Raw genomic sequence first — 69,501 nt, 5'->3', positions numbered from 1 at the left:
AGCTAAGTATAGGTCATTTTTTATTAAATAGGCCATTTTGGAGCTAACTAAGCTAATTATGTCATTTCGTAGGATAATTAGCCAATTTAGCCTTTCTTGGATGAGTCTAAGCTACGTAGAAGAAGAGATAGAGAAGAAGTAATAAAATAAGGAGGAGGAGGAGGAGGAGGAGGAGAAGAAGAAGGAAGAGGAGAAGAAGAAGAAAAGAAGAAGGAGAAGGAGAAGAAGAAGGAGAAGGAGAAGGAGGAAGAAGGAGGAAGAAGAAGGAGAAGGAGGAGCTCCTTCTCCTTCTCCTCCTTCTTCTCCTTCTTCTCCTTCTTCTTCTCCTCCTCCCTCTCCTCCTTCTTCTCCTCATTTTTCCTCTTCCTTCCTTTCATTTTTCCTCTTTTTCTCTTCTTGTCCCCTTCTTCGGGCTAAATTGGCTAAGAATGCCTTTTTGGAGCTAATTATGTCATTTCGAGGATAATTAGCTAAGTATTGGTCATTTTTTATTAAATAGGCCATTTTGGAGCTAACTAAGCTAATTACGTCATTTCGTAGGATAATAGCCAATTTAGCCTTTCTTGGATGAGTCTAAGCTACGTAGAAGAAGAGATAGAGAAGAAGAAGTAAAATAAGGAGGAGGAGGAGGAGGAGGAGGAGAAGAACAAGGAAGAGGAGAAGAAGAAGAAAAGAAGAAGGAGAAGGATAAGAAGAAGGAGAAGGAGAAGGAGGAAGAAGGAGGAAGAAGAAGGAGAAGGAGGAGCTCCTTCTCCTTCTCCTCCTTCTTCTCCTTCTTCTCCTTCTTCTTCTCCTCCTTTATCTTCTACTCATTTTTCCTCTTCGTTCCTTTCATTTTTCCTGTTTTTCTCTTCTTGTCCCCTTCTTCGGGCTAAATTGGCTAAGAATGCCTTTTTGGAGCTAATTATGTCATTTCGAGGATAATTAGCTAAGTATAGGTCATTTTTTATGAAATAGGCCATTTTGGAGCTTACTAAGCTAACTATGTCATTTCGTAGGATAATTAGCCAATTTAGCCTTTCTTGGACGAGTCTAAGCTACGTAGAAGAAGAGATAGAGAAGAAGAAGTAAAATAAGGAGGAGGAGGAGGAGGAGGAGGAGGAGAAGAAGAAGGAAGAGGAGAAGAAGAAGAAAAGAAGAAGGAGAAGGAGAAGAAGAAGGAGAAGGAGAAGGAGGAAGGAGGAAGAAGAAGGAGAAGGAGGAGCTCCTTATCCTTCTCCTCCTTCTTCTCCTTCTTCTCCTTCTTCTTCTCCTCCTCCCTCTCCTCCTTCTTCTTCTCCTCATTTTTCCTCTTCCTTCCTTTCATTTTTCCTCTTTTTCTCTTCTTGTCCCCTTCTTCGGGCTAAATTGGCTAAGAATGCCTTTTTGGAGCTAATTATGTCATTTCGAGGATAATTAGCTAAGTATAGGTCATTTTTTATTAAATAGGCCATTTTGGAGCTAACTAAGCTAATTATGTCATTTCGTAGGATAATTAGCCAATTTAGCCTTTCTTGGATGAGTCTAAGCTACGTAGAAGAAGAGATAGAGAAGAAGAAGTAAAATAAGGAGGAGGAGGAGGAGGAGGAGAAGAAGAAGGAAAAGGAGAAGAAGTAGAAGGAGAAGAAGAAGGAGAAGGAGAAGGAGGAAGAAGGAGGAAGAAGAAGGAGAAGGAGGAGCTCCTTCTCCTTCTCCTCCTTCTTCTCCTTCTTCTCCTTCTTCTTCTCATCCTCCCTCTCCTCCTTCTTCTTCTCCTCATTTTTTCTCTTCCTTCCTTTCATTTTTCCTCTTTTTCTCTTCTTGTCCCCTTCTTCGGGCTAAATTGGCTAAGAATGCCTTTTTGGAGCTAATTATGTCATTTCGAGGATAATTAGCTAAGTATAGGTCATTTTTATTAAATAGGCCATTTTGGAGCTAACTAAGCTAATTATGTCATTTCGTAGGATAATTAGCCAATTTAGCCTTTCTTGGATGAGTCTAAGCTACGTAGAAGAAGAGATAGAGAAGAAGAAGTAAAATAAGGAGGAGGAGGAGGAGGAGGAGGAGAAGAAGAAGGAAGAGGAGAAGAAGAAGAAAAGAAGAAGGAGAAGGATAAGAAGAAGGAGAAGGAGAAGGAGGAAGAAGGAGGAAGAAGAAGGAGAAGGAGGAGCTCCTTCTCCTTCTCGTCCTTCTTCTCCTTCTTCTCCTTCTTCTTCTCCTCCTCCCTCTCCTCCTTCTCCTTCTACTCATTTTTCCTCTTCCTTCCTTTCATTTTTCTGTTTTCTCTTCTTGTCCCCTTCTTCGGGCTAAATTGGCTAAGAATGCCTTTTTGGAGCTAATTATGTCATTTCGAGGATAATTAGCTAAGTATAGGTCATTTTTTATTAAATAGGCCATTTTGGAGCTAACTAAGCTAACTATGTCATTTCGCAGGATAATTAGCCAATTTAGCCTTTCTTGGATGAGTCTAAGCTACGTAGAAGAAGAGATAGAGAAGAAGAAGTAAAATAAGGAGGAGGAGGAGGAGGAGAAGAAGAAGAAGAAAAGAAGAAGGAGAAGGAGAAGAAGAAGGAGAAGGAGAAGGACGAAGAAGGACGAAAAAGAAGGAGAAGGAGGAGCTCCTTCTCCTTCTCCTCCTTCTTCTCCTTCTTCTCCTTCTTCTTCTCCTCCTCCCTCTCCTCCTTCTTCTTCTCCTCATTTTTCCTCTTCCTTCCTTTCATTTTTCCTCTTTTTCTCTTCTTGTCCCCTTCTTCGGGCTAAATTGGCTAAGAATGCCTTTTTGGAGCTAATTATGTCATTTCGAGGATAATTAGCTAAGTATAGGTCATTTTTTATTAAATAGGCCATTTTGGAGCTAACTAAGCTAATTATGTCATTTCGTAGGATAATTAGCCAATTTAGCCTTTCTTGGATGAGTCTAAGCTACGTAGAAGAAGAGATAGAGAAGAAGAAGTAAAATAAGGAGGAGGAGGAGGAGGAGGAGGAGGAGAAGAAGGAAAAGGAGAAGAAGTAGAAGGAGAAGAAGAAGGAGAAGGAGAAGGAGGAAGAAGGAGGAAGAAGAAGGAGAAGGAGGAGCTCCTTCTCCTTCTCCTCCTTCTTCTCCTTCTTCTCCTTCTTCTTCTCATCCTCCCTCTCCTCCTTCTTCTTCTCCTCATTTTTTCTCTTCCTTCCTTTCATTTTTCCTCTTTTTCTCTTCTTGTCCCCTTCTTCGGGCTAAATTGGCTAAGAATGCCTTTTTGGAGCTAATTATGTCATTTCGAGGATAATTAGCTAAGTATAGGTCATTTTTATTAAATAGGCCATTTTGGAGCTAACTAAGCTAATTATGTCATTTCGTAGGATAATTAGCCAATTTAGCCTTTCTTGGATGAGTCTAAGCTACGTAGAAGAAGAGATAGAGAAGAAGTAAAATAAGGAGGAGGAGGAGGAGGAGGAGAAGAAGAAGAAGGAAGAGGAGAAGAAGAAGAAAAGAAGACGGAGAAGGAGAAGAAGAAGGAGAAGGAGAAGGAGGAAGAAGGAGGAAGAAGAAAGAGAAGGAGGAGCTCCTTCTCCTTCTCCTCCTTCTTCTCCTTCTTCTCCTTCTTCTTCTCCTCCTCCCTCTCCTTCTTCTTCTTCTCCTCATTTTTCCTCTTCCTTCCTTTCATTTTTCCTCTTTTTCTCTTCTTGTCCCCTTCTTCGGGCTAAATTGGCTAAGAATGCCTTTTTGGAGCTAATTATGTCATTTCGAGGATAATTAGCTAAGTATAGGTCATTTTTTATTAAATAGGCCATTTTGGAGCTAACTAAGCTAATTATGTCATTTCGTAGGATAATTAGCCAATTTAGCCTTTCTTGGATGAGTCTAAGCTACGTAGAAGAAGAGATAGAGAAGAAGAAGTAAAATAAGGAGGAGGAGGAGGAGGAGGAGAAGAAGGAAGAGGAGAAGAAGGAGAAGGAGAAGAAGGAAAAGGAGAAGGAGGAAGAAGGAGGAAGAAGAAGGAGAAGGAGGAGCTCCTTCTCCTTCTCCTCCTTATTCTCCTTCTTCTCCTTCTTCTTCTCCTCCTCCCTGTCCTCCTTCTTCTTCTCCTCATTTTTCCTCTTCCTTCCTTTCATTTTTCCTCTTTTTCTCTTCTTGTCCCCTTCTTCGGGCTAAATTGGCTAAGAATGCCTTTTTGGAGCTAATTATGTCATTTCGAGGATAATTAGCTAAGTATAGGTCATTTTTTATTAAATAGGCCATTTTGGAGCTAACTAAGCTAATTATGTCATTTCATAGGATAATTAGCCAATTTAGCCTTTCTTGGATGAGTCTAAGCTACGTAGAAGAAGAGATAGAGAAGAAGAAGTAAAATAAGGAGGAGGAGGAGGAGGAGGAGGAGAAGAAGAAGGAAGAGGAGAAGAAGAAGAAAATAAGAAGGAGAAGGAGAACAAGAAGGAGAAGGAGAAGGAGGAAGAAGAAAGAGAAGGAGGAGCTCCTTCTCCTTCTCCTCCTTCTTCTCCTTCTTCTCCTTCTTCTTCTCCTCCTCCCTCTCCTCCTTCTTCTTCTCCTCATTTTTCCTCTTCCTTCCTTTCATTTTTCCTCTTTTTCTCTTCTTGTCCCCTTCTTCGGGCTAAATTGGCTAAGAATGCCTTTTTGGAGCTAATTATGTCATTTCGAGGATAATTAGCTAAGTATAGGTCATTTTTATTAAATAGGCCATTTTGGAGCTAACTAAGCTAATTATGTCATTTTGTAGGATAATTAGCCAATTTAGCCTTTCTTGGATGAGTCTAAGCTACGTAGAAGAAGAGATAGAGAAGAAGAAGTAAAATAGCGAGGAGGAGGAGGAGGAGGAGGAGAAGAAGAAGGAAGAGGAGAAGAAGAAGAAAAGAAGAAGGAGAAGGAGAAGAAGAAGGAGAAGGAGGAGGAAGAAGGAGGAAGAAGAAGGAGAAGGAGGAGCTCCATCTCCTTCTCCTCCTCATTCTCCTTCTTCTTCTCCTCCTCCCTCTCCTCCTTCTTCTTCTCCTCATTTTTCCTCTTCCTTCCTTTCATTTTTCCTCTTTTTCTCTTCTTGTCCCCTTCTTCGGGCTAAATTGGCTAAGAATGCCTTTTTGGAGCTAATTATGTCATATCGAGGATAATTAGCTAAGTATAGGTCATTTTTTATTAATTAGGCCATTTTGGAGCTAACTAAGCTAATTATGTCATTTCGTAGGATAATTAGCCAATTTAGCCTTTCTTGGATGAGTCTAAGCTACGTAGAAGAAGAGATAGAGAAGAAGAAGTAAAATAAGGAGGAGGAGGAGGAGGAGGAGGAGAAGAAGAAGGAAGAGGAGAAGAAGAAGAAAAGAAGAAGGAGAAGGAGAAGAAGAAGGAGAAGGAGAAGGAGGAAGAAGGAGGAAGAAGAAAGAGAAGGAGGAGCTCCTTCTCCTTCTCCTCCTACTTCTCCTTCTTCTCCTTCTTCTTCTCCTCCTCCCTCTCCTTCTTCTTCTCCTCCTCATTTTTCCTCTTCCTTCCTTTCATTTTTCCTCTTTTTCTCTTCTTGTCCCCTTCTTCGGGCTAAATTGGCTAAGAATGCCTTTTTGGAGCTAATTATGTCATTTCGAGGATAATTAGCTAAGTATAGGTCATTTTTATTAAATAGGCCATTTTGGAGCTAACTAAGCTAATTATGTCATTTCGTAGGATAATTGGCCAATTTAGCCTTTCTTGGATGAGTCTAAGCTACGTAGAAGAAGAGATAGAGAAGAAGAAGTAAAATAAGGAGGAGGAGGACGAGGAGAAGAAGGAGGAAGAGGAGAAGAAGAAGAGAAGAAGAAGGAGAAGGAGAAGAAGGAGAAGGAGAAGGAGGAAGAAGGAGGAAGAAGAAGGAGAAGGAGGAGCTCCTTCTCCTTCTCCTCCTTATTCTCCTTCTTCTCCTTCTTCTTCTCCTCCTCCCTCTCCTCCTTCTTCTACTCCTCATTTTTCCTCTTCGTTCCTTTCATTTTTCCTCTTTTTCTCTTCTTGTCCCCTTCTTCGGGCTAAATTGGCTAAGAATGCCTTTTTGGAGCTAATTATGTCATTTCGAGGATAATTAGCTAAGTATAGGTCATTTTTTATGAAATAGGCCATTTTGGAGCTAACTAAGCTAACTATGTCACTTCGTAGGATAATTAGCCAATTTAGCCTTTCTTGGATGAGTCTAAGCTACGTAGAAGAAGAGATAGAGAAGAAGAAGTAAAATAAGGAGGAGGAGGAGGAGGAGAAGAAGAAGAAGAAAAGAAGAAGGAGAAGGAGAAGAAGAAGGAGAAGGAGAAGGACGAAGAAGGACGAAAAAGAAGGAGAAGGAGGAGCTCCTTCTCCTTCTCCTCCTTCTTCTCCTTCTTCTCCTTCTTCTTCTCCTCCTCCCTCTCCTCCTTCTTCTTCTCCTCATTTTTCCTCTTCCTTCCTTTCATTTTTCCTCTTTTTCTCTTCTTGTCCCCTTCTTCGGGCTAAATTGGCTAAGAATGCCTTTTTGGAGCTAATTATGTCATTTCGAGGATAATTAGCTAAGTATAGGTCATTTTTTATTAAATAGGCCGTTTTGGAGCTAACTAAGCTAATTATGTCATTTCGTAGGATAATTAGCCAATTTAGCCTTTCTTGGATGAGTCTAAGCTACGTAGAAGAAGAGATAGAGAAGAAGAAGTAAAATAAGGAGGAGGAGGAGGAGGAGGAGGAGAAGAAGAAGGAAAAGGAGAACAAGTAGAAGGAGAAGAAGAAGGAGAAGGAGAAGGAGGAAGAAGGAGGAAGAAGAAGGAGAAGGAGGAGCTCCTTCTCCTTCTCCTCCTTCTTCTCCTTCTTCTCCTTCTTCTTCTCATCCTCCCTCTCCTCCTTCTTCTTCTCCTCATTTTTTCTCTTCCTTCCTTTCATTTTTCCTCTTTTTCTCTTCTTGTCCCCTTCTTCGGGCTAAATTGGCTAAGAATGCCTTTTTGGAGCTAATTATGTCATTTCGAGGATAATTAGCTAAGTATAGGTCATTTTTATTAAATAGGCCATTTTGGAGCTAAGTAAGCTAATTATGTCATTTCGTAAGATAATTAGCCAATTTAGCCTTTCTTGGATGAGTCTAAGCTACGTAGAAGAAGAGATAGAGAAGAAGTAAAATAAGGAGGAGGAGGAGGAGGAGGAGGAGAAGAAGAAGAAGGAAGGGGAGAAGAAGAAGAAAAGAAGACGGAGAAGGAGAAGAAGAAGGAGAAGGAGAAGGAGGAAGAAGGAGGAAGAAGAAAGAGAAGGAGGAGCTCCTTCTCCTTCTCCTCCTTCTTCTCCTTCTTCTCCTTCTTCTTCTCCTCCTCCCTCTCCTCCTTCTTCTTCTCCTCATTTTTCCTCTTCCTTCCTTTCATTTTTCCTCTTTTTCTCTTCTTGTCCCCTTCTTCTTGCTAAATTGGCTAAGAATGCCTTTTTGGAGCTAATTATGTCATTTCGAGGATAATTAGCTAAGTATAGGTCATTTTTTATTAAATAGGCCATTTTGGAGCTAACTAAGCTAATTATGTCATTTCGTAGGATAATTAGCCAATTTAGCCTTTCTTGGATGAGTCTAAGCTACGTAGAAGAAGAGATAGAGAAGAAGAAGTAAAATAAGGAGGAGGAGGAGGAGGAGAAGAAGAAGGAAGAGGAGAAGAAGGAGAAGGAGAAGAAGGAAAAGGAGAAGGAGGAAGAAGGAGGAAGAAGAAGGAGAAGGAGGAGCTCCTTCTCCTTCTCCTCCTTATTCTCCTTCTTCTCCTTCTTCTTCTCCTCCTCCCTGTCCTCCTTCTTCTTCTCCTCATTTTTCCTCTTCCTTCCTTTCATTTTTCCTCTTTTTCTCTTCTTGTCCCCTTCTTCGGGCTAAATTGGCTAAGAATGCCTTTTTGGAGCTAATTATGTCATTTCGAGGATAATTAGCTAAGTATAGGTCATTTTTTATTAAATAGGCCATTTTGGAGCTAACTAAGCTAATTCTGTCATTTCATAGGATAATTAGCCAATTTAGCCTTTCTTGGATGAGTCTAAGCTACGTAGAAGAAGAGATAGAGAAGAAGAAGTAAAATAAGGAGGAGGAGGAGGAGGAGGAGGAGAAGAAGAAGGAAGAGGAGAAGAAGAAGAAAATAAGAAGGAGAAGGAGAACAAGAAGGAGAAGGAGAAGGAGGAGCTCCTTCTCCTTCTCCTCCTTCTTCTCCTTCTTCTCCTTCTTCTTCTCCTCCTCCCTCTCCTCCTTCTTCTTCTCCTCATTTTCCTCTTCCTTCCTTTCATTTTTCCTCTTTTTCTCTTCTTGTCCCCTTCTTCGGGCTAAATTGGCTAAGAATGCCTTTTTGGAGCTAATTATGTCATTTCGAGGATAATTAGCTAAGTATAGGTCATTTTTTATTAATTAGGCCATTTTGGAGCTAACTAAGCTAATTATGTCATTTCGTAGGATAATTAGCCAATTTAGCCTTTCTTGGATGAGTCTAAGCTACGTAGAAGAAGAGATAGAGAAGAAGAAGTAAAATAAGGAGGAGGAGGAGGAGGAGGAGGAGAAGAAGAAGGAAGAGGAGAAGAAGAAGAAAATAAGAAGGAGAAGGAGAAGAAGAAGGAGAAGGAGAAGGAGGAAGAAGGAGGAAGAAGAAGGAGAAGGAGGAGCTCCTTCTCCTTCTCCTCCTACTTCTCCTTCTTCTCCTTCTTCTTCTCCTCCTCCCTCTCCTTCTTCTTCTCCTCCTCATTTTTCCTCTTCCTTCCTTTCATTTTTCCTCTTTTTCTCTTCTTGTCCCCTTCTTCGGGCTAAATTGGCTAAGAATGCCTTTTTGGAGCTAATTATGTCATTTCGAGGATAATTAGCTAAGTATAGGTCATTTTTATTAAATAGGCCATTTTGGAGCTAAGTAAGCTAATTATGTCATTTCGTAAGATAATTAGCCAATTTAGCCTTTCTTGGATGAGTCTAAGCTACGTAGAAGAAGAGATAGAGAAGAAGTAAAATAAGGAGGAGGAGGAGGAGGAGGAGGAGAAGAAGAAGAAGGAAGGGGAGAAGAAGAAGAAAAGAAGACGGAGAAGGAGAAGAAGAAGGAGAAGGAGAAGGAGGAAGAAGGAGGAAGAAGAAAGAGAAGGAGGAGCTCCTTCTCCTTCTCCTCCTTCTTCTCCTTCTTCTCCTTCTTCTTCTCCTCCTCCCTCTCCTCCTTCTTCTTCTCCTCATTTTTCCTCTTCCTTCCTTTCATTTTTCCTCTTTTTCTCTTCTTGTCCCCTTCTTCTTGCTAAATTGGCTAAGAATGCCTTTTTGGAGCTAATTATGTCATTTCGAGGATAATTAGCTAAGTATAGGTCATTTTTTATTAAATAGGCCATTTTGGAGCTAACTAAGCTAATTATGTCATTTCGTAGGATAATTAGCCAATTTAGCCTTTCTTGGATGAGTCTAAGCTACGTAGAAGAAGAGATAGAGAAGAAGAAGTAAAATAAGGAGGAGGAGGAGGAGGAGAAGAAGAAGGAAGAGGAGAAGAAGGAGAAGGAGAAGAAGGAAAAGGAGAAGGAGGAAGAAGGAGGAAGAAGAAGGAGAAGGAGGAGCTCCTTCTCCTTCTCCTCCTTATTCTCCTTCTTCTCCTTCTTCTTCTCCTCCTCCCTGTCCTCCTTCTTCTTCTCCTCATTTTTCCTCTTCCTTCCTTTCATTTTTCCTCTTTTTCTCTTCTTGTCCCCTTCTTCGGGCTAAATTGGCTAAGAATGCCTTTTTGGAGCTAATTATGTCATTTCGAGGATAATTAGCTAAGTATAGGTCATTTTTTATTAAATAGGCCATTTTGGAGCTAACTAAGCTAATTATGTCATTTCATAGGATAATTAGCCAATTTAGCCTTTCTTGGATGAGTCTAAGCTACGTAGAAGAAGAGATAGAGAAGAAGAAGTAAAATAAGGAGGAGGAGGAGGAGGAGGAGGAGAAGAAGAAGGAAGAGGAGAAGAAGAAGAAAATAAGAAGGAGAAGGAGAACAAGAAGGAGAAGGAGAAGGAGGAGCTCCTTCTCCTTCTCCTCCTTCTTCTCCTTCTTCTCCTTCTTCTTCTCCTCCTCCCTCTCCTCCTTCTTCTTCTCCTCATTTTCCTCTTCCTTCCTTTCATTTTTCCTCTTTTTCTCTTCTTGTCCCCTTCTTCGGGCTAAATTGGCTAAGAATGCCTTTTTGGAGCTAATTATGTCATTTCGAGGATAATTAGCTAAGTATAGGTCATTTTTTATTAATTAGGCCATTTTGGAGCTAACTAAGCTAATTATGTCATTTCGTAGGATAATTAGCCAATTTAGCCTTTCTTGGATGAGTCTAAGCTACGTAGAAGAAGAGATAGAGAAGAAGAAGTAAAATAAGGAGGAGGAGGAGGAGGAGGAGGAGAAGAAGAAGGAAGAGGAGAAGAAGAAGAAAATAAGAAGGAGAAGGAGAAGAAGAAGGAGAAGGAGAAGGAGGAAGAAGGAGGAAGAAGAAGGAGAAGGAGGAGCTCCTTCTCCTTCTCCTCCTACTTCTCCTTCTTCTCCTTCTTCTTCTCCTCCTCCCTCTCCTTCTTCTTCTCCTCCTCATTTTTCCTCTTCCTTCCTTTCATTTTTCCTCTTTTTCTCTTCTTGTCCCCTTCTTCGGGCTAAATTGGCTAAGAATGCCTTTTTGGAGCTAATTATGTCATTTCGAGGATAATTAGCTAAGTATAGGTCATTTTTATTAAATAGGCCATTTTGGAGCTAACTAAGCTAATTATGTCATTTCGTAGGATAATTAGCCAATTTAGCCTTTCTTGGATGAGTCTAAGCTACGTAGAAGAAGAGATAGAGAAGAAGAAGTAAAATAAGGAGGAGGAGGACGAGGAGAAGAAGGAGGAAGAGGAGAAGAAGAAGAAAAGAAGAAGGAGAAGGAGAAGAAGGAGAAGGAGAAGGAGGAAGAAGGAGGAAGAAGAAGGAGAAGGAGGAGCTCCTTCTCCTTCTCCTCCTTATTCTCCTTCTTCTCCTTCTTCTTCTCCTCCTCCCTCTCCTCCTTCTTCTACTCCTCATTTTTCCTCTTCGTTCCTTTCATTTTTCCTCTTTTTCTCTTCTTGTCCCCTTCTTCGGGCTAAATTGGCTAAGAATGCCTTTTTGGAGCTAATTATGTCATTTCGAGGATAATTAGCTAAGTATAGGTCATTTTTTATTAAATAGGCCATTTTGGAGCTAACTAAGCTAATTATGTCATTTCGTAGGATAATTAGCCAATTTAGCCTTTCTTGGATGAGTCTAAGCTACGTAGAAGAAGAGATAGAGAAGAAGAAGTAAAATAAGGAGGAGGAGGAGGAGGAGGAGGAGAAGAAGAAGGAAGAGGAGAAGAAGAAGAAAATAAGAAGGAGAAGGAGAACAAGAAGGAGAAGGAGAAGGAGGAGCTCCTTCTCCTTCTCCTCCTTCTTCTCCTTCTTCTCCTTCTTCTTCTCCTCCTCCCTCTCCTCCTTCTTCTTCTCCTCATTTTCCTCTTCCTTCCTTTCATTTTTCCTCTTTTTCTCTTCTTGTCCCCTTCTTCGGGCTAAATTGGCTAAGAATGCCTTTTTGGAGCTAATTATGTCATTTCGAGGATAATTAGCTAAGTATAGGTCATTTTTTATTAAATAGGCCATTTTGGAGCTAACTAAGCTAATTATGTCATTTCATAGGATAATTAGCCAATTTAGCCTTTCTTGGATGAGTCTAAGCTACGTAGAAGAAGAGATAGAGAAGAAGAAGTAAAATAAGGAGGAGGAGGAGGAGGAGGAGGAGAAGAAGAAGGAAGAGGAGAAGAAGAAGAAAATAAGAAGGAGAAGGAGAACAAGAAGGAGAAGGAGAAGGAGGAGCTCCTTCTCCTTCTCCTCCTTCTTCTCCTTCTTCTCCTTCTTCTTCTCCTCCTCCCTCTCCTCCTTCTTCTTCTCCTCATTTTCCTCTTCCTTCCTTTCATTTTTCCTCTTTTTCTCTTCTTGTCCCCTTCTTCGGGCTAAATTGGCTAAGAATGCCTTTTTGGAGCTAATTATGTCATTTCGAGGATAATTAGCTAAGTATAGGTCATTTTTTATTAATTAGGCCATTTTGGAGCTAACTAAGCTAATTATGTCATTTCGTAGGATAATTAGCCAATTTAGCCTTTCTTGGATGAGTCTAAGCTACGTAGAAGAAGAGATAGAGAAGAAGAAGTAAAATAAGGAGGAGGAGGAGGAGGAGGAGGAGAAGAAGAAGGAAGAGGAGAAGAAGAAGAAAATAAGAAGGAGAAGGAGAAGAAGAAGGAGAAGGAGAAGGAGGAAGAAGGAGGAAGAAGAAGGAGAAGGAGGAGCTCCTTCTCCTTCTCCTCCTACTTCTCCTTCTTCTCCTTCTTCTTCTCCTCCTCCCTCTCCTTCTTCTTCTCCTCCTCATTTTTCCTCTTCCTTCCTTTCATTTTTCCTCTTTTTCTCTTCTTGTCCCCTTCTTCGGGCTAAATTGGCTAAGAATGCCTTTTTGGAGCTAATTATGTCATTTCGAGGATAATTAGCTAAGTATAGGTCATTTTTATTAAATAGGCCATTTTGGAGCTAACTAAGCTAATTATGTCATTTCGTAGGATAATTAGCCAATTTAGCCTTTCTTGGATGAGTCTAAGCTACGTAGAAGAAGAGATAGAGAAGAAGAAGTAAAATAAGGAGGAGGAGGACGAGGAGAAGAAGGAGGAAGAGGAGAAGAAGAAGAAAAGAAGAAGGAGAAGGAGAAGAAGGAGAAGGAGAAGGAGGAAGAAGGAGGAAGAAGAAGGAGAAGGAGGAGCTCCTTCTCCTTCTCCTCCTTATTCTCCTTCTTCTCCTTCTTCTTCTCCTCCTCCCTCTCCTCCTTCTTCTACTCCTCATTTTTCCTCTTCGTTCCTTTCATTTTTCCTCTTTTTCTCTTCTTGTCCCCTTCTTCGGGCTAAATTGGCTAAGAATGCCTTTTTGGAGCTAATTATGTCATTTCGAGGATAATTAGCTAAGTATAGGTCATTTTTTATTAAATAGGCCATTTTGGAGCTAACTAAGCTAATTATGTCATTTCGTAGGATAATTAGCCAATTTAGCCTTTCTTGGATGAGTCTAAGCTACGTAGAAGAAGAGATAGAGAAGAAGAAGTAAAATAAGGAGGAGGAGGAGGAGGAGGAGGAGAAGAAGAAGGAAGAGGAGAAGAAGAAGAAAAGAAGAAGGAGAAGGAGAAGAAGAAGGAGAAGGAGAAGGAGGAAGAAGGAGGAAGAAGAAGGACAAGGATAAGGAAGAAGAAGGAGGAGAAGGAGCTCCTTCTCCTTCTCCTCCTTCTTCTCCTTCTTCTCCTTCTTCTTCTCCTCCTCCCTCTCCTCCTTCTTCTTCTCCTCATTTTTCCTCTTCCTTCCTTTCATTTTTCCTCTTTTTCTCTTCTTGTCCCCTTCTTCGGGCTAAATTGGCTAAGAATGCCTTTTTGGAGCTAATTATGTCATTTCGAGGATAATTAGCTAAGTATAGGTCATTTTTTATTAAATAGGCCATTTTGGAGCTAACTAAGCTAATTATGTCATTTCGTAGGATAATTAGCCAATTTAGCCTTTCTTGGATGAGTCTAAGCTACGTAGAAGAAGAGATAGAGTAGAAGAAGTAAAATAAGGAGGAGGAGAAGAAGAAGCAAGAGGAGAAGAAGAAGAAAAGAAGAAGGAGAAGGAGAAGAAGAAGGAGAAGGAGAAGGAGGAAGAAGCAGGAAGAAGAAGGAGAAGGAGGAGCTCCTTCTCCTTCTCCTCCTTCTTCTCCTTCTTCTCCTTCTTCTTCTCCTCCTCCCTCTCCTCCTTCTTCTTCTCCTCATTTTTCCTCTTCCTTCCTTTCATTTTTCCTCTTTTTCTCTTCTTGTCCCCTTCTTCGGGCTAAATTGGCTAAGACTGCCTTTTTGGAGCTAATTATGTCATTTCGAGGATAATTAGCTAAGTATAGGTCATTTTTTATTAAATAGGCCATTTTGGAGCTAACTAAGCTAATTATGTCATTTCGTAGGATAATTAGCCAATTTAGCCTTTCTTGGATGAGTCTAAGCTACATAGAAGAAGAGATACAGAAGAAGAAGTAAAATAAGGAGGAGGAGGAGGAGGAGGAGGAGGAGGAGAAGAAAAAGGAAGAGGAGAAGAAGAAGAAAAGAAGGAGAAGGAGAAGAAGAAGGAGAAGGAGAAGGAGGAAGAAGGAGGAAGAATAAAGAGAAGGAGGAGCTCCTTCTCCTTCTCCTCCTTCTTCTCCTTCTTCTCCTTCTTCTTCTCCTCCTCCCTCTCCTTCTTCTTCTTCTCCTCATTTTTCCTCTTCCTTCCTTTCATTTTTCCTCTTTTTCTCTTCTTGTCCCCTTCTTCGGGCTAAATTGGCTAAGAATGCCTTTTTGGAGCTAATTATGTCATTTCGAGGATAATTAGCTAAGTATATGTCATTTTTATTAAATAGTCCATTTTGGAGCTAACTAAGCTAATTATGTCATTTCGTAGGATAATTAGCCAATTTAGCATTTCTTGGATGAGTCTAAGCTACGTAGAAGAAGAGATAGAGAAGAAGAAGTAAAATAGGGAGGAGGAGGAGGAGGAGGAGGAGAAGAAGAAGGAAGAGGAAAAGAAGAAGAAAAGAAGAAGCAGAAGGAGAAGAAGAAGGAGAAGGAGAAGGAGGAAGAAGGAGGAAGAAGAAGGAGAAGGAGGAGCTCCTTCTCCTTCTCCTCCTTATTCTCCTTCTTATCCTTCTTCTTCTCCTCCTCCCTCTCCTCCTTCTTCTTCTCCTCATTTTTCCTCTTCCTTCCTTTCATTTTTCCTGTTTTTCTCTTCTTGTCCCCTTCTTCGGGCTAAATTCGCTAAGAATGCCTATTTGGAGCTAATTATGTCATTTCGAGGATAATTAGCTAAGTATAGGTCATTTTTTATTAAATAGGCCATTTTGGAGATAACTAAGCTAATTATGTCATTTCGTAGGATAATTATCCAATTTAGCCTTTCTTGGATGAGTCTAAGCTACGTAGAAGAAGAGATAGAGAAGAAGAAGTAAAATAAGGAGGAGGAGGAGGAGGAGGAGAAGAAGAAGGAAGAGGAGAAGAAGAAGAAAAGAAGAAGGAGAAGGAGAAGAAGAAGGAGAAGGAGAAGGAGGAATAAGGAGGAAGAAGAAGGAGAAGGAGGAGCTCCTTCTCCTTCTCCTCCTTCTTCTCCTTCTTCTCCTTCTTCTTCTACTCCTCCGTCTCCTCCTTCTTCTTCTCCTCATTTTTCCTCTTCCTTCCTTCCATTTTTCCTCTTTTTCTCTTCTTGTCCCCTTCTTCGGGCTAAATTGGCTAAGAATGCCTTTTTGGAGCTAATTATGTCATTTCGAGGATAATTAGCTAAGTATTGGTCATTTTTTATTAAATAGGCCATTTTGGAGCTAACTAAGCTAATTATGTCATTTCGTAGGATACTTAGGCAATTTAGCCTTTCTTGGATGAGTCTAAGCTACGTAGAAGAAGAGATAGAGAAGAAGAAGTAAAATAAGGAGGAGGAGGAGGAGGAGGAGGAGGTGGAGGAGAAGAAGAAGGAAGAGGAGAAGAAGAAGAAAAGAAGAAGGAGAAGGAGAAGAAGAAGGAGAAGGAGAAGGAGGAAGAAGGAGGAAGAAGAAGGAGAAGGAGGAGCTCCTTCTCCTTCTCCTCCTTATTCTCCTTCTTCTCCTTCTTCTTCTCCTCCTCCCTCTCCTTCTTCTTCTTCTCCTCATTTTTCCTCTTCCTTCCTTTCATTTTTCCTCTTTTTCTCTTCTTCTCCCCTTCTTCGGGCTAAATTGGCTAAGAATTCCTTTTTGGAGCTAATAATGTCATTTCGAGGATAATTAGCTAAGTATAGGTCATTTTTATTAAATAGGCCATTTTGGAGCTAACTAAGCTAATTATGTCATTTCGTAGGATAATTAGCCAATTTAGCATTTCTTGGATGAGTCTAAGCTACGTAGAAGAAGAGATAGAGAAGAAGAAGTAAAATAAGGAGGAGGAGGAGGAGGAGGAGGAGGAGGAGGAGAAGAAGAAGGAAGAGGAGAAGAAGAAGAAAAGAAGAAGCAGAAGGAGAAGAAGAAGGAGAAGGAGAAGGAGGAAGAAGGAGGAAGAAGAAGGAGAAGGAGGAGCTCCTTCTCCTTCTCCTCCTTATTCTCCTTCTTCTCCTTCTTCTTCTCCTCCTCCCTCTCCTCCTTCTTCTTCTCCTCATTTTTCCTCTTCCTTCCTTAAATTTTTCCTGTTTTTCTCTTCTTGTCCCCTTCTTCGGGCTAAATTGGCTAAGAATGCCTTTTTGGAGCTAATTATGTCATTTCGAGGATAATTAGCTAAGTATAGGTCATTTTTTATTAAATAGGCTATTTTGGAGCTAACTAAGCTAATTATGTCATTTCGTAGGATAATTAAACAATTTAGCCTTTCTTGGATGAGTCTAAGCTACGTAGAAGAAGAGATAGAGAAGAAGAAGTAAAATAAGGAGGAGGAGGAGGAGGAGGAGGAGAAGAAGAAGGAAGAGGAGAAGAAGAAGAAAAGAAGAAGGAGAAGGAGAAGAAGAAGGAGAAGGAGAAGGAGGAAGAAGGAGGAAGAAGAAGGAGAAGGAGGAGCTCCTTCTCCTTCTCCTCCTTCTTCTCCTTCTTCTCCTTCTTCTTCTACTCCTCCCTCTCCTTCTTCTTCTTCTCCTCATTTTTCCTCTTCCTTCCTTTCATTTTTCCTCTTTTTCTCTTCTTGTCCCCTCCTTATGGCTAAATTGGCTAAGAATGCCTTTTTGGAGCTAATTATGTCATTTCGAGGATAATTAGCTAAGTATAGGTCATTTTTTATTAAATAGGCCATTTTGGAGCTAACTAAGCTAATTATGTCATTTCGTAGGATAATTAAACAATTTAGCCTTTCTTGGATGAGTCTAAGCTACGTAGAAGAAGAGATAGAGAAGAAGAAGTAAAATAAGGAGGAGGAGGAGGAGGAGGAGGAGAATAAGAAGGAAGAGGAGAAGAAGAAGAAAAGAAGAAGGAGAAGGAGAAGAAGAAGGAGAAGGAGAAGGAGGAAGAAGGAGGAAGATGAAGGAGAAGGAGGAGCTCCTTCTCCTTCTCCTCCTTCTTCTCCTTCTTCTCCTTCTTCTTCTACTCCTCCCTCTCCTCCTTCTTCTTCTCCTCATTTTTCCTCTTCCTTCCTTTCATTTTTCCTCTTTTTCTCTTCTTGTCCCCTTCTTCGGGCTAAATTGGCTAAGAATGCCTTTTTGGAGCTAATTATGTCATTTCAAGGATAATTAGCTAAGTATTGGTCATTTTTTATTAAATAGGCCATTTTGGAGCTAACTAAGCTAATTATGTCATTTCGTAGGATAATTAGCCAATTTAGCCTTTCTTGGATGAGTCTAAGCTACGTAGAAGAAGAGATAGAGAAGAAGAAGTAAAATAAGGAGGAGGAGGAGGAGGAGGAGGAGAAGAACAAGGAAAAGGAGAAGAAGAAGAAAAGAAGAAGGAGAAGGAGAAGAAGAAGGAGAAGGAGAAGGAGGAAGAAGGAGGAAGAAGAAGAAGAAGGAGGAGCTCCTTCTCCTTCTCCTCCTTCTTCTCCTTCTTCTCCTTCTTCTTCTCCTCCTTCTTCTTCTACTCATTTTTCCTCTTCCTTCCTTTCATTTTTCCTCTTTTTCTCTTCTTGTCCCCTTCTTCGGGCTAAATTGGCTAAGAATGCCTTTTTGGAGCTAATTATGTCATTTCGAGGATAATTAGCTAAGTATAGGTCATTTTTTATTAAATAGGCCATTTTGGAGCTAACTAAGCTAATTATGTCATTTCGTAGGATAATTAGCCAATTTAGCCTTTCTTGGATGAGTCTAAGCTACGTAGAAAAAGAGATAGAGAAGAAGAAGTAAAATAAGGAGGAGGAGGAGGAGGAGGAGGAGAAGAAGAAGGAAGTGGAGAAGAAGAAGAAAAGAAGAAGGAGAAGGAGAAGAAGAAGGAGAAGGAGAAGGAGGAAGAAGGAGGAAGAAGAAGGAGAAGGAGGAGCTCCTTCTCCTTCTCCTCCTTCTTCTCCTTCTTCTCCTTCTTCTTCTCCTCCTTCTTCTTCTACTCATTTTTCCTCTTCCTTCCTTTCATTTTTCCTCTTTTTCTCTTCTTGTCCCCTTCTTCGGGCTAAATTGGCTAAGAATGCCTTTTTGGAGCTAATTATGTCATTTCGAGGATAATTAGCTAAGTATAGGTCATTTTTTATTAAATAGGCCATTTTGGAGCTAACTAAGCTAATTATGTCATTTCGTAGGATAATTAGCCAATTTAGCCTTTCTTGGATGAGTCTAAGCTACGTAGAAAAAGAGATAGAGAAGAAGAAGTAAAATAAGGAGGAGGAGGAGGAGGAGGAGGAGGAGAAGAAGAAGGAAGTGGAGAAGAAGAAGAAAAGAAGAAGGAGAAGGAGAAGAAGAAGGAGAAGGAGAAGGAGGAAGAAGGAGGAAGAAGAAGGAGAAGGAGGAGCTCCTTCTCCTTCTCCTCCTTCTTCTCCTTCCTCTCCTTCTTCTTCTCCTCCTCCCTCTCCTTCTTCTTCTTCTCCTCATTTTTCCTCTTCCTTCCTTTCATTTTTCCTCTTTTTCTCTTCTTGTCCCCTTCTTCGGGCTAAATTGGCTAAGAATGCCTTTTTGGAGCTAATAATGTCATTTCGAGGATAATTAGCTAAGTATAGGTCATTTTTATTAAATAGGCCATTTTGGAGCTAACTAAGCTAATTATGTCATTTCGTAGGATAATTAGCCAATTTAGCATTTCTTGGATGAGTCTAAGCTACGTAGAAGAAGAGATAGAGAAGAAGAAGTAAAATAAGGAGGAGGAGGAGGAGGAGGAGGAGGAGAAGAAGAAGGAAGAGGAGAAGAAGAAGAAAAGAAGAAGCAGAAGGAGAAGAAGAAGGAGAAGGAGAAGGAGGAAGAAGGAGGAAGAAGAAGGAGAAGGAGGAGCTCCTTCTCCTTCTCCTCCTTCTTCTCCTTCTTCTCCTTCTTCTTCTCCTCCTCCCTCTCCTCCTTCTTCTTCTCCTCATTTTTCCTCTTCCTTCCTTAAATTTTTCCTGTTTTTCTCTTCTTGTCCCCTTCTTCGGGCTAAATTGGCTAAGAATGCCTTTTTGGAGCTAATTATGTCATTTCGAGGATAATTAGCTAAGTATAGGTCATTTTTTATTAAATATGCCATTTTGGAGCTAACTAAGCTAATTATGTCATTTCGTAGGATAATTAAACAATTTAGCCTTTCTTGGATGAGTCTAAGCTACGTAGAAGAAGAGATAGAGAAGAAGAAGAAAAATAAGGAGGAGGAGGAGGAGGAGGAGGAGAAGAAGAAGGAAGAGGAGAAGAAGAAGAAAAGAAGAAGGAGTAGGAGAAGAAGAAGGAGAAGGAGAAGGAGGAAGAAGGATGAAGAAGAAGGAGAAGGAGGAGCTCCTTCTCCTTCTCCTCCTTCTTCTCCTTCTTCTCCTTCTTCTTCTACTCCTCCCTCTCCTTCTTCTTCTTCTCCTCATTTTTCCTCTTCCTTCCTTTCATTTTTCCTCTTTTTCTCTTCTTGTCCCCTTCTTCGGGCTAAATTGGCTAAGAATGCCTTTTTGGAGCTAATTATGTCATTTCGAGGATAATTAGCTAACTATAGGTCATTTTTTATTAAATAGGCCATTTTGGAGCTAACTAAGCTAATTATGTCATTTCGTAGGATAATTAAACAATTTAGCCTTTCTTGGATGAGTCTAAGCTACGTAGAAGAAGAGATAGAGAAGAAGAAGTAAAATAAGGAGGAGGAGGAGGAGGAGGAAGAGAAGAAGAAGGAAGAGGAGAAGAATAAGAAAAGAAGATGGAGAAGGAGAAGAAGAAGGAGAAGGAGAAGGAGGAAGAAGGAGGAAGATGAAGGAGAAGGAGGAGCTCCTTCTCCTTCTCCTCCTTCTTCTCCTTCTTCTCCTTCTTCTTCTACTCCTCCCTCTCCTCCTTCTTCTTCTCCTCATTTTTCCTCTTCCTTCCTTTCATTTTTCCTCTTTTTCTCTTCTTGTCCCCTTCTTCGGGCTAAATTGGCTAAGAATGCCTTTTTGGAGCTAATTATGTCATTTCGAGGATAATTAGCTAAGTATTGGTCATTTTTTATTAAATAGGCCATTTTGGAGCTAACTAAGCTAATTATGTCGTTTCGTAGGATAATTAGCCAATTTAGCCTTTCTTGGATGAGTCTAAGCTATGTAGAAGAAGAGATAGAGAAGAAGAAGTAAAATAAGGAGGAGGAGGAGGAGGAGGAGGAGGAGGAGGAGAAGAAGGAAGAGGAGAAGAAGAAGAAAAGAAGAAGGAGAAGGAGAAGAAGAAGGAGAATGAGAAGGAGGAAGAAGGAGGAAGAAGAAGTAGAAGGAGGAGCTCCTTCTCCTTCTCCTCCTTATTCTCCTTCTTCTCCTTCTTCTTCTCCTCCTCCCTCTCCTCCTTCTTCTACTCCTCATTTTTCCTCTTCCTTCCTTTCATTTTTCCTCTTTTTCTCTTCTTGTCCCCTTCTTCGGGCTAAATTGGCTAAGAATGCCTTTTTGGAGCTAATTATGTCATTTTGAGGATAATTAGCTAAGTATAGGTCATTTTTTATTAAATATTCCATTTTGGAGCTAACTAAGCTAATTATGTCATTTCGTAGGATAATTAGCCAATTTAGCCTTTCTTGGATGAGTCTAAGCTACGTAGAAGAAGAGATAGAGAAGAAGAAGTAAAATAAGGAGGAGGAGGAGGAGGAGGAGAAGAAGAAGGAAGAGGAGAAGAAGAAGAAAAGAAGGAGAAGGAGAAGAAGAAGGAGAAGGAGAAGGAGGAAGAAGGAGGAACAGGAAGGAGAAGGAGGAGCTCCTTCTCCTTCTCCTCCTTCTTCTCCTTCTTCTCCTTCTTCTTCTCCTCCTCCCTCTCCTCCTTCTTCTTCTCCTCATTTTTCCTCTTCCTTCCTTTCATTTTTCCTCTTTTTCTCTTCTTGTCCCCTTCTTCGGGCTAATTTGGCTAAGAATGCCTTTTTGGAGCTAATTATGTCATTTCGAGGATAATTAGCTAAGTATAGGTCATTTTTATTAAATAGGCCATTTTGGAGCTAACTAAGCTAATTATGTCATTTCGTAGGATAATTAGCCAATTTAGCCTTTCTTGGATGAGTCTAAGCTACGTATAAGAAGAGATAGAGAAGAAGAAGTAAAATAAGGAGGAGGAGGAGGAGGAGGAGAAGAACAAGGAAAAGGAGAAGAAGAAGAAAAGAAGAAGGAGAAGGAGAAGAAGAAGGAGAAGGAGAAGGAGGAAGAAGGAGGAAGAAGAAGAAGGAGGAGCTCCTTCTCCTTCTCCTCCTTCTTCTCCTTCTTCTCCTTCTTCTTCTCCTCCTTCTTCTTCTACTCATTTTTCCTCTTCCTTCCTTTCATTTTTCCTCTTTTTCTCTTCTTGTCCCCTTCTTCGGGCTAAATTGGCTAAGAATGCCTTTTTGGAGCTAATTATGTCATTTCGAGGATAATTAGCTAAGTATAGGTCATTTTTTATTAAATAGGCCATTTTGGAGCTAACTAAGCTAATTATGTCATTTCGTAGGATAATTAGCCAATTTAGCCTTTCTTGGATGAGTCTAAGCTACGTAGAAGAAGAGATAGAGAAGAAGAAGTAAAATAAGGAGGAGGAGGAGGAGCAGGAGGAGGAGAAGAAGAAGGAAGTGGAGAAGAAGAAGAAAAGAAGAAGGAGAAGGAGAAGAAGAAGGAGAAGGAGAAGGAGGAAGAAGGAGGAAGAAGAAGGAGAAGGAGGAGCTCCTTCTCCTTCTCCTCCGTCTTCTCCTTCCTCTCCTTCTTCTTCTCCTCCTCCCTCTCCTCCTTCTTCTTCTCCTCATTTTTCCTCTTCCTTCCTTTCATTTTTCCTCTTTTTCTCTTCTTGTCCCCTTCTTCGGGCTAAATTGGCTAAGAATGCCTTTTTGGAGCTAATTATGTCATTTCGAGGATAATTAGCTAAGTATAGGTCATTTTTTATTAAATAGGCCATTTTGGAGCTAACTAAGCTAATTATGTCATTTCGTAGGATAATTAGCCAATTTAGCCTTTCTTGGATGAGTCTAAGCTACGTAGAAGAAGAGATAGAGAAGAAGAAGTAAAATAAGGAGGAGGAGGAGGAGGAGGAGGAGAAGAAGAAGGAAGAGGAGAAGAAGAAGAAAAGAAGAAGGAGAAGGAGAAGAAGAAGGAGAAGGAGAAGGAGGAAGAAGGAGGAAGAAGAAGGAGAAGGAGCAGCTCCTTCTCCTTCTCCTCCTTCTTCTCCTTCTTCTCCTTCTTCTTCTCCTCCTTCTTCTTCTACTCATTTTTCCTCTTCCTTCCTTTCATTTTTCCTCTTTTTCTCTTCTTGTCCCCTTCTTCGGGCTAAATTGGCTAAGAATGCCTTTTTGGAGCTAATTATGTCATTTCGAGGATAATTAGCTAAGTATAGGTCATTTTTTATTAAATAGGCCATTTTGGAGCTAACTAAGCTAATTATGTCATTTCGTAGGATAATTAGCCAATTTAGCCTTTCTTGGATGAGTCTAAGCTACGTAGAAGAAGAGATAGAGAAGAAGAAGTAAAATAAGGAGGAGTAGGAGGAGGAGGAGGAGGAGAAGAAGAAGGAAGTGGAGAAGAAGAAGAAAAGAAGAAGTAGAAGGAGAAGAAGAAGGAGAAGGAGAAGGAGGAAGAAGGAGGAAGAAGAAGGAGAAGGAGGAGCTCCTTCTCCTTCTCCTCCTTCTTCTCCTTCCTCTCCTTCTTCTTCTCCTCCTCCCTCTCCTCCTTCTTCTTCTCCTCATTTTTCCTCTTCCTTCCTTTCATTTTTCCTCTTTTTCTCTTCTTGTCCCCTTCTTCGGGCTAAATTGGCTAAGAATGCCTTTTTGGAGCTAATTATGTCATTTCGAGGATAATTAGCTAAGTATAGGTCATTTTTTATTAAATAGGCCATTTTGGAGCTAACTAAGCTAATTATGTCATTTCGTAGGATAATTAGCCAATTTAGCCTTTCTTGGATGAGTCTAAGCTACGTAGAAGAAGAGATAGAGAAGAATAAGTAAAATAAGGAGGAGGAGGAGGAGGAGGAGGACAAGAAGAAGGAGGAGGAGAAGAAGAAGAAAAGAAGAAGGAGAAGGAGAAGAAGAAGGAGAAGGAGAAGGAGGAAGAAGGAGGAAGAAGAAGGAGAAGGAGGAGCTCCTTCTCCTTCTCCTCCTTCTTCTCCTTCTTCTCCTTCTTCTTCTCCTCCTCCCTCTCCTCCTTCTTCTTCTCCTCATTTTTCCTCTTCCTTCCTTTCATTTTTCCTCTTTTTCTCTTCTTGTACCCTTCTTCGGGCTAATTTGGCTAAGAATGCCTTTTTGGAGCTAATTATGTCATTTCAAGGATAATTAGCTAAGTATAGGTCATTTTTATTAAATAGGCCATTTTGGAGCTAAGTAAGCTAATTATGTCATTTCGTAGGATAATTAGCCAATTTAGCCTTTCTTGGATGAGTCTAAGCTACGTAGAAGAAGAGACAGAGAAAAAGAAGTAAAATAAGGAGGAGGAGGAGGAGGAGAAGAACAAGGAAGAGGAGAAGAAGAAGAAATAAAGAACGAGAAGGAGAAGAAGAAGGAGAAGGAGAAGGAGGAAGAAGGAGGAAGAAGAAGGAGAAGGAGGAGCTCCTTCTCCTTCTCCTCCTTCTTCTCCTTCTTCTCCTTCTTCTTCTCCTCCTTCTTCTTCTACTCATTTTTCCTCTTCCTTCCTTTCATTTTTCCTGTTTTTCTCTTCTTGTCCCCTTCTTCGGGCTAAATTGGCTAAGAATGCCTTTTTGGAGCTAATTATGTCATTTCGAGGATAATTAGCTAAGTATAGGTCATTTTTTTATTAAATAGGCCATTTTGGAGCTAACTAAGCTAATTATGTCATTTCGTAGGATAATTATCCAATTTAGCCTTTCTTGGATGAGTCTAAGCTACGTAGAAGAATTGATAGAGAAGAAGAAGTAAAATAAGGAGGAGGAGGAGGAGGAGGAGAAGAAGAAGGAAGAGGAGAAGAAGAAGAAAAGAAGAAGGAGAAGGAGAAGAAGAAGGAGAAGGAGAAGGAGGAAGAAGGAGGAAGAAGAAGGAGAAGGAGGAGCTCCTTCTCCTTCTCCTCCTTCTTCTCCTTCTTCTCCTTCTTCTTCTACTCCTCCCTCTCCTCCTTCTTCTTCTCCTCATTTTTCCTCTTCCTTCCTTTCATTTTTCCTCTTTTTCTCTTCTTGTCCCCTTCTTCGGGCTAAATTGGCTAAGAATGCCTTTTTGGAGCTAATTATGTCATTTCGAGGATAATTAGCTAAGTATTGGTCATTTTTTATTAAATAGGCCATTTTGGAGCTAACTCAGCTAATTATGTCATTTCGTAGGATAATTAGCCAATTTAGCCTTTCTTGGATCAGTCTAAGCTACGTAGAAGAAGAGATAGAGAAGAAGAAGTAAAATAAGGAGGAGGAGGAGGAGGAGGAGGAGGAGGAGGAGGAGAAGAAGGAAGAGGAGAAGAAGAAGAAAAGAAGAAGGAGAAGGAGAAGAAGAAGGAGAAGGAGAAGGAGGAAGAAGGAGGAAGAAGAAGGAGAAGGAGGAGCTCCTTCTCCTTCTCCTCCTTCTTCTTCTTCTTCTCCTTCTTCTCCTCCTCCCTCTCCTCCTTCTTCTCCTCATTTTTCCTCTTCCTTCCTTTCATTTTTCCTCTTTTTCTCTTCTTGTCCCCTTCTTCGGGCTAAATTGGCTAAGAATGCCTTTTTGGAGCTAATTATGTCATTTCGAGGATAATTAGCTAAGTATAGGTCATTTTTTATTAAATAGGCCATTTTGGAGCTAACTAAGCTAATTATGTCATTTCGTAGGATAATTAGCCAATTTAGCCTTTCTTGGATGAGTCTAAGCTACATAGAAGAAGAGATAGAGAAGAAGAAGTAAAATAAGGAGGAGGAGGAGGAGGAGGAGGAGAAGAAGGAAGAGGAGAAGAATAAGAAAAGAAGAAGGAGAAGGAGAAGAAGAAGGAGAAGGAGAAGGAGGAAGAAGGAGGAGGAAGAAGGAGAAGGAGGAGCTCCTTCTCCTTCTCCTCCTTCTTCTCCTTCTTCTCCTTCTTCTTCTCCTCCTCCCTCTCCTCCTTCTTCTTCTCCTCATTTTTCCTCTTCCTTCCTTTCATTTTTCCTCTTTTTCTCTTCTTGTCCCCTTCTTCGGGCTAAATTGGCTAAGAATGCCTTTTTGGAGCTAATTATGTCATTTCGAGGATAATTAGCTAAGTATAGGTCATTTTTTATTAAATAGGCCATTTTGGAGCTAACTAAGCTAATTATGTCATTTCGTAGGATAATTAGCCAATTTAGCCTTTCTTGGATGAGTCTAAGCTACGTAGAAGAAGAGATAGAGAAGAAGAAGTAAAATAAGGAGGAGGAGGAGGAGGAGGAGGACAAGAAGAAGGAGGAGGAGAAGAAGAAGAAAAGAAGAAGGAGAAGGAGAAGAAGAAGGAGAAGGAGAAGGAGGAAGAAGGAGGAAGAAGAAGGAGAAGGAGGAGCTCCTTCTCCTTCTCCTCCTTCTTCTCCTTCTTCTCCTTCTTCTTCTCCTCCTCCCTCTCCTCCTTCTTCTTCTCCTCATTTTTCCTCTTCCTTCCTTTCATTTTTCCTCTTTTTCTCTTCTTGTACCCTTCTTCGGGCTAATTTGGCTAAGAATGCCTTTTTGGAGCTAATTATGTCATTTCGAGGATAATTAGCTAAGTATAGGTCATTTTTATTAAATAGGCCATTTTGGAGCTAAGTAAGCTAATTATGTCATTTCGTAGGATAAATAGCCAATTTAGCCTTTCTTGGATGAGTCTAAGCTACGTAGAAGAAGAGACAGAGAAAAAGAAGTAAAATAAGGAGGAGGAGGAGGAGGAGGAGGAGAAGAACAAGGAAGAGGAGAAGAAGAAGAAATAAAGAACGAGAAGGAGAAGAAGAAGGAGAAGGAGAAGGAGGAAGAAGGAGGAAGAAGAAGGAGAAGGAGGAGCTCATTCTCCTTCTCCTCCTTCTTCTCCTTCTTCTCCTTCTTCTACTCATTTTTCCTCTTCCTTCCTTTCATTTTTCCTGTTTTTCTCTTCTTGTCCCCTTCTTCGGGCTAAATTGGCTAAGAATGCCTTTTTGGAGCTAATTATGTCATTTCGAGGATAATTAGCTAAGTATAGGTCATTTTTTATTAAATAGGCCATTTTGGAGCTAACTAAGCTAATTATGTCATTTCGTAGGATAATTATCCAATTTAGCCTTTCTTGGATGAGTCTAAGCTACGTAGAAGAAGAGATAGAGAAGAAGAAGTAAAATAAGGAGCAGGAGGAGGAGGAGGAGAAGAAGAAGGAAGAGGAGAAGAAGAAGAAAAGAAGAAGGAGAAGGAGAAGAAGAAGGAGAAGGAGAAGGAGGAAGAAGGAGGAAGAAGAAGGAGAAGGAGGAGCACCTTCTCCTTCTCCTCCTTCTTCTCCTTCTTCTCCTTCTTCTTCTACTCCTCCCTCTCCTCCTTCTTCTTCTCCTCATTTTTCCTCTTCCTTCCTTTCATTTTTCCTCTTTTTCTCTTCTTGTCCCCTTCTTCGGGCTAAATTGGCTAAGAATGCCTTTTTGGAGCTAATTATGTCATTTCGAGGATAATTAGCTAAGTATTGGTCATTTTTTATTAAATAGGCCATTTTGGAGCTAACTCAGCTAATTATGTCATTTCGTAGGATAATTAGCCAATTTAGCCTTTCTTGGATCAGTCTAAGCTACGTAGAAGAAGAGATAGAGAAGAAGAAGTAAAATAAGGAGGAGGAGGAGGAGGAGGAGGAGGAGGAGGAGGAGAAGCAGGAAGAGGAGAAGAAGAAGAAAAGAAGAAGGAGAAGGAGAAGAAGAAGGAGAAGGAGAAGGAGGAAGAAGGAGGAAGAAGAAGGAGAAGGAGGAGCTCCTTCTCCTTCTCCTCCTTCTTCTTCTTCTTCTCCTTCTTCTCCTCCTCCCTCTCCTCCTTCTTCTCCTCATTTTTCCTCTTCCTTCCTTTCATTTTTCCTCTTTTTCTCTTCTTGTCCCCTTCTTCGGGCTAAATTGGCTAAGAATGCCTTTTTGGAGCTAATTATGTCATTTCGAGGATAATTAGCTAAGTATAGGTCATTTTTTATTAAATAGGCCATTTTGGAGCTAACTAAGCTAATTATGTCATTTCGTAGGATAATTAGCCAATTTAGCCTTTCTTGGATGAGTCTAAGCTACATAGAAGAAGAGATAGAGAAGAAGAAGTAAAATAAGGAGGAGGAGGAGGAGGAGGAGGAGAAGAAGGAAGAGGAGAAGAATAAGAAAAGAAGAAGGAGAAGGAGAAGAAGAAGGAGAAGGAGAAGGAGGAAGAAGGAGGAAGAAGAAGGAGAAGGAGGAGCTCCTTCTCCTTCTCCTCCTTCTTCTCCTTCTTCTCCTTCTTCTTCTCCTCCTCCCTCTCCTCCTTCTTCTTCTCCTCATTTTTCCTCTTCCTTCCTTTCATTTTTCCTCTTTTTCTCTTCTTGTCCCCTTCTTCGGGCTAAATTGGCTAAGAATGCCTTTTTGGAGCTAATTATGTCATTTCGAGGATAATTAGCTAAGTATAGGTCATTTTTTATTAAATAGGCCATTTTGGAGCTAACTAAGCTAATTATGTCATTTCGTAGGATAATTTGCCAATTTAGCCTTTCTTGGATGAGTCTAAGCTACATAGAAGAAGAGATAGAGAATTTGGAGTAAAATAAGGAGGAGGAGGAGGAGGAGGAGGAGAAGAAGAAGGAAGAGGAGAAGAAGAAGAAAAGAAGAAGGAGAAGGAGAAGAAGAAGGAGAAGGAGAAGGAGGAAGAAGGAGGAAGAAGAAGGAGAAGGAGGAGCCCCTTCTCCTTCTCCTCCTTCTTCTCCTTCTTCTCCTTCTTCTTCTCCTCCTCCCTCTCCTCCTTCTTCTTCTCCTCATTTTTCCTCTTCCTTCCTTTCATTTTTCCTCTTTTTCTCTTCTTGTCCCCTTCTTCGGGCTAAATTGGCTAAGAATGCCTTTTTTGGAGCTAATTATGTCATTTCGAGGATAATTAGCTAAGTATACGTCATTTTTATTAAATAGGCCATTTTGGAGCTAACTAAGCTAATTATGTCATTTCGTAGGATAATTAGCCAATTTAGCCTTTCTTGGATCAGTCTAAGCTACGTAGAAGAAGAGATAGAGAAGAAGAAGTAAAATAAGGAGGAGGAGGAGGAGGAGGAGGAGGAGGAGAAGAAGGAAGAGGAGAAGAAGAAGAAAAGAAGAAGGAGAAGGAGAAGAAGAAGGAGAAGGAGAAGGAGGAAGAAGGAGGAAGAAGAAGGAGAAGGAGGAGCTCCTTCTCCTTCTCCTCCTTCTTCTCCTTCTTCTCCTTCTTCTCCTCGTCCCTCTCCTCCTTCTTCTCCTCATTTTTCCTCTTCCTTCCTTTCATTTTTCCTCTTTTTCTCTTCTTGTCCCCTTCTTCGGGCTAAATTGGCTAAGAATGCCTTTTTGGAGCTAATTATGTCATTTCGAGGATAATTAGCTAAGTATAGGTCATTTTTTATTAAATAGGCCATTTTGGAGCTAACTAAGCTAATTATGTCATTTCGTAGGATAATTAGCCAATTTAGCCTTTCTTGGATGAGTCTAAGCTACGTAGAAGAAGAGATAGAGAAGAAGAAGTAAAATAAGGAGGAGGAGGAGGAGGAAGAGGAGAAGAAGGAAGAGGAGAAGAATAAGAAAAGAAGAAGGAGAAGGAGAAGAAGAAGGAGAAGGAGAAGGAGGAAGAAGCAGGAAGAAGAAGGAGAAGGAGGAGCTCCTTCTCCTTCTCCTCCTTCTTCTCCTTCTTCTCCTTCTTCTTCTCCTCCTCCCTCTCCTCCTTCTTCTTCTCCTCATTTTTCCTGTTCCTTCCTTTCATTTTTCCTCTTTTTCTCTTCTTGTCCCCTTCTTCGGGCTAAATTGGCTAAGAATGCCTTTTTGGAGCTAATTATGTCATTTCGAGGATAATTAGCTAAGTATAGGTCATTTTTATTAAATAGGCCATTTTGGAGCTAACTAAGCTAATTATGTCATTTCGTAGGATAATTAGCCAATTTAGCCTTTCTTGGATGAGTCTAAGCTACGTAGAATAAGAGATAGAGAAGAAGAAGTAAAATAAGGAGGAGGAGGAGGAGGAGGAGGAGGAGGAGAAGAAGGAAGAGGAGAAGAAGAAGAAAAGAAGAAGGAGAAGGAGAAGAAGAAGGAGAAGGAGAAGGAGGAAGAAGGAGGAAGAAGAAGGAGAAGGAGGAGCTCCTTCTCCTTCTCCTCCTTCTTCTCCTTCTTCTCCTTCTTCTCCTCCTCCCTCTCCTCCTTCTTCTTCCCCTCATTTTTCCTCTTCCTTCCTTTCATTTTTCCTCTTTTTCTCTTCTTGTCCCCTTCTTCGGGCTAAATTGGCTAAGAATGCCTTTTTGGAGCTAATTATGTCATTTCGACGATAATTAGCTAAGTATAGGTCATTTTTTTATTAAATAGGCCATTTTGGAGCTAACTAAGCTAATTATGTCATTTCATAGGATAATTTGCCAATTTAGCCTTTCTTGGATGAGTCTAAGCTACATAGAAGAAGAGATAGAGAAGAAGAAGTAAAATAAGGAGGAGGAGGAGGAGGAGGAGGAGGAGAAGAAGGAAGAGGAGAAGAATAAGAAAAGAAGAAGGAGAAGGAGAAGAAGAAGGAGAAGGAGAAGGAGGAAGAAGGAGGAAGAAGAAGGAGAAGGAGGAGCTCCTTCTCCTTCTCCTCCTTCTTCTCCTTCTTCTCCTTCTTCTTCTCCTCCTCCCTCTCCTCCTTCTTCTTCTCCTCATTTTTCCTGTTCCTTCCTTTCATTTTTCCTCTTTTTCTCTTCTTGTCCCCTTCTTCGGGCTAAATTGGCTAAGAATGCCTTTTTGGAGCTAATTATGTCATTTCGAGGATAATTAGCTAAGTATAGGTCATTTTTATTAAATAGGCCATTTTGGAGCTAACTAAGCTAATTATGTCATTTCGTAGGATAATTAGCCAATTTAGCCTTTCTTGGATGAGTCTAAGCTACGTAGAAGAAGAGATAGAGAAGAAGAAGTAAAATAAGGAGGAGGAGGAGGAGGAGGAGGAGGACAAGAACAAGGAAGAGGAGAAGAAGAAGAAAAGAAGAAGGAGAAGGAGAAGAAGAAGGAGAAGGAGAAGGAGGAAGAAGGAGGAAGAAGAAGGAGAAGGAGGAGCTCCTTCTCCTTCTCCTCCTTCTTCTCCTTCTTCTCCTTCTTCTTCTCCTCCTTCTTCTTCTACTCATTTTTCCTCTTCCTTCCTTTCATTTTTCCTCTTTTTCTCTTCTTGTCCCCTTCTTCGGGCTAAATTGGCTAAGGATGCCTTTTTGGAGCTAATTATGTCATTTCGAGGATAATTAGCTAAGTATAGGTCATTTTTTATTAAATAGGCCATTTTGGAGCTAACTAAGCTAATTATGTCATTTCGTAGGATAATTAGCCAATTTAGCCTTTCTTGGATGAGTCTAAGCTACGTAGAAGAAGAGATAGAGAAGAAGAAGTAAAATAAGGAGGAGGAGGAGGAGGAGGAGGAGAAGAAGAAGGAAGAGGAGAAGAAGAAGAAAAGAAGAAGGAGAAGGAGAAGAAGAAGGAGAAGGAGAAGGAGGAAGAAGGAGGAAGAAGAAGGAGAAGGAGGAGCTCCTTCTCCTTCTCCTCCTTCTTCTCCTTCTTCTCCTTCTTCTTCTCCTCCTCCCTCTCCTCCTTCTTCTTCTCCTCATTTTTAATCTTCCTTCCTTTCATTTTTCCTCTTTTTCTCTTCTTGTCCCCTTCTTCGGGCTAAATTGGCTAAGAATGCCTTTTTGGAGCTAATTATGTCATTTCGAGGATAATTAGCTAAGTATAGGTCATTTTTTATTAAATAGGCCATTTTGGAGCTAACTAAGCTAATTATGTCATTTCGTAGGATAATTAGCCAATTTAGCCTTTCTTGGATGAGTCTAAGCTACGTAGAAGAAGAGATAGAGAAGAAGAGGTAAAATAAGGAGAAGGAGGAGGAGAAGAATAAGGAAGAAGAGAAGAAGAAGAAAAGAAGAAGGAGAAGGAGAAGAAGAAGGAGAAGGAGAAGGAGGAAGAAGGAGGAAGAAGAAGGAGAAGGAGGAGCTCCTTCTCCTCCTTCTTCTCCTTCTTCTCCTTCTTCTTCTCCTCCTCCCTCTCCTCCTTCTTCTTCTCCTCATTTTTCCTCTTCCTTCCTTTCATTTTTCCTCTTTTTCCCTTCTTGTCCCCTTCTTCGGGCTAAATTGGCTAAGAATGCCTTTTTGGAGCTAATTATGTCATTTCGAGGATAATTAGCTAAGTATAGGTCATTTTTTATTAAATAGGCCATTTTGGAGCTAACTAAGCTAATTATGTCATTTCGTAGGATAATTAGCCAATTTAGCCTTTCTTGGATGAGTCTAAGCTACGTAGAAGAAGAGATAGAGAAGAAGAGGTAAAATAAGGAGAAGGAGGAGGAGAAGAAGAAGGAAGAAGAGAAGAAGAAGAAAAGAAGAAGGAGAAGGAGAAGAAGAAGGAGAAGGAGAAGGAGGAAGAAGGAGGAAGAAGAAGGAGAAGGAGGAGCTCCTTCTCCTCCTTCTTCTCCTTCTTCTCCTTCTTCTTCTCCTCCTCCCTCTCCTCCTTCTTCTTCTCCTCATTTTTCCTCTTCCTTCCTTTCATTTTTCCTCTTTTTCTCTTCTTGTCCCCTTCTTCGGGCTAAATTGGCTAAGAATGCCTTTTTGGAGCTAATTATGTCATTTCGAGGATAATTAGCTAAGTATAGGTCATTTTTTATTAAATAGGCCATTTTGGAGCTAACTAAGCTAATTATGTCATTTCGTAGGATAATTTGCCAATTTAGCCTTTCTTGGATGAGTCTAAGCTACATAGAAGAAGAGATAGAGAATTTGGAGTAAAATAAGGAGGAGGAGGAGGAGGAGGAGGAGAAGAAGAAGGAAGAGGAGAAGAAGAAGAAAAGAAGAAGGAGAAGGAGAAGAAGAAGGAGAAGGAGAAGGAGGAAGAAGGAGGAAGAAGAAGGAGAAGGAGGAGCCCCTTCTCCTTCTCCTCCTTCTTCTCCTTCTTCTCCTTCTTCTTCTCCTCCTCCCTCTCCTCCTTCTTCTTCTCCTCATTTTTCCTCTTCCTTCCTTTCATTTTTCCTCTTTTTCTCTTCTTGTCCCCTTCTTCGGGCTAAATTGGCTAAGAATGCCTTTTTTGGAGCTAATTATGTCATTTCGAGGATAATTAGCTAAGTATACGTCATTTTTATTAAATAGGCCATTTTGGAGCTAACTAAGCTAATTATGTCATTTCGTAGGATAATTAGCCAATTTAGCCTTTCTTGGATCAGTCTAAGCTACGTAGAAGAAGAGATAGAGAAGAAGAAGTAAAATAAGGAGGAGGAGGAGGAGGAGGAGGAGGAGGAGAAGAAGGAAGAGGAGAAGAAGAAGAAAAGAAGAAGGAGAAGGAGAAGAAGAAGGAGAAGGAGAAGGAGGAAGAAGGAGGAAGAAGAAGGAGAAGGAGGAGCTCCTTCTCCTTCTCCTCCTTCTTCTCCTTCTTCTCCTTCTTCTCCTCCTCCCTCTCCTCCTTCTTCTCCTCATTTTTCCTCTTCCTTCCTTTCATTTTTCCTCTTTTTCTCTTCTTGTCCCCTTCTTCGGGCTAAATTGGCTAAGAATGCCTTTTTGGAGCTAATTATGTCATTTCGAGGATAATTAGCTAAGTATAGGTCATTTTTTATTAAATAGGCCATTTTGGAGCTAACTAAGCTAATTATGTCATTTCGTAGGATAATTAGCCAATTTAGCCTTTCTTGGATGAGTCTAAGCTACGTAGAAGAAGAGATAGAGAAGAAGAAGTAAAATAAGGAGGAGGAGGAGGAGGAAGAGGAGAAGAAGGAAGAGGAGAAGAATAAGAAAAGAAGAAGGAGAAGGAGAAGAAGAAGGAGAAGGAGAAGGAGGAAGAAGGAGGAAGAAGAAGGAGAAGGAGGAGCTCCTTCTCCTTCTCCTCCTTCTTCTCCTTCTTCTCCTTCTTCTTCTCCTCCTCCCTCTCCTCCTTCTTCTTCTCCTCATTTTTCCTGTTCCTTCCTTTCATTTTTCCTCTTTTTCTCTTCTTGTCCCCTTCTTCGGGCTAAATTGGCTAAGAATGCCTTTTTGGAGCTAATTATGTCATTTCGAGGATAATTAGCTAAGTATAGGTCATTTTTATTAAATAGGCCATTTTGGAGCTAACTAAGCTAATTATGTCATTTCGTAGGATAATTAGCCAATTTAGCCTTTCTTGGATGAGTCTAAGCTACGTAGAATAAGAGATAGAGAAGAAGAAGTAAAATAAGGAGGAGGAGGAGGAGGAGGAGGAGGAGGAGAAGAAGGAAGAGGAGAAGAAGAAGAAAAGAAGAAGGAGAAGGAGAAGAAGAAGGAGAAGGAGAAGGAGGAAGAAGGAGGAAGAAGAAGGAGAAGGAGGAGCTCCTTCTCCTTCTCCTCCTTCTTCTCCTTCTTCTCCTTCTTCTCCTCCTCCCTCTCCTCCTTCTTCTTCTCCTCATTTTTCCTCTTCCTTCCTTTCATTTTTCCTCTTTTTCTCTTCTTGTCCCCTTCTTCGGGCTAAATTGGCTAAGAATGCCTTTTTGGAGCTAATTATGTCATTTCGACGATAATTAGCTAAGTATAGGTCATTTTTTTATTAAATAGGCCATTTTGGAGCTAACTAAGCTAATTATGTCATTTCATAGGATAATTTGCCAATTTAGCCTTTCTTGGATGAGTCTAAGCTACATAGAAGAAGAGATAGAGAAGAAGAAGTAAAATAAGGAGGAGGAGGAGGAGGAGGAGGAGGAGAAGAAGGAAGAGGAGAAGAATAAGAAAAGAAGAAGGAGAAGGAGAAGAAGAAGGAGAAGGAGAAGGAGGAAGAAGGAGGAAGAAGAAGGAGAAGGAGGAGCTCCTTCTCCTTCTCCTCCTTCTTCTCCTTCTTCTCCTTCTTCTTCTCCTCCTCCCTCTCCTCCTTCTTCTTCTCCTCATTTTTCCTGTTCCTTCCTTTCATTTTTCCTCTTTTTCTCTTCTTGTCCCCTTCTTCGGGCTAAATTGGCTAAGAATGCCTTTTTGGAGCTAATTATGTCATTTCGAGGATAATTAGCTAAGTATAGGTCATTTTTATTAAATAGGCCATTTTGGAGCTAACTAAGCTAATTATGTCATTTCGTAGGATAATTAGCCAATTTAGCCTTTCTTGGATGAGTCTAAGCTACGTAGAAGAAGAGATAGAGAAGAAGAAGTAAAATAAGGAGGAGGAGGAGGAGGAGGAGGAGGACAAGAACAAGGAAGAGGAGAAGAAGAAGAAAAGAAGAAGGAGAAGGAGAAGAAGAAGGAGAAGGAGAAGGAGGAAGAAGGAGGAAGAAGAAGGAGAAGGAGGAGCTCCTTCTCCTTCTCCTCCTTCTTCTCCTTCTTCTCCTTCTTCTTCTCCTCCTTCTTCTTCTACTCATTTTTCCTCTTCCTTCCTTTCATTTTTCCTCTTTTTCTCTTCTTGTCCCCTTCTTCGGGCTAAATTGGCTAAGGATGCCTTTTTGGAGCTAATTATGTCATTTCGAGGATAATTAGCTAAGTATAGGTCATTTTTTATTAAATAGGCCATTTTGGAGCTAACTAAGCTAATTATGTCATTTCGTAGGATAATTAGCCAATTTAGCCTTTCTTGGATGAGTCTAAGCTACGTAGAAGAAGAGATAGAGAAGAAGAAGTAAAATAAGGAGGAGGAGGAGGAGGAGGAGGAGAAGAAGAAGGAAGAGGAGAAGAAGAAGAAAAGAAGAAGGAGAAGGAGAAGAAGAAGGAGAAGGAGAAGGAGGAAGAAGGAGGAAGAAGAAGGAGAAGGAGGAGCTCCTTCTCCTTCTCCTCCTTCTTCTCCTTCTTCTCCTTCTTCTTCTCCTCCTCCCTCTCCTCCTTCTTCTTCTCCTCATTTTTAATCTTCCTTCCTTTCATTTTTCCTCTTTTTCTCTTCTTGTCCCCTTCTTCGGGCTAAATTGGCTAAGAATGCCTTTTTGGAGCTAATTATGTCATTTCGAGGATAATTAGCTAAGTATAGGTCATTTTTTATTAAATAGGCCATTTTGGAGCTAACTAAGCTAATTATGTCATTTCGTAGGATAATTAGCCAATTTAGCCTTTCTTGGATGAGTCTAAGCTACGTAGAAGAAGAGATAGAGAAGAAGAGGTAAAATAAGGAGAAGGAGGAGGAGAAGAATAAGGAAGAAGAGAAGAAGAAGAAAAGAAGAAGGAGAAGGAGAAGAAGAAGGAGAAGGAGAAGGAGGAAGAAGGAGGAAGAAGAAGGAGAAGGAGGAGCTCCTTCTCCTCCTTCTTCTCCTTCTTCTCCTTCTTCTTCTCCTCCTCCCTCTCCTCCTTCTTCTTCTCCTCATTTTTCCTCTTCCTTCCTTTCATTTTTCCTCTTTTTCCCTTCTTGTCCCCTTCTTCGGGCTAAATTGGCTAAGAATGCCTTTTTGGAGCTAATTATGTCATTTCGAGGATAATTAGCTAAGTATAGGTCATTTTTTTATTAAATAGGCCATTTTGGAGCTAACTAAGCTAATTATGTCATTTCGTAGGATAATTAGCCAATTTAGCCTTTCTTGGATGAGTCTAAGCTACGTAGAAGAAGAGATAGAGAAGAAGAGGTAAAATAAGGAGAAGGAGGAGGAGAAGAAGAAGGAAGAAGAGAAGAAGAAGAAAAGAAGAAGGAGAAGGAGAAGAAGAAGGAGAAGGAGAAGGAGGAAGAAGGAGGAAGAAGAAGGAGAAGGAGGAGCTCCTTCTCCTCCTTCTTCTCCTTCTTCTCCTTCTTCTTCTCCTCCTCCCTCTCCTCCTTCTTCTTCTCCTCATTTTTCCTCTTCCTTCCTTTCATTTTTCCTCTTTTTCCCTTCTTGTCCCCTTCTTCGGGCTAAATTGGCTAAGAATGCCTTTTTGGAGCTAATTATGTCATTTCGAGGATAATTAGCTAAGTATAGGTCATTTTTTATTAAATAGGCCATTTTGGAGCTAACTAAGCTAATTATGTCATTTCGTAGGATAATTAGCCAATTTAGCCTTTCTTGGATGAGTCTAAGCTACGTAGAAGAAGAGATAGAGAAGAAGAAGTAAAATAAGGAGGAGGAGGAGGAGGAGAAGAAGAAGGAAGAGGAGAAGAAGAAGAAAAGAAGAAGGAGAAGGAGAAGAAGAAGGAGAAGGAGAAGGAGGAAGAAGGAGGAAGAAGAAAGAGAAGGAGGAGCTCCTTCTCCTTGTGACATCCTCGACTTTTGCTACAGTAGTAATTGTAATTAAGCTACAGTGATCAACCGTTAATGATGCCACGTCATCGAATTCCCATCTCGGACCCGCGTGGATTCGCGTCTGTCCGGATCGATGATTTGAAAGAAAAGGGAAGCCCTTTATCGGTTCATTACAAGTGTTAAAAGGATATATATGTAAGGGGAAAGTATTAAAGAAATAATAATAAAAGAAAGGAAAGAAAACTGAAAGAAAGAAATAATAAAAAGAAAAGGGAAAAGAGAAAACAAAATAAAAACCAAACAAAACAAACAAAAAAAAAAGAAGGAGAAAGCCCCCCCAGCCGGCCCAAACTGGGCCAAGTGGCCCAGCCGGCCCCCCCCGCCAAACCCTAACGCCTCCTGGCGCCACCCCACCCCCACGCCAACTCCCTCCCCCCCCCTGGGCGCCGCCGCCGCCAGCCACCCCACCCTCGTGGTGGGGCCCCACCCCCACGCGCCACCTCCCTCTCTCTGCTCCCGTGACTCCCTCCCCTCCTGTCGCCCCTCCTCCCCACGATCCCTCCCTCTCTCTCGGCCACCCAACCGAGAGCCCCATCTCGCCTTCCCCCACCTCGCCCCTCTTCCTCCCCAACCGGCGGCCGGCCTTCCCCCTCCCCGCCGGCAGCCCTCTCCCCCGCCGGCCCCCCTCCCTCCTTCCTCTCCACGACCTCCTCCCCCCACGGCCACCTTCCTCCCCGGTGGCCCCTCCCCTCGCCCCGCCGGCCAAGCCCTCCTCCCCGCCGGCCGCGCCCCTCCCTCCTCGCCGGCGAGCCACCCACTCCGCCGGCAGGGGGCCCCGGTTGCCTCGGCCCCCCATCTCGGCGGCCGGCCCCTTCCGGGAGGTCCCTCTCCGGCGGCCGCCCCTCACCGCCGGCGGCTCCACCTCCGGGGGCCTCTCCTCACCGGGGCCCTCCTCACCGGCTCCTCCTCGCCGGCACGTCACCACCACCGTCACCGTCACCGCCTCCGCGCCCGTCTCCATCGTCAACTACGTGCGAACTCCGGCTTCACCGGGCCGTCACGTCACCGTCGGTGAGCCCCTCCTCGGGCTCCTCCCACCTTACCGTTCTCCTCGACGTCACGGTTCCGTTCCGGCAAACGGGGCCTTGATCCGTCGACGGTGGACTCCGGTAGAAGGATTCGAAGTTCGTGTTCTTCTAGGTGGAGTAGCTAAAGAACTTCTCTGTTAACAGAGAGATGAGTGTTGAGAGAAAAGAAAAATGAAAAAAAAGAATAAATTGTGTATTAGATGCGTATGTATGAATGTATGTATGAGGTGTGATGTTTGTATTTGTGTATTTGGGTATTTAGAGAAATACGGTATTTGAACGGTTAGGTATCTAATAAAAATATATGAGAAATTAGCTTTAGGCCACTTACCGGTGGGGCCAATGCACCGCTGTCAATGACAGGGAGGCCCCACGCGATAATTAAAAATAATGTTTTTCTTAAATAAATAAATAAATAGATATTTAGTTAAAATAATTAATTAACATAATTAGAGTATGACACGTGGGTCCCTCGTTGAATTAATCTGATTAATAAATATTTAATCTTAAATAAAACCTGTGCCTATGACGTTCGGGACCCGCTGGTCAGTTGACCGGTCAAATGTGATGTCAGCCTGACATCGCGATGATGTCATAATAGGATTTTACTAAATCTTTTAAATCTGTTTTTAATTCCTAAATAATTAATAAAACTTTAAAAATTAATATTAAATAATCCGTAAGTCAGATCAAAATTATTTCAACATGAAAGTTGATCAGCAAAGCGAGACGAACCCGGATCCACGGCCCGTTCGTCTGTCACGCGTCCCTAGCATAGCAAACATGGAACTTTTCCATCGTTTCCAGTGTAACCGGTAGTAGCCCGAGACCCGGAAAATATCGTCAGATATTCTTCCGACCCGTCTATGACGGATGTTGCTGCGTTAGCTCATGTCTAGCCTGCATATTTCCATGTCATGCTTTGTGTTGCATCGGTGCTATTATTTATTGTTTCTTCCCCCTCTTCTTACCGGTAGACCCCGAGACTGACGCTGCTGCCGGGTACATCTACGACCCTGCCGATCAGTCCATTGCCGCAGAGCAGCAAGGCAAGCAAATTCCCCTTGTTCATTCCTATATCGCCTATGTCTTTCTTCCTACTGCTTGCATTAGTATTTTGCTACTGTTGTAGTTAGCTCCTATATCTGATGCATAGCCTGTTTTTGATGAACTGCTACTTTCAGTCCTGTACCTTTAACCTGCTTAGTATAGGTGGAGCAGTCATCCCCTCTGACCCCGTAGTTCAGTTGCCCCGCTTGCTTTTCAATCTCGATCTCTGATCGACGAGCCAGACCCGACACAGCACATTCACCCCCCTTCGTTGTACGACGCTACAGCGATACTATCGGGTACCGAGGGTGACACCTCGCTAAGTACTCCTGATGATATCTCTGTAGTATAGCTAGTCGGTCGTGGTTATCGAGGGTGATTCCTCTTTCACCATTCCCGATGACGTCTCTGTCGTGCCACCCCGCGAGTGTGGGACCCCCGAGGGTGATTCCTCTAAGCCCACCTTGACGGGTACATCGTTCGGAATCCAACGAGGGTGATACCTCGGATTCCCCCCGATGTTACGACCACACAGTTACTCGACCATGTTACTGGGATCATGGGTGAATAGTTGTAAGACGGGTGGATTCCCGCGAGACTGTGTTGCTGGCCTAATTAAAATGCTAATGGATTTGGGTATTTGATCTGGGTTGGTCGGAGACCTTTTCGCACTAACCGGCTACGCGGGAAGAATTATGGGTACTCGACGTCGCGGTATCAGCCGAAGCTTTTCAGATGCCAGCAGTGTAGCGGCGCGCGCCCGAGTGGTCCCGAGATGCATCGCGCTTGTGATTAAGGGATGCTAGGACTGACGTCGGCCGCCCACGCCACGTGCAGGAGCGTGAAGGGGAACTGGGCCCATGAACCCTTTGTGCTTAGGATTTAGACCGGCGGGCTGGCCTCTCTGATTAGTCTTAGGTGGGGCTGCGACGTGTCGATATTCCGAGGCCGGGCAGGACCCAGAAAAGTATGTCCGGCCAGAGTGTTATCGAGCGTGACGGGACATGTGGTGCACCCCTGCAGGGATGAAAATTAACTATTCGGATAGCCGTGTCCACGGTTACAGGACGACTTGGAGTTGTGCCCCGATCTTATACAACTAAAATTGCTACTTAACTGGAATTAGTTTGCCTCGGGATTGCTTCCTCGCAGGGAGTCGAGGGAGGATCTTTAGGCGTGACCTCACTTTAATTTTGCTGCAACAATATGACTATTAATGTGTTACCCCTGTTCTACTCTCGTCTATTGCTGCAAGACCCTGAAGATGCTAGTCTTCGATAGGACTAGGCCTTTCTCTCTCTATTCTCGCATTGCTGCAGTCAGTCCACATATAACCCCCTTCTTTGATACTGATGCATTATTAGAATAGTTCTGATGTAAGACTTGCGAGTACTTTGGATGAGTACTCACCGCTGCTTTGCTCCCCCCTTGTTCCCTTGGTCCGTTTGCTGCGACCAGATGATGAAGCCCAGGAGATGGAGGTCCCCGCCACCGACGACTGCTACCCCGACGGTGCCTACTACTACGTGGAGGCCGCTGATGATCAGGAGTAGTTAGGAGGTTCCCAGGCAGGAGGCCTCGCCTCGTTCGATCGTTGTATCTTTTGTGCTAGCCTTCTCTAAGGCACCCCATGTTTTATGTCTGTACTCAGATATTTGTTGCTTCCGCTGACTCGTGTGTTTTTCGAGCTTTCGTATTCTAGCCCTCGAGGCCCCTGGCTTGTAATATGAAGCTGATGTTATTTTATTTGTGTCTAGAGTTGTGTTGTGATATCTCCCCGTGAGTCCTTGGGTTTGATCGTACGCATTTGCGTGTATGATTAGCGTACGATTAAGCCGAGGGCGTCACAAGTTGGTATCAGAGCCAACTGCCTGTAGGTAGCCCCCTTTCCAACTCCTTGGCCGAAGTTGAGTCTAGTGTTTGAAAAACTTTACTAACACTGATGTTGTGGCTTACGGGCCCACATCTCAATTGGGTGGTATTAGTATCTTTTACTCCTTTCCTATACTCTGGGCTCTACTTTCTCTTCTCTTTCGGGTCAAATATTTTACTAACTCTAACATTAGGTTCTCGAATCACATCAATCCGGAGCGCTGGACTATCTACTCTTTTTCTCCTGAATATGTATTACACACACTGTCATTGACATTCGTCAATCTTATTTTCAGATGCGTCCCGCAAGACAGCACGTGCGCCTGACACAGGCCACCGAGACGACTGGGTTCCCGGCCATTTTGGTCGATCTCCTGACCAGGCTGGGATATCGCTGGTACCCCGAGTACACTGTGTTCGAGGATTTCCGCGAGTACAACCAGTACCAGTACCAGGCTGAGGTTCGCATCTTCGACCAGAGGGGCGGCGAGACCCTCGAGCGCCACGTGTTCTGTGGTATTGGAGTGTCGGTCGAGATGGCCGTCCACGATGCGGCCTACATCGCCATCACCCGACTCCGTGGAGCGTACCCTCACCTGGAGGAGAGCCCTTTCAGATACATCCCGCATGCTCCTGCTGGGGATGAGACTGGGTCTGATCTCACTGCCTACGCTTCTGACGTTCGGGAGCGCAACGACCGTTCCTACGTCGCTGTCTGCGCCCCCTACGTGACGCGTCGGTACGACGCGCGGATTTTGGTGCAGTACACTGAGGCAATGGATCGTGCTTTCCGAGCTCTGACTGTGGAGTTGTATGCTACACGCGCTCGTCTTTACGACGCGTTGACAGAGCTGCAGCCATCACACTGTCCGAGGGATCCCCCTTTGCGCATCCGCGAGCCGAGCAGGACAGAGCTACCATCAGCTCTCGAGTGGACTGATGTTGGGGGTAGAACCCCTGCACTTGGACCTCAGCTGCTCGACTGGATGCGGTACCCTCATCAGAGTCACAACGGGACACAGGGTCCTGTCCCTACCTTCTATCACCGCCAGCTACCAGGATTCGATCGTCCTCTCCGACGTTGATGTAGCCTTATCGCTACATCTCGTTGTGGTACTCTTCCACCGCGTGCCTGCGCGCCGCCTACTGAGTCTAGGGTATCGTCAAATGCGTCCGGGCTATCGCCAAATTTCGAGTTTTTAATCGTTAGTCTGTAATCGAACTTATGCATGGGTCTGTATGTCGAACTCAACTACTATGGAGTATCTATCGCGTTTCCCTTTCATTATGCTTGATTACTTCATGAATGCGTGCGATGCCTTTCGATTACTTTAAGCTAAACTACCCCTGCTAAATATTTAACAGGATGGTTAGACCAGCTGGCCGCCCGCGTGGCCGTGCCAACGATGCACCACCCCCGCCTCCTGAGTATATGGCGGGGATGATCCAACAGTTTGAGCTGAACCGCCAGTTTATGCAAGGGCTCATGGATCAGTTTCAAAGGCCAAACATGAACCAACCACAAGGCGTGACACTGCAAGACTTCTGCCGTCTCAACCCTGCGATCTACCGCAGCTCAACTCAGCCTCTAGATGCTGATGACTGGCTCCGTGACATTTCTTATGAGCTAGAGTCTGCCAATGTGCCCCTGGAGAGCTATGTCAACTTTGCCGCATACTTTCTGAAGGGTCCCGCTGCTCAATGGTGGGACAGCCACAGGCGCTCTCAGCCCGTTGGAGCTATCATCACTTGGGAAGAGTTCAAGGCTGCTTTCCGTGCTCGATACATTCCCCAGGGAATCATGGACCGGAAGAAGCGTGAGTTCCGCAACTTAGTCCAGGGCAACAAGACTGTGGATGCTTATCAGCGGGAATTTCTGGAATTATCTCGCTATGCTGAAGAAGACATTGCGACTGATGCACGCAGGCAGGAGAAGTTCCGTGAAGGCCTCCACCCTGATATCAAGCTGACACTCCTCGTTCAGGACTATGCTGATTTCGCCACCCTCGTGAACAAGGCTATTCAGGTTGAGACTGGTCTGCAGGAATACAAAGATAGCAGCAAGCGCAACCGTGACATGGGCTCATCTTCGGGCTCATCTGCACAGAAGCGGAAGATCTGGATCCCCAACAACATGTACCATGCACCTGCTCCTACTCCGAGGCCGTCCTATGCTGCACCTCGCCTGCCTCCTCCACCACCTAGGCAGCCGAGGCTTCCAGCTCCACCACCTCGAGTTCCTCCATCCCGTCCTGAGGACGGGCTGTGCTTCAAGTGTGGCCGTCCAGGTCACCGTGCTAGAGACTGCAGGCAGAATCAGAATCAGCTGGCACTTCCCGCAACTGGCCGTGGCAACAACCAGAACCGCAACTTCAACGCTAAGCCTGCTTATGTTCGTGGTCAGGCCAACAACATTGATATGGGTCAAGCTCAAGACCAGCCTGCTACCGTGATGGGTACACTTCTCGTTAACTCAGTACCTGCTTCTGTATTGTTTGATACAGGAGCATCGCATTCCTTTATGTCGGAAAATTTTGCATACATGCATGACATTAGGAGCGAAGAGATGAACCTCCCGATAGTGGTAAACACCCCTAGGGGCGAATGTCGAACCTCTGTGGTTTGCCCCCATGTTCCAGTTGAAATTGAAGGATTAGAATTCCTTGCCAACCCCATCCTACTAAAGTCATCCAACATTGATCTCATATTGGGGATGGACTGGTTGAGAGCTCATACGGCATCGATCGTTTGTGCCACCAAAACCGTCCACCTCCTACACCCTTCAGATGAACTAGTAAGCTACCATGCTCATCTCGTCCGTAATGCTGAGGCACGGCTGTATGCCTTGAATGCATTAAATGCGTCGCCTCTTGAAGGGATTGAAAACATTCCAGTGGTCCGAGAGTTCCAAGATGTCTTCCCAGAAGAACTTCCGGGGATTCCCCCTGCTCGAGCTGTCGAGTTTGTCATTGACTTGGTACCCGGTACCACTCCTATTGCCAAGCGTCCTTATAAAATGCCACCACATGAACTCCTTGAACTTAAACAAGAAATTGACAACTCGCTCCGTCTGGGTTTCATCCGTCCGAGTTCCTCTGCTTGGGGAGCACCTTCTCTCTTTGTTAAGAAGAAGGATGGGACAAATCGATTGGTTCAAGACTATCGTCCTATCAACCAGGCCACTATTCAAAACAAATATCCTCTCCCTCGGATAAATGATTTGTATGATCAACTTGCTGGTTCCACCGTTTTCTCTAAGCTCGACTTGAGATTGGGATACCACCAGATCCGTGTTCGCAAGGAGGATATTCCAAAGACCGCCTTTGTTACTCGATATGGATCATACGAGTACACCGTCATGTCCTTCGGCTTAACCAATGCACCGGCAACCTTCTCTCGATTGATGAATTATATATTCATGGACTACCTCGACAAATTTGTCGTGGTATATCTGGATGATATTCTGGTGTTTTCGAAGAACAAAGAAGAGCATGCTGAACATCTTCGTCTTGTACTGGATAAGCTTCGGGAGCATAAACTCTATGCGAAGTATTCCAAATGTGAGTTCTGGCTAGATGAAGTGACTTACCTTGGTCATGTGATTTCCAAGAATGGTATTGCGGTCAACCCCGAACGAATTCAAGCTATTCTTGACTGGACTCCCCCAAAGAATGTCAAGCAAGTCAGAAGTTTTCTCGGACTCGCCAGCTATTGCCGTCGATTCGTCGAGAACTTCTCCAAGATTGCGAAGCCCTTAACCAACCTGCTTCACAAAGGTGTTAAGTATGAATGGACTGATAAATGTCAGGAAAGTTTTCAGGCACTCAAGGACAAACTGACGTCCGCTCCAGTACTTGCTCCTCCAGATACGAAAAGGGATTTCGTCATATACTGTGATGCTTCTCGTCAAGGAATAGGTTGTGTCCTAATGCAGGATCGCAAGGTGATCGCTTATGCTTCACGTCAACTGCGTGCTCATGAAGAGAACTACCCAGTTCATGATCTCGAGCTTGCCGCAGTCATTCATGCATTGAAGGAATGGCGACAATACCTTGTCGGTAATCGCTGTGAAATCTACACCGACCATCAAAGTCTGAAGTACTTGTTCACTCAACCGGAGCTGAACCTGCGCCAACAAAGATGGATGGAGCGTATAGCAGATTTTGACTGTAGTATATCATATACCCCTGGCAAGGCTAACGTAATGGCTGATGCCTTAAGTCGCAAGTCATACTGCAACCACCTCCAGGTTCATCAGGTTCACGATCGTCTGCAAGAGGAATTCCGTAAGCTGAACCTCCACATTGTTCCTCAGGGTTACCTTGTTCCTCCCCCTGAAGAGTATCAAAAGATGAACCTTCGTGTTGTTAATCAGGGTTCCCTCAGTAACCTAGTGGTTGAACCAGATCTTGTGAGCTCCATAAAGAATATACAAAACTTTGACGATGATGTCGACAGGATTAAGAGTTATATTGCGAAGGGTAAACCCTCCTTTTTCACTGTTGATGAAGGTGGTGCCTTGTATTTCAAGGGTCGCCTATTCGTTCCAAATAAGAAGGAAAATCTCAGGATGACTGGGAAGGTGATGGAAGAAGCTCATGACACACCATTGTCTATTCACCCGGGTAGTACCAAGATGTACCAAGACATCCGGCAAAGATTCTGGTGGCCCAATATGAAACAAGACATTGCACGCTATGTGGCAGAATGTGATATATGCCGGCGTATCAAGGCAGAGCACCAAAAGCCTGCTGGAACTCTGCAACCTATCTCTATTCCCGAGTGGAAATGGGATCACGTTGAAATGGACTTCGTCACTGGTTTTCCCAGGTCTCAGAAAGGTAATGATGCTATTCTTGTCGTCATTGATCGACTGTCCAAAGTTGCACATTTTCTGGCCGTCAAGGAAACGATTAATGCTAGTCAGCTGGCAGATCTTTATATGTCAAGAGTTGTTTCACTGCACGGTATTCCGTTGGTGATCAGTTCGGACCGTGGCAGCTTGTTTACTTCAAAATTCTGGGAAAGTTTTCAGAAGGCTATGGGGACTCATCTGTCCTTCAGCACTGCATTTCATCCTCAATCCCAGGGACAAGTTGAACGAGTCAACCAAATTCTCGAGGACATGCTTCGAGCTTGTGTCATTTCTTTCGGTAAGAAATGGGAGGAATCTCTCCCGTATGCCGAGTTCTCGTACAACAATAGCTATCAAGCTAGTCTGAAGATGGCCCCTTTCGAAGTATTGTATGGGCGAAGGTGTCGAACTCCTCTGAATTGGTCACAAACTGGGGAACGATCACTCTTTGGTCCGGATATTATTCAACATGCCGAAGATCAAGTCCGCATTATTCATGAGAATCTGAAGGCTGCTCAGTCTCGTCAGAAAAGTCAGTATGACCGTCATCATCAAGATATGGTCTATCAACCTGGCGAAAAGGCTTATCTTCGTGTCACACCAATGAGAGGTGCACACCGTTTCGGAATCAAGGGCAAGTTAGCTCCTCGTTATATTGGTCCTTTCACTGTTCTCGAAAGGCGTGGAAGAGTGGCTTATCAATTGGAACTGCCGGCGAACCTTTCTCAGGTTCACGATGTCTTCCATGTTTCTCAACTCCGCCGCTGCTTCAAGGATCCTATTCGAGCAGTGGATCACGATATGCTAGAGCTACAACAAGACCTCTCTTATAAAGAGCATCCGGTCCGCACTCTCGACCAAGCTGAACGTAAGACTCGTCGCAAGGTCACTAAGTTCCTTAAGGTGCAGTGGTCAAATCACTCTGAAGATGAAGCCACTTGGGAACGCGAGGATCATCTTCGTGATGAATACCCCGGGCTTTTTCCCTCTACCTCTTAATTCTCGGGACGAGAATTCTTGTTAGTAGGGGAGAATTGTGACATCCTCGACTTTTGCTACAGTAGTAATTGTAATTAAGCTACAGTGATCAACCGTTAATGATGCCACGTCATCGAATTCCCATCTCGGACCCGCGTGGATTCGCGTCTGTCCGGATCGATGATTTGAAAGAAAAGGGAAGCCCTTTATCGGTTCATTACAAGTGTTAAAAGGATATATATGTAAGGGGAAAGTATTAAAGAAATAATAATAAAAGAAAGGAAAGAAAACTGAAAGAAAGAAATAATAAAAAGAAAAGGGAAAAGAGAAAACAAAATAAAAACCAAACAAAACAAACAAAAAAAAAAGAAGGAGAAAGCCCCCCCAGCCGGCCCAAACTGGGCCAAGTGGCCCAGCCGGCCCCCCCCGCCAAACCCTAACGCCTCCTGGCGCCACCCCACCCCCACGCCAACTCCCTCCCCCCCCCCTGGGCGCCGCCGCCGCCAGCCACCCCACCCTCGTGGTGGGGCCCCACCCCCACGCGCCACCTCCCTCTCTCTGCTCCCGTGACTCCCTCCCCTCCTGTCGCCCCTCCTCCCCACGATCCCTCCCTCTCTCTCGGCCACCCAACCGAGAGCCCCATCTCGCCTTCCCCCACCTCGCCCCTCTTCCTCCCCAACCGGCGGCCGGCCTTCCCCCTCCCCGCCGGCAGCCCTCTCCCCCGCCGGCCCCCCTCCCTCCTTCCTCTCCACGACCTCCTCCCCCCACGGCCACCTTCCTCCCCGGTGGCCCCTCCCCTCGCCCCGCCGGCCAAGCCCTCCTCCCCGCCGGCCGCGCCCCTCCCTCCTCGCCGGCGAGCCACCCACTCCGCCGGCAGGGGGCCCCGGTTGCCTCGGCCCCCCATCTCGGCGGCCGGCCCCTTCCGGGAGGTCCCTCTCCGGCGGCCGCCCCTCACCGCCGGCGGCTCCACCTCCGGGGGCCTCTCCTCACCGGGGCCCTCCTCACCGGCTCCTCCTCGCCGGCACGTCACCACCACCGTCACCGTCACCGCCTCCGCGCCCGTCTCCATCGTCAACTACGTGCGAACTCCGGCTTCACCGGGCCGTCACGTCACCGTCGGTGAGCCCCTCCTCGGGCTCCTCCCACCTTACCGTTCTCCTCGACGTCACGGTTCCGTTCCGGCAAACGGGGCCTTGATCCGTCGACGGTGGACTCCGGTAGAAGGATTCGAAGTTCGTGTTCTTCTAGGTGGAGTAGCTAAAGAACTTCTCTGTTAACAGAGAGATGAGTGTTGAGAGAAAAGAAAAATGAAAAAAAAGAATAAATTGTGTATTAGATGCGTATGTATGAATGTATGTATGAGGTGTGATGTTTGTATTTGTGTATTTGGGTATTTAGAGAAATACGGTATTTGAACGGTTAGGTATCTAATAAAAATATATGAGAAATTAGCTTTAGGCCACTTACCGGTGGGGCCAATGCACCGCTGTCAATGACAGGGAGGCCCCACGCGATAATTAAAAATAATGTTTTTCTTAAATAAATAAATAAATAGATATTTAGTTAAAATAATTAATTAACATAATTAGAGTATGACACGTGGGTCCCTCGTTGAATTAATCTGATTAATAAATATTTAATCTTAAATAAAACCTGTGCCTATGACGTTCGGGACCCGCTGGTCAGTTGACCGGTCAAATGTGATGTCAGCCTGACATCGCGATGATGTCATAATAGGATTTTACTAAATCTTTTAAATCTGTTTTTAATTCCTAAATAATTAATAAAACTTTAAAAATTAATATTAAATAATCCGTAAGTCAGATCAAAATTATTTCAACATGAAAGTTGATCAGCAAAGCGAGACGAACCCGGATCCACGGCCCGTTCGTCTGTCACGCGTCCCTAGCATAGCAAACATGGAACTTTTCCATCGTTTCCAGTGTAACCGGTAGTAGCCCGAGACCCGGAAAATATCGTCAGATATTCTTCCGACCCGTCTATGACGGATGTTGCTGCGTTAGCTCATGTCTAGCCTGCATATTTCCATGTCATGCTTTGTGTTGCATCGGTGCTATTATTTATTGTTTCTTCCCCCTCTTCTTACCGGTAGACCCCGAGACTGACGCTGCTGCCGGGTACATCTACGACCCTGCCGATCAGTCCATTGCCGCAGAGCAGCAAGGCAAGCAAATTCCCCTTGTTCATTCCTATATCGCCTATGTCTTTCTTCCTACTGCTTGCATTAGTATTTTGCTACTGTTGTAGTTAGCTCCTATATCTGATGCATAGCCTGTTTTTGATGAACTGCTACTTTCAGTCCTGTACCTTTAACCTGCTTAGTATAGGTGGAGCAGTCATCCCCTCTGACCCCGTAGTTCAGTTGCCCCGCTTGCTTTTCAATCTCGATCTCTGATCGACGAGCCAGACCCGACACAGCACATTCACCCCCCTTCGTTGTACGACGCTACAGCGATACTATCGGGTACCGAGGGTGACACCTCGCTAAGTACTCCTGATGATATCTCTGTAGTATAGCTAGTCGGTCGTGGTTATCGAGGGTGATTCCTCTTTCACCATTCCCGATGACGTCTCTGTCGTGCCACCCCGCGAGTGTGGGACCCCCGAGGGTGATTCCTCTAAGCCCACCTTGACGGGTACATCGTTCGGAATCCAACGAGGGTGATACCTCGGATTCCCCCCGATGTTACGACCACACAGTTACTCGACCATGTTACTGGGATCATGGGTGAATAGTTGTAAGACGGGTGGATTCCCGCGAGACTGTGTTGCTGGCCTAATTAAAATGCTAATGGATTTGGGTATTTGATCTGGGTTGGTCGGAGACCTTTTCGCACTAACCGGCTACGCGGGAAGAATTATGGGTACTCGACGTCGCGGTATCAGCCGAAGCTTTTCAGATGCCAGCAGTGTAGCGGCGCGCGCCCGAGTGGTCCCGAGATGCATCGCGCTTGTGATTAAGGGATGCTAGGACTGACGTCGGCCGCCCACGCCACGTGCAGGAGCGTGAAGGGGAACTGGGCCCATGAACCCTTTGTGCTTAGGATTTAGACCGGCGGGCTGGCCTCTCTGATTAGTCTTAGGTGGGGCTGCGACGTGTCGATATTCCGAGGCCGGGCAGGACCCAGAAAAGTATGTCCGGCCAGAGTGTTATCGAGCGTGACGGGACATGTGGTGCACCCCTGCAGGGATGAAAATTAACTATTCGGATAGCCGTGTCCACGGTTACAGGACGACTTGGAGTTGTGCCCCGATCTTATACAACTAAAATTGCTACTTAACTGGAATTAGTTTGCCTCGGGATTGCTTCCTCGCAGGGAGTCGAGGGAGGATCTTTAGGCGTGACCTCACTTTAATTTTGCTGCAACAATATGACTATTAATGTGTTACCCCTGTTCTACTCTCGTCTATTGCTGCAAGACCCTGAAGATGCTAGTCTTCGATAGGACTAGGCCTTTCTCTCTCTATTCTCGCATTGCTGCAGTCAGTCCACATATAACCCCCTTCTTTGATACTGATGCATTATTAGAATAGTTCTGATGTAAGACTTGCGAGTACTTTGGATGAGTACTCACCGCTGCTTTGCTCCCCCCTTGTTCCCTTGGTCCGTTTGCTGCGACCAGATGATGAAGCCCAGGAGATGGAGGTCCCCGCCACCGACGACTGCTACCCCGACGGTGCCTACTACTACGTGGAGGCCGCTGATGATCAGGAGTAGTTAGGAGGTTCCCAGGCAGGAGGCCTCGCCTCGTTCGATCGTTGTATCTTTTGTGCTAGCCTTCTCTAAGGCACCCCATGTTTTATGTCTGTACTCAGATATTTGTTGCTTCCGCTGACTCGTGTGTTTTTCGAGCTTTCGTATTCTAGCCCTCGAGGCCCCTGGCTTGTAATATGAAGCTGATGTTATTTTATTTGTGTCTAGAGTTGTGTTGTGATATCTCCCCGTGAGTCCTTGGGTTTGATCGTACGCATTTGCGTGTATGATTAGCGTACGATTAAGCCGAGGGCGTCACACTCCTTCTCCTCCTTCTTCTCCTTCTTCTCCTTCTTCTTCTCCTCCTCCCTCTCCTTCTTCTTCTTCTCCTCATTTTTCCTCTTCCTTCCTTTCATTTTTCCTCTTTTTCTCTTCTTGTCCCCTTCTTCGGGCTAAATTGGCTAAGAATGCCTTTTTGGAGCTAATTATGTCATTTCGAGGATAATTAGCTAAGTATAGGTGATTTTTATTAAATAGGCCATTTTGGAGCTAACTAAGCTAATTATGTCATTTCGTAGGATAATTAACCAATTTAGCCTTTCTTGGATGAGTCTAAGCTACGTAGAAGAAGAGATAGAGAAGAAGAAGTAAAATAAGGAGGAGGAGGAGGAGGAGAAGAAGAAGGAAGAGGAGAAGAAGAAGAAAAGAAGAAGGAGAAGGAGAAGAAGAAGGAGAAGGAGAAGGAGGAAGAAGGAGGAAGAAGAAGGAGAAGGAGGAGCTCCTTCTCCTTCTCCTCCTTCTTCTCCTTCTTCTCCTTCTTCTTCTCCTCCTCCCTCTCCTCCTTCTTCTTCTCCTCATTTTTCCTCTTCCTTTCTTTCATTTTTCCTCTTTTTCTCTTCTTGTCCCCTTCTTCGGGCTAAATTGGCTAAGACTGCCTTTTTGGAGCTAATTATGTCATTTCGAGGATAATTAGCTAAGTATAGGTCATTTTTTATTAAATAGGCCATTTTGGAGCTAACTAAGATAATTATGTCATTTTGTAGGATAATTAGCCAATTTAGCCTTTCTTGGATGAGTCTAAGCTACGTAGAAGAAGAGATAGAGAAGAAGAAGTAAAATAAGGAGGAGGAGGAGGAGGAGGAGGAGAAGAAGGAAGAGGAGAAGAAGAAGAAAAGAAGAAGGAGAAGGAGAAGAAGAAGGAGAAGGAGAAGGAGGAAGAAGGAGGAAGAAGAAAGAGAAGGAGGAGCTCCTTCTCCTTCTCCTCCTTCTTCTCCTTCTTCTCCTTCTTCTTCTCCTCCTCCCTCTCCTTCTTCTTCTTCTCCTCATTTTTCCTCTTCCTTCCTTTCATTTTTCCTCTTTTTCTCTTCTTGTCCCCTTCTTTGGGGTAAATTGGCTAAGAATGCCTTTTTGGAGCTAATTATGTCATTTCGAGGATAATTAGCTAAATATAGGTCATTTTTATTAAATAGGCCATTTTGGAGCTAACTAAGCTAATTATGTCATTTCGTTGGATAATTAGCCAATTTAGCCTTTCTTGGATGAGTCTAAGCTACGTAGAAGAATAGATAGAGAAGAAGAAGTAAAATAAGGAGGAGGAGGAGGAGGAGAAGAAGAAGGAAGAGGAGAAGAAGAAGAAAAGAAGAAGGAGAAGGAGAAGAAGAAGGAGAAGGAGAAGGAGGAAGAAGGAGGAAGCAGAAGGAGAAGGAGGAGCTCCTTCTCCTTCTCCTCCTTCTTCTCCTTCTTCTCCTTCTTCTTCTCCTCATTTTTCCTCTTCCTTCCTTTCATTTTTCCTCTTTTTCTCTTCTTGTCCCCTTCTTCGGGCTAAATTGGCTAAGACTGCCTTTTTGGAGCTAATTATGTCATTTCGAGGATAATTAGCTAAGTATAGGTCATTTTTTATTAAATAGGCCATTTTGGAGCTAACTAAGATAATTATGTCATTTTGTAGGATAATTAGCCAATTTAGCCTTTCTTGGATGAGTCTAAGCTACGTAGAAGAAGAGATAGAGAAGAAGAAGTAAAATAAGGAGGAGGAGGAGGAGGAGGAGGAGGAGAAGAAGGAAGAGGAGAAGAAGAAGAAAAGAAGAAGGAGAAGGAGAAGAAGAAGGAGAAGGAGAAGGAGGAAGAAGGAGGAAGAATAAAGAGAAGGAGGAGCTCCTTCTCCTTCTCCTCCTTCTTCTCCTTCTTCTCCTTCTTCTTCTCCTCCTCCCTCTCCTTCTTCTTCTTCACCTCATTTTTCCTCTTCCTTCCTTTCATTTTTCCTCTTTTTCTCTTCTTGTCCCCTTCTTTGGGGTAAATTGGCTAAGAATGCCTTTTTGGAGCTAATTATGTCATTTCGAGGATAATTAGCTAAATATAGGTCATTTTTATTAAATAGGCCATTTTGGAGCTAACTAAGCTAATTATGTCATTTCGTTGGATAATTAGCCAATTTAGCCTTTCTTGGATGAGTCTAAGCTACGTAGAAGAATAGATAGAGAAGAAGAAGTAAAATAAGGAGGAGGAGGAGGAGGAGAAGAAGAAGGAAGAGGAGAAGAAGAAGAAAAGAAGAAGGAGAAGGAGAAGAAGAAGGAGAAGGAGAAGGAGGAAGAAGGAGGAAGAAGAAGGACAAGGAGGATCTCCTTCTCCTTCTACTCCTTCTTCTCCTTCTTCTCCTTCTTCTTCTCCTCCTCCCTCTCCTCCTTCTTCTTCTCCTCATTTTTTCTCTTCCTTCCTTTCATTTTTCCTCTTTTTCTCTTCTTGACCCCTTCTTCGGGCTAAATTGGCTAAGACTGCCTTTTTGGAGCTAATTATGTCATTTCGAGGATAATTAGCTAAGTACAGGTCATTTTTTATTAAATAGGCCATTTTGGAGCTAACTAAGCTAATTATGTCATTTCGTAGGATAATTAGCCAATTTAGCCTTTCTTGGATGAGTCTAAGCTACGTAGAAGAAGAGATAGAGAAGAAGAAGTAAAATAAGGAGGAGGAGGAGGAGGAGGAGGAGGAGGAGGAGGAGGAGGAGAAGGAAGAGGAGAAGAAGAAGGAAAGAAGAAGGAGAAGGAGAAGAAGAAGGAGAAGGAGAAGGAGGAAGAAGGAGAAGGTGGAGCTCCTTCTCCTTCTTCTGCTTCTTCTCCTTCTTCTTCTCCTCCTCCCTCTCCTCCTTCTTCTTCTCCTCATTTTTCCTCTTCCTTCCTTTCATTTTTCCTCTTTTTCTCTTCTAGTCCCCTTCTTCGGGCTAAATTGGCTAAGAATGCCTTTTTGGAGCTAATTATGTCATTTCGAGGATAATTAGCTAAGTATAGGTCATTTTTTATTAAATAGGCCATTTTGGAGCTAACTAAGCTAATTATGTCATTTCGTAGGATAATTAGCCAATTTAGCCTTTCTTGGATGAGTCTAAGCTACGTAGAAGAAGAGATAGAGAAGAAGAAGTAAAATAAGGAGGAGGAGGAGGAGGAGGAGGAGGAGAGGAAGAAGGAAGAGGAGAAGAAGAAGAAAAGAAGAAGGAGAAGGAGAAGAAGAAGGAGAAGGACAAGGAGGAAGAAGGAGGAAGAAGAAGGAGGAGCTCCTTCTCCCTCTCCTCCTTCTTCTCCTTCTTCTCCTTCTTCTTCTCCTCCTCCCTCTCCTCCTTCTTCTTCTCCTCATTTTTCCTCTTCCTTCCTTTCATTTTTCCTCTTTTTCTCTTCTTGTCCCCTTGTTCGGGCTAAATTGGCTAAGAATGCCTTTTTGGAGCTAATTATGTCATTTCGAGGATAATTAGATAAGTATAGGTCATTTTTTATTAAATAGTCCATTTTGGAGCTAACTAAGCTAATTATGTCATTTCGTAGGATAATTTCCCAATTTAGCCTTTCTTGGATGAGTCTAAGCTACGTAGAAGAAGAGATAGAGAAGAAGAAGTAAAATAAGGAGGAGGAGGAGGAGGAGGAGAAGAAGAAGGAAGAGGAGAAGAAGAAGAAAAGAAGAAGGAGAAGGAGAAGAAGAAGGAGAAGGAGAAGGAGGAAGAAGGAGGAAGAAGAAGGAGAAGGAGGAGCTCCTTCTCCTTCTCCTCCTTCTTCTCCTTCTTCTCCTTCTTCTTCTCCTCCTCCCTCTCCTCCGTCTTCTTCTCTCATTTTTCCTCTTCCTTCCTTTCATTTTTCCTCCTTTTCTCTTCTTGTCCCCTTCTTCGGCTAAATTGGCTAAGAATGCCTTTTTGGAGCTAATTATGTCATTTCGAGGATAATTAGCTAAGTATTGGTCATTTTTTTTATTAAATAGGCCATTTTGGAGCTAACTAAGCTAATTATGTCATTTCGTGGGATAATTAGCCAATTTAGCCTTTCTTGGATGAGTCTAAGGTACGTAGAAGAAGAGATAGAGAAGAAGAAGTAAAATAAGGAGGAGGAGGAGGAGGAGGAGAAGGAGGAAGAGAAGAAGAAGAAGAAAAGAAGAAGGAGAAGGAGAAGAAGAAGGAGAAGGAGATGGAGGAAGAAGGAGGAAGAAGAAGGAGAAGGAGGAGCTCCTTCTCCTTCTCCTCCTTCTTCTCCTTCTTCTCCTTCTTCTTCTCCTCCTCCCTCTCCTCCTTCTTCTTCTCCTCATTTTTCCTCTTCCTTCCTTTCATTTTTCCTCTTTTTCTCTTCTTGTCCCCTTCTTCGGGCTAAATTGGCTAAGAATGCCTTTTTGGAGCTAATTATGTCATTTCGAGGATAATTAGCTAAGTATAGGTCATTTTTTATTAAATAGGCCATTTTGGAGCTAACTAAGCTAATTATGTCATTTCGTAGGATAATTAGCCAATTTAGCCTTTCTTGGATGAGTCTAAGCTACGTAGAAGAAGAGATAGAGAAGAAGAAGTAAAATAAGGAGGAGGAGGAGGAGGAGGAGGAGGAGGAGGAGAAGAAGGAAGAGGAGAAGAAGAAGAAAAGAAGAAGGAGAAGGAGAAGAAGAAGGAGAAGGAGAAGGAGGAAGAAGGAGAAGGTGGAGCTCCTTCTCCTTCTTCTGCTTCTTCTCCTTCTTCTTCTCCTCCTCCCTCTCCTCCTTCTTCTTCTCCTCATTTTTCCTCTTCCTTCCTTTCATTTTTCCTCTTTTTCTCTTCTAGTCCCCTTCTTCGGGCTTAATTGGCTAAGAATGCCTTTTTGGAGCTAATTATGTCATTTCGAGGATAATTAGCTAAGTATAGGTCATTTTTTATTAAATAGGCCATTTTGGAGCTAACTAAGCTAATTATGTCATTTCGTTGGATAATTAGCCAATTTAGCCTTTCTTGGATGAGTCTAAGCTACGTAGAAGAAGAGATAGAGAAGAAGAAGTAAAATAAGGAGGAGGGGGAGGAGGAGGAGGAGGAGAGGAAGAAGGAAGAGGAGAAGAAGAAGAAAAGAAGAAGGAGAAGGAGAAGAAGAAGGAGAAGGACAAGGAGGAAGAAGGAGGAAGAAGAAGGAGGAGCTCCTTCTCCCTCTCCTCCTTCTTCTCCTTCTTCTCCTTCTTCTTCTCCTCCTCCCTCTCCTCCTTCTTCTTCTCCTCATTTTTCCTCTTCCTTCCTTTCATTTTTCCTCTTTTTCTCTTCTTGTCCCCTTGTTCGGGCTAAATTGGCTAAGAATGCCTTTTTGGAGCTAATTATGTCATTTCGAGGATAATTAGCTAAGTATAGGTCATTTTTTATTAAATAGTCCATTTTGGAGCTAACTAAGCTAATTATGTCATTTCGTAGGATAATTTCCCAATTTAGCCTTTCTTGGATGAGTCTAAGCTACGTAGAAGAAGAGATAGAGAAGAAGAAGTAAAATAAGGAGGAGGAGGAGGAGGAGGAGAAGAAGAAGGAAGAGGAGAAGAAGAAGAAAAGAAGAAGGAGAAGGAGAAGAAGAAGGAGAAGGAGAAGGAGGAAGAAGGAGGAAGAAGAAGGAGAAGGAGGAGCTCCTTCTCCTTCTCCTCCTTCTTCTCCTTCTTCTCCTTCTTCTTCTCCTCCTCCCTCTCCTCCGTCTTCTTCTCTCATTTTTCCTCTTCCTTCCTTTCATTTTTCCTCCTTTTCTCTTCTTGTCCCCTTCTTCGGCTAAATTGGCTAAGAATGCCTTTTTGGAGCTAATTATGTCATTTCGAGGATAATTAGCTAAGTATTGGTCATTTTTTTTATTAAATAGGCCATTTTGGAGCTAACTAAGCTAATTATGTCATTTCGTGGGATAATTAGCCAATTTAGCCTTTCTTGGATGAGTCTAAGGTACGTAGAAGAAGAGATAGAGAAGAAGAAGTAAAATAAGGAGGAGGAGGAGGAGGAGGAGAAGGAGGAAGAGAAGAAGAAGAAGAAAAGAAGAAGGAGAAGGAGAAGAAGAAGGAGAAGGAGATGGAGGAAGAAGGAGGAAGAAGAAGGAGAAGGAGGAGCTCCTTCTCCTTCTCCTCCTTCTTCTCCTTCTTCTCCTTCTTCTTCTCCTCCTCCCTCTCCTCCTTCTTCTTCTCCTCATTTTTCCTCTTCCTTCCTTTCATTTTTCCTCTTTTTCTCTTCTTGTCCCCTTCTTCGGGCTAAATTGGCTAAGAATGCCTTTTTGGAGCTAATTATGTCATTTCGAGGATAATTAGCTAAGTATAGGTCATTTTTTATTAAATAGGCCATTTTGGAGCTAACTAAGCTAATTATGTCATTTCGTAGGATAATTAGCCAATTTAGCCTTTCTTGGATGAGTCTAAGCTACGTAGAAGAAGAGATAGAGAAGAAGAAGTAAAATAAGGAGGAGGAGGAGGAGGAGGAGGAGGAGGAGGAGAAGAAGGAAGAGGAGAAGAAGAAGAAAAGAAGAAGGAGAAGGAGAAGAAGAAGGAGAAGGAGAAGGAGGAAGAAGGAGAAGGTGGAGCTCCTTCTCCTTCTTCTGCTTCTTCTCCTTCTTCTTCTCCTCCTCCCTCTCCTCCTTCTTCTTCTCGTCATTTTTCCTCTTCCTTCCTTTCATTTTTCCTCTTTTTCTCTTCTAGTCCCCTTCTTCGGGCTAAATTGGCTAAGAATGCCTTTTTGGAGCTAATTATGTCATTTCGAGGATAATTAGCTAAGAATAGGTCATTTTTTATTAAATAGGCCATTTTGGAGCTAACTAAGCTAATTATGTCATTTCGTAGGATAATTAGCCAATTTAGCCTTTCTTGGATGAGTCTAAGCTACGTAGAAGAAGAGATAGAGAAGAAGAAGTAAAATAAGGAGGAGGAGGAGGAGGAGGAGGAGGAGGAGAAGAAGGAAGAGGAGAAGAAGAAGGAAAGAAGAACGAGAAGGAGAAGAAGAAGGAGAAGGACAAGGAGGAAGAAGGAGAAGGTGGAGCTCCTTCTCCTTCTTCTGCTTCTTCTCCTTCTTCTTCTCCTCCTCCCTCTCCTCCTTCTTCTTCTCCTCATTTTTCCTCTTCCTTCCTTTCATTTTTCCTCTTTTTCTCTTCTAGTCCCCTTCTTCGGGCTAAATTGGCTAAGAATGCCTTTTTGGAGCTAATTATGTCATTTCGAGGATAATTAGCTAAGTATAGGTCATTTTTTATTAAATAGGCCATTTTGGAGCTAACTAAGCTAATTATGTCATTTCGTAGGATAATTAGCCAATTTAGCCTTTCTTGGATGAGTCTAAGCTACGTAGAAGAAGAGATAGAGAAGAAGAAGTAAAATAAGGAGGAGGAGGAGGAGGAGGAGGAGGAGAGGAAGAAGGAAGAGGAGAAGAAGAAGAAAAGAAGAAGGAGAAGGAGAAGAAGAAGGAGAAGGACAAGGAGGAAGAAGGAGGAAGAAGAAGGAGGAGCTCCTTCTCCCTCTCCTCCTTCTTCTCCTTCTTCTCCTTCTTCTTCTCCTCCTCCCTCTCCTCCTTCTTCTTCTCCTCATTTTTCCTCTTCCTTCCTTTCATTTTTCCTCTTTTTCTCTTCTTGTCCCCTTGTTCGGGCTAAATTGGCTAAGAATGCCTTTTTGGAGCTAATTATGTCATTTCGAGGATAATTAGATAAGTATAGGTCATTTTTTATTAAATAGTCCATTTTGGAGCTAACTAAGCTAATTATGTCATTTCGTAGGATAATTTCCCAATTTAGCCTTTCTTGGATGAGTCTAAGCTACGTAGAAGAAGAGATAGAGAAGAAGAAGTAAAATAAGGAGGAGGAGGAGGAGGAGGAGAAGAAGAAGGAAGAGGAGAAGAAGAAGAAAAGAAGAAGGAGAAGGAGAAGAAGAAGGAGAAGGAGAAGGAGGAAGAAGGAGGAAGAAGAAGGAGAAGGAGGAGCTCCTTCTCCTTCTCCTCCTTCTTCTCCTTCTTCTCCTTCTTCTTCTCCTCCTCCCTCTCCTCCGTCTTCTTCTCTCATTTTTCCTCTTCCTTCCTTTCATTTTTCCTCCTTTTCTCTTCTTGTCCCCTTCTTCGGCTAAATTGGCTAAGAATGCCTTTTTGGAGCTAATTATGTCATTTCGAGGATAATTAGCTAAGTATTGGTCATTTTTTTTATTAAATAGGCCATTTTGGAGCTAACTAAGCTAATTATGTCATTTCGTGGGATAATTAGCCAATTTAGCCTTTCTTGGATGAGTCTAAGGTACGTAGAAGAAGAGATAGAGAAGAAGAAGTAAAATAAGGAGGAGGAGGAGGAGGAGGAGAAGGAGGAAGAGAAGAAGAAGAAGAAAAGAAGAAGGAGAAGGAGAAGAAGAAGGAGAAGGAGATGGAGGAAGAAGGAGGAAGAAGAAGGAGAAGGAGGAGCTCCTTCTCCTTCTCCTCCTTCTTCTCCTTCTTCTCCTTCTTCTTCTCCTCCTCCCTCTCCTCCTTCTTCTTCTCCTCATTTTTCCTCTTCCTTCCTTTCATTTTTCCTCTTTTTCTCTTCTTGTCCCCTTCTTCGGGCTAAATTGGCTAAGAATGCCTTTTTGGAGCTAATTATGTCATTTCGAGGATAATTAGCTAAGTATAGGTCATTTTTTATTAAATAGGCCATTTTGGAGCTAACTAAGCTAATTATGTCATTTCGTAGGATAATTAGCCAATTTAGCCTTTCTTGGATGAGTCTAAGCTACGTAGAAGAAGAGATAGAGAAGAAGAAGTAAAATAAGGAGGAGGAGGAGGAGGAGGAGGAGGAGGAGGAGAAGAAGGAAGAGGAGAAGAAGAAGAAAAGAAGAAGGAGAAGGAGAAGAAGAAGGAGAAGGAGAAGGAGGAAGAAGGAGAAGGTGGAGCTCCTTCTCCTTCTTCTGCTTCTTCTCCTTCTTCTTCTCCTCCTCCCTCTCCTCCTTCTTCTTCTCCTCATTTTTCCTCTTCCTTCCTTTCATTTTTCCTCTTTTTCTCTTCTAGTCCCCTTCTTCGGGCTTAATTGGCTAAGAATGCCTTTTTGGAGCTAATTATGTCATTTCGAGGATAATTAGCTAAGTATAGGTCATTTTTTATTAAATAGGCCATTTTGGAGCTAACTAAGCTAATTATGTCATTTCGTTGGATAATTAGCCAATTTAGCCTTTCTTGGATGAGTCTAAGCTACGTAGAAGAAGAGATAGAGAAGAAGAAGTAAAATAAGGAGGAGGAGGAGGAGGAGGAGGAGGAGAGGAAGAAGGAAGAGGAGAAGAAGAAGAAAAGAAGAAGGAGAAGGAGAAGAAGAAGGAGAAGGACAAGGAGGAAGAAGGAGGAAGAAGAAGGAGGAGCTCCTTCTCCCTCTCCTCCTTCTTCTCCTTCTTCTCCTTCTTCTTCTCCTCCTCCCTCTCCTCCTTCTTCTTCTCCTCATTTTTCCTCTTCCTTCCTTTCATTTTTCCTCTTTTTCTCTTCTTGTCCCCTTGTTCGGGCTAAATTGGCTAAGAATGCCTTTTTGGAGCTAATTATGTCATTTCGAGGATAATTAGCTAAGTATAGGTCATTTTTTATTAAATAGTCCATTTTGGAGCTAACTAAGCTAATTATGTCATTTCGTAGGATAATTTCCCAATTTAGCCTTTCTTGGATGAGTCTAAGCTACGTAGAAGAAGAGATAGAGAAGAAGAAGTAAAATAAGGAGGAGGAGGAGGAGGAGGAGAAGAAGAAGGAAGAGGAGAAGAAGAAGAAAAGAAGAAGGAGAAGGAGAAGAAGAAGGAGAAGGAGAAGGAGGAAGAAGGAGGAAGAAGAAGGAGAAGGAGGAGCTCCTTCTCCTTCTCCTCCTTCTTCTCCTTCTTCTCCTTCTTCTTCTCCTCCTCCCTCTCCTCCGTCTTCTTCTCTCATTTTTCCTCTTCCTTCCTTTCATTTTTCCTCCTTTTCTCTTCTTGTCCCCTTCTTCGGCTAAATTGGCTAAGAATGCCTTTTTGGAGCTAATTATGTCATTTCGAGGATAATTAGCTAAGTATTGGTCATTTTTTTTATTAAATAGGCCATTTTGGAGCTAACTAAGCTAATTATGTCATTTCGTGGGATAATTAGCCAATTTAGCCTTTCTTGGATGAGTCTAAGGTACGTAGAAGAAGAGATAGAGAAGAAGAAGTAAAATAAGGAGGAGGAGGAGGAGGAGGAGAAGGAGGAAGAGAAGAAGAAGAAGAAAAGAAGAAGGAGAAGGAGAAGAAGAAGGAGAAGGAGATGGAGGAAGAAGGAGGAAGAAGAAGGAGAAGGAGGAGCTCCTTCTCCTTCTCCTCCTTCTTCTCCTTCTTCTCCTTCTTCTTCTCCTCCTCCCTCTCCTCCTTCTTCTTCTCCTCATTTTTCCTCTTCCTTCCTTTCATTTTTCCTCTTTTTCTCTTCTTGTCCCCTTCTTCGGGCTAAATTGGCTAAGAATGCCTTTTTGGAGCTAATTATGTCATTTCGAGGATAATTAGCTAAGTATAGGTCATTTTTTATTAAATAGGCCATTTTGGAGCTAACTAAGCTAATTATGTCATTTCGTAGGATAATTAGCCAATTTAGCCTTTCTTGGATGAGTCTAAGCTACGTAGAAGAAGAGATAGAGAAGAAGAAGTAAAATAAGGAGGAGGAGGAGGAGGAGGAGGAGGAGGAGGAGAAGAAGGAAGAGGAGAAGAAGAAGAAAAGAAGAAGGAGAAGGAGAAGAAGAAGGAGAAGGAGAAGGAGGAAGAAGGAGAAGGTGGAGCTCCTTCTCCTTCTTCTGCTTCTTCTCCTTCTTCTTCTCCTCCTCCCTCTCCTCCTTCTTCTTCTCGTCATTTTTCCTCTTCCTTCCTTTCATTTTTCCTCTTTTTCTCTTCTAGTCCCCTTCTTCGGGCTAAATTGGCTAAGAATGCCTTTTTGGAGCTAATTATGTCATTTCGAGGATAATTAGCTAAGAATAGGTCATTTTTTATTAAATAGGCCATTTTGGAGCTAACTAAGCTAATTATGTCATTTCGTAGGATAATTAGCCAATTTAGCCTTTCTTGGATGAGTCTAAGCTACGTAGAAGAAGAGATAGAGAAGAAGAAGTAAAATAAGGAGGAGGAGGAGGAGGAGGAGGAGGAGAGGAAGAAGGAAGAGGAGAAGAAGAAGAAAAGAAGAAGGAGAAGGAGAAGAAGAAGGAGAAGGACAAGGAGGAAGAAGGAGGAAGAAGAAGGAGGAGCTCCTTCTCCCTCTCCTCCTTCTTCTCCTTCTTCTCCTTCTTCTTCTCCTCCTCCCTCTCCTCCTTCTTCTTCTCCTCATTTTTCCTCTTCCTTCCTTTCATTTTTCCTCTTTTTCTCTTCTTGTCCCCTTGTTCGGGCTAAATTGGCTAAGAATGCCTTTTTGGAGCTAATTATGTCATTTCGAGGATAATTAGCTAAGTATAGGTCATTTTTTATTAAATAGTCCATTTTGGAGCTAACTAAGCTAATTATGTCATTTCGTAGGATAATTTCCCAATTTAGCCTTTCTTGGATGAGTCTAAGCTACGTAGAAGAAGAGATAGAGAAGAAGAAGTAAAATAAGGAGGAGGAGGAGGAGGAGGAGAAGAAGAAGGAAGAGGAGAAGAAGAAGAAAAGAAGAAGCAGAAGGAGAAGAAGAAGGAGAAGGAGAAGGAGGAAGAAGGAGGAAGAAGAAGGAGAAGGAGGAGCTCCTTCTCCTTCTCCTCCTTCTTCTCCTTCTTCTCCTTCTTCTTCTCCTCCTCCCTCTCCTCCGTCTTCTTCTCTCATTTTTCCTCTTCCTTCCTTTCATTTTTCCTCCTTTTCTCTTCTTGTCCCCTTCTTCGGCTAAATTGGCTAAGAATGCCTTTTTGGAGCTAATTATGTCATTTCGAGGATAATTAGCTAAGTATTGGTCATTTTTTTTATTAAATAGGCCATTTTGGAGCTAACTAAGCTAATTATGTCATTTCGTGGGATAATTAGCCAATTTAGCCTTTCTTGGATGAGTCTAAGGTACGTAGAAGAAGAGATAGAGAAGAAGAAGTAAAATAAGGAGGAGGAGGAGGAGGAGGAGAAGGAGGAAGAGAAGAAGAAGAAGAAAAGAAGAAGGAGAAGGAGAAGAAGAAGGAGAAGGAGATGGAGGAAGAAGGAGGAAGAAGAAGGAGAAGGAGGAGCTCCTTCTCCTTCTCCTCCTTCTTCTCCTTCTTCTCCTTCTTCTTCTCCTCCTCCCTCTCCTCCTTCTTATTCTCCTCATTTTTCCTCTTCCTTCCTTTCATTTTTCCTCTTTTTCTCTTCTTGTCCCCTTCTTCGGGCTAAATTGGCTAAGAATGCCTTTTTGGAGCTAATTATGTCATTTCGAGGATAATTAGCTAAGTATAGGTCATTTTTTATTAAATAGGCCATTTTGGAGCTAACTAAGCTAATTATGTCATTTCGTAGGATAATTAGCCAATTTAGCCTTTCTTGGATGAGTCTAAGCTACGTAGAAGACGAGATAGAGAAGAAGAAGTAAAATAAGGAGGAGGAGGAGGAGGAGGAGGAGAAGAAGGAAGAGGAGAAGAAGAAGAATAGAAGAAGGAGAAGGAGAAGGAGAAGGAGGAAGAAGGAGAAGGAGGAGCTCCTTCTCCTTCTCCTCCTTCTTCTCCTTCTTCTCCTTCTTCTTCTCCTCCTCCCTCTCCTCCTTCTTCTTCTCCTCATTTTTCCTCTTCCTTCCTTTCATTTTTCCTCTTTTTCTCTTCTAGTCCCCTACTTCGGGCTAAATTGGCTAAGAATGCCTTTTTGGAGCTAATTATGTCATTTCGAGGATAATTAGCTAAGTATAGGTCATTTTTTATTAAGTAGGCCATTTTGGAGCTAACTAAGCTAATTATGTCATTTCGTAGGATAATTAGCCAATTTAGCCTTTCTTGGATGAGTCTAAGCTACGTAGAAGAAGAGATAGAGAAGAAGAAGTAAAATAAGGAGGAGGAGGAGGAGGAGGAGGAGAAGAAGAAGGAAGAGGCGAAGAAGAAGAAAAGAAGAAGGAGAAGGAGAAGAAGAAGGAGAAGGAGAAGGAGGAAGAAGGAGGAAGAAGAAGGAGAAGGAGGAGCTCCTTCTCCTTCTCCTTCTTCTTCTCCTTCTTCTCCTTCTTCTTCTCCTCCTCCCTCTCCTCCTTCTTTTTCTCCTCATTTTTCCTCTTCCTTCCTTTCATTTTCCTCTTTTTCTCTTCTTGTCCCCTTCTTCGGGCTAAATTGGCTAAGAATGCCTTTTTGGAGCTTATTATGTCATTTCGGAGATAATTAGCTAAGTATAGGTCATTTTTTATTAAATAGGCCATTTTGGAGCTAACTAAGCTAATTATGTCATTTCGTAGGATAATTAGCCAATTTAGCCTTTCTTGGATGAGTCTAAGCTACGTAGAAGAAGAGATAGAGAAGAAGAAGTAAAATAAGGAGGAGGAGGAGGAGGAGGAGAAGAAGGAAGAGGAGAAGAAGAAGAAAAGAAGAAGGATAAGGAGAAGAAGAAGGAGAAGCAGAAGGAGGAAGAAGGAGGAAGAAGAAGGAGAAGGAGGAGCTCCTTCTCCTTCTCCTCCTTCTTCTCCTTCTTCTCCTTCTTTTTCTCCTCCTCCCTCTCCTCCTTCTTCTTCTCCTCATTTTTACTCTTCCTTCCTTTCATTTTTCCTCTTTTTCTCTTCTAGTCCCCTTCTTCAGGCTAAATTGGCTAAGAATGCCTTTTTGGAGCTAATTATGTCATTTCGAGGATAATTAGCTAAGTATAGGTCATTTTTTATTAAATAGGCCATTTTGGAGCTAACTAAGCTAATTATGTCATTTCGTAGGATAATTAGCCAATTTAGCCTTTCTTGGATGAGTCTAAGCTACGTAGAAGAAGACATAGAGAAGAAGAAGTAAAATAAGGAGGAGGAGGAGGAGGAGGAGGAGAAGAAGAAGGAAGAGGAGAAGAAGAAGAAAAGAAGAAGGAGAAGGAGAAGAAGAAGGAGAAGGCTCCTCCTTCTTCCTCCTCCTTCTCCTTCTTCTTCTCCTCCTCCCTCTCCTCCTTCTTCTTCTCCTCATTTTTCCTCTTCCTTCCTTTCATTTTTCCTCTTTTTCTCTTCTTGTCCCCTTCTTCGGGCTAAATTGGCTAAGAATGCCTTTTTGGAGCTAATTATGTCATTTCGAGGATAATTAGCTAAGTATAGGTCATTTTTTATTAAATAGGCCATTTTGGAGCTAACTAAGCTAATTATGTCATTTCGTAGGATAATTAGCCAATTTAGCCTTTCTTGGATGAGTCTAAGCTACGTAGAAGAAGAGATAGAGAAGAAGAAGTAAAATAAGGAGGAGGAGGAGGAGGAGGAGGAGGAGAAGAACAAGGAAGAGGAGAAGAAGAAGAAAAGAAGAAGGAGGAGGAGAAGAAGAAGGAGAAGAAGGAGGAGCTCCTTCTCCTCCTTCTTCTCCTTCTTCTCCTTCTTCTTCTCCTCCTCCCTCTCCTCCTTCTTCTTCTCCTCATTTTTCCTCTTCCTTCCTTTCATTTTTCCTCGTTTTCTCTTCTTGTCCCCTTCTTCGGGCTAAATTGGCTAAGAATGCCTTTTTGGAGCTAATTATGTCATTTCGAGGATAATTAGCTAAGTATAGGTCATTTTTTATTAAATAGGCCATTTTGGAGCTAACTAAGCTAATTATGTCATTTCGTAGGATAATTAGCCAATTCAGCCTTTCTTGGATGAGTCTAAGCTACGTAGAAGAAGAGATAGAGAAGAAGAAGTAAAATAAGGAGGAGGAGGAGGAGGAGGACGAGAAGCAGAAGGAAGAGGAGAAGAAGAAGAAAAGAAGAAAGAGAAGGAGAAGAAGAAGGAGAAGGAGAAGGAGGAAGAAGGAGGAAGAAGAAGGAGAAGGAGGAGCTCCTTCTCCTTCTCCTCCTTCTTCTCCTTCTTCTCCTTCTTCTTCTCCTCCTCCCTCTCCTCCTTCTTCTCGTCTTCTTCCTCTTCCTTCCTTTCATTTTTCCTCTTTTTCTCTTCTTGTCCCCTTCTTCGGGCTAAATTGGCTAAGAATGCCTTTTTGGAGCTAATTATGTCATTTCGAGGATAATTAGCTAAGTATAGGTCATTTTTTATTAAGTAGGCCATTTTGGAGCTAACTAAGCTAATTATGTCATTTCGTAGGATAATTAGCCAATTTAGCCTTTCTTGGATGAGTCTAAGCTACGTAGAAGAAGAGATAGAGAAGAAGAATTAAAATAAGGAGGAGGAGGAGGAGGCGGAGGAGGAGGAGGAGAAGAAGGAAGAGGAGAAGAAGAAGAAAAGAAGAAGGAGAAGGAGAAGAAGAAGGAGAAGGAGAAGGAGGAAGAAGGAGGAAGAACCTTCTCCTCCTTCTTCTCCTTCTTCTTCTGCTCCTCCCTCTCCTCCTTCTTCTTCTCCTCATTTTTCCTCTTCCTTCCTTTCATTTTTCCTCTTTTTATCTTCTTGTCCCCTTCTTCGGGCTAAATTGGCTAAGAATGCCTTTTTGGAGCTAATTATGTCATTTCGAGGATAATTAGCTAAGTATAGGTCATTTTTTATTAAATAGGCCATTTTGGAGCTAACTAAGCTAATTATGTCATTCGATGGAAGTCTAGCTATTTTGGAGCTAACTAAGCTAATTATGTCGTTAGATGGAAGTCTAGCTATTTTTTATTAGAACACTAGAAATAACATACCTAAGTTAGGGTGAAGCACGGTGGCTCTGGCTTGTTTCACCTGGAGAAGGCTCGACTGTAGAAGGGTCGTGCGATGCGTTTCGGGACATATTCTGCACCAAACATCGTTTGCAATGTGTAGTTAGCATGAGGACACTCTTAAGATCACTCCACTGAAATGAAACTCACCGTCCCCGCCACGTTAATGACTGGCATCGGCGGAGGGACTTGGCCGTTCTTCTCGCACATAGACTGTACATTTGGTTTCGACAAGTCAAACTTTTTATTTATTAATGAAACGGACATTCAAATGCAAGATTTGAAATAACATGAAGAAGAAACTTACCACGAAGAGCTCGTATATGGCCCTGGTAGACGCTTCATTCCGTGCCCTCTCCGCCTCCACCAATGCAGTCGTCCTCTCCTCCAGCTCCCTAATTTCCTTATCCTTCTCCGCCATAGCCGCCTGCATTGCCGCTCTCTCTTTCTGAATAGCAGCCTGCAACACAACTCATTGTTAGCAATGTAATCATATTGGTTCCAACGCACAACATAATGCGGAACGATAGTTGAGTCCATTAAACTAACCTCGATGGCGAGCTCGACTGGCCGTGGACGACGTGTTATCTCCGGACAAGAGATCGTTTGGCGTGCCTTTATCTGCCGGAGAGTGCTAGGACAACGTATAAGGCCGTCTCCAATGGCGATCGAGCCATGGGGCCTCCCGTTGCCAGCTATCATCACCAGCTCTGGATCAATAGGCCCCTCGCTCGGGTTAAAGTCCTCCCCTTTCCTCGCCTTCCCGTGATCTCTGTACTTCACGAGCTTGTCGTGGGAGGAGATGTTGGTGAAGTTTTCTGGATGCTCGAGGTCAGACTCAGAGAATGCCTTGACCTTCTTGTACGAGGCAGTATGGGCCATCGCATACAGGTCGTACATCTGTGGCGCCTCCGTCTTATTGTGACGCGCCTAAAAGAGAGAGAGCAAAAAATTGTATTGGTAAAGGGCTCAAGATAGCATTAAGAATGAATTGCATGAGGCATGGAGCAAACCACATACCCAGTTCTCGCCAAATTGGATTAAGTTGACGCTCCCTTGATGGTGTGGCACGCCAACCATTTTGCCACGCCTCTCCTTGGCGTTGTTGTGGCTGGTCTCCCACGTTTCGGAGCACCACTGATCCACCAAGGCCTCCCAACAATCCATCTTGTCCACACACCATCTCGGGGGCACCTAAGTTAATAAAGAGAAATTTGAGTGCGTAAGAACCAAATCAAGGAAACTAACTACAAAGCCTTAATAATATGTAATTACCTTCATGTAATGCTCCTTCTCCATCTTAGCATCACGGCACTTCTCCTTATCAATCCTAATACGCCGTGTGGCATAGTAGTCTCGAACAGCCTGCACCCGAGCCTCGTGCCGAAAGTTTTGAAGTAGGCGGCGACATTCGGTTTCGATAACCTTTGTCGCGTCGTCCTCGTATCCCTCCTCACACCTGTAGAAGGTCTGCAAACGAGACAACACCGATTAGTACAATAAATAGCTATGGTTAATTTGTAATTGTGTGAAAGAGAAATTACCCAGAACTTTCGGATCACCATGTCCGCCCTCGTGTCACACAAAAGACCGTCGATCTCCACCTCCGGCGGGGCCGGGGCACCCAAGTAGTGCTCCTAGGTCATCCCTACCTCTCGCTCCCGACCGGGCAACGTAACAAACCCTGGGAAGTTTTGACGGCAAAGAACACCAAGGACGCTGTTGGGCTTGCGGACACCCTTGGCAACAATCCAACCCCTACAGTATGACAAATTAAAGCCAAAACATTAGATATTTGAGAAAACGCGAAGGCAAAAGGTTAAATAAGAGTAAATTAACTTACTTGTCCCCATTTGGCCTAATCGACCACCTCTGCTTGGGGGTCGCTGGCACGAGCGGGAGCCCCGAACTACCACACTGGTAGACGGTATCCCCCTCACCCAGCTCCTCGTCGCTACCAGCATGGCCAGTTGGCTCAGGCCAGGTATCCCACTGGGTCTCTTGGGACGTACCCTCATCCCTGCTGTGCTCCGCAGTCGTCTGGAAGGAAGCCTCTGGGACACGAGTCTCGTGGGTCGAAGGCTCGTCGATGTGAGGCTCGTCGACCCGAGGCTCGTGAACCGGAGACCGTGTAGCCTCCACCTTAGACGAATCCACCCTAGAAGTCCTCCTCTGCTCAGGTGAATCAGCTTGGGGTGGTGGCGGAGACCGTGTAGCCCTACCTCTCCCGCGGCCACGTGTACCTTTAGTACAACATAAATACCAACGTGAGTAATAAAATGTATATAAATACCAATATGCATACAACATGAGTACAACATAAATACCAACATGAATACAATGTGTACCTTTAGTGCCTCTCGGCTTCGCGGGTGGTCGACCTCCTCTCACGGGGGGCGCTCCTTGCATACTAGAGAGCAACACTCTCCGAAGAGGCGAGGCAGGAATGGAAGTACCCATCCCATCACCCGCCGACGAAGAAGCAGCCGCGGCGTGCTTTCGACCCTTTCCCACCATCTTTCAATACCTGTCATGACAAAGAGTAAATGAAATTAGTACAACATAAATACCAACATGACTAATAAAAATTGAATACCTAACATGAACTCAAAATTTATATATAGTATAATAGTTGAATACCTGACATGAACTAATAACAATCGTCCTCGTCTATATATGCTTCGGGGTCAATAAATGCATCATGATCATCACTATCATCAATAAATGCATCATCATCATCACTATCTAGAAGAACATGTGGAAGGCCACCATTATGTAATCGGTCAAGAAGTGACAGGTCATCCGCAGCAGTAACCTCTTCTTCTTCCAGCTCTTCCTGTTCGGGCTCAGGCGTTAAGACGGATTCACTGTCGCTGTCTACTTCAATGTTCTGGGGTGAAGTAGAGCGGTTCTTGAAACGTTTCTTGGACATACGTGTTTCTTGGAAGAATTCTCCTTCATATGTGTCTGGGTTAATGTGAGGTTCGTAATCCTCTTCATTGAGGGTAGGTGGTCTAAAATGTGGTGGCACTTCATAAATGACATCCCAACCTTTGAGATTTGGATCAGTTTGGCAGGCCCACGGTAGATAGAAAACTTGTGTCGCCTGTTGAGCCGTAATATAGACATCGGAAACATCTAAGTGGGTGTTTTGGTTGATTTCGACTAGTCCTATAAGTTCATGAGTCCTTCTAGTCTCCCTTGGCTCAAACGAATAACATTTGAAGACTACGACGGTCGGTGGGTTTTCACCATAGAATATAAGTTCATAAATTGCTTCAACCCTTCCATAATACTCGGTGTCTCCTTCGCCGATAGCAGAGACAGAACAATTTGTAGTCTTTAGGTCGGGCATAGATAGCTCTTTGCCAAAGGTACGAAAGTGATACCCGTTGATGTTGTATTTGTCAAATGAACGGACCTTATAGTCAAAACCATTAGCGACTTGTCTCAACTCGGCGTCCATAGACTCTGCATCAGCCTACAAGTTTAATACGAAAGAATGGATGCATTAGCCACAAATTAGACCAATAAATCAAATGGGCCCTTAATGGTAAATAATTACCCTTTGTTTGAACCAAGAGATGAAACCAGGATAGTCGCCTCCATGCTTTGCGAGAAGCTCATACTCTTCGACGAAATCCTTTTCGATGACCGCTCCATCCGAGAATTCGGCGACGTATCGACTATATCAAATATCCGGGAATAAGAGTAGTTCAAAGCAATTAGAAGTTGCGGAACAATAAATTACCGAGAACTTACTCGATGTACGGCCGCACTTCTGTTAGGTTGGTGAAGATATACAATGAAATGGTCCGCCATTCTTCGACATCCAACGATTTCCCTTTCGAAGCACCGGATGGTGTGAGCTTACCTTTGAATAGGCTGAGGTTGGATCGAACTTTTTCTCGATCGCCATCATTGTACCGAGGCTTCGGGTTATGCAAATGATGATTTTTGGCTTCGTAGTGTGCTGTCACGAAGTTTGCCGCCTCCTCATTAATGAATGCCTCGGCCATCGATGCTTCAATTCTACGTTTATTTTTACACT

Source organism: Hordeum vulgare, chromosome 3H (assembly GCF_904849725.1).
Source record: "Hordeum vulgare subsp. vulgare chromosome 3H, MorexV3_pseudomolecules_assembly, whole genome shotgun sequence".
In the NCBI taxonomy this organism is placed as follows: domain Eukaryota; kingdom Viridiplantae; phylum Streptophyta; class Magnoliopsida; order Poales; family Poaceae; genus Hordeum; species Hordeum vulgare.
The sequence above is the reverse complement of the archived record's forward strand: the minus strand, read 5'-3'. Positions refer to the sequence as shown.